Genomic DNA, 53,663 nt, shown 5'->3' with positions numbered 1-53,663 from the left:
GGTGCTGGTGCTTTGCCGCCCTGGGCTGGCCCTGCTGAAAGCGGCCTCACAGGTGGTTGGGGCAGCAGGCATTTTTGAGAACGTGTAGGTGTCCCCTTCCCTGAAAGTGAAGGCCGAGCCTGTCAGCTCGGGTTTGAGCCTGTGTTGATACCTGTTTCCCCTCCTACAGCAGAGATGCTGGGACTTGACGTAGCTCGGCTGTCTAATAAAAACAAACAAAGAAAACCCAAGCAACGTGGATGAACCCCCCCCTTTTTTTTTTACAATCATGACTGTAATATGTTAAGAGGAAAGTGCTAAGGCACTTGGAAGAATATTCTCTGTGATTCCTTCTTCTGCTTTGGCATGCATGTGAACTAGAAGTCCTGACATTAAGTATCAGCTGGCAACTGCGGCTATCTGGTTTTTTGGCATCTAGATTCAGCTGTCCTATGTCTGGCTTTTCAGACATGCCAAGGGCCTGCAGCTCTTGCTAATGGTGATGCATATTAAGGTACAAGTCTCGGGCAGTCACCAAAACCATTGGGACAGCCAAAAACTTCAACTGGAAGCTTCTTTTTCTTGTGATACATCTTCAAGTTAATTATAATTAGAGCATCAAAGACTGCTAATGAAGGTTATTATTTAAATACCTTTTTAAAATAACAGACCAACAGGCAGTTGCAGAAGTGTGCTTTTTCATGCTCTTTGCAATCCCATGTGACACGAACCAATTGCCATAACTCCCTTTCTTTAGAAATGTCGAATGTCTTGTCGGTTTCTATGATTGTATGGTGGCTGTTTTCGCTAGATGAGAAGACTAGTTAGAAACAAACTCCTAATATTTAATTGTAACTTTAAAAAATAGTTTTCAGTTCTTCAGAGATCAATGAAGGCTGAATTGGTAGTTTTTCTTACAGGATTAATTTCAAATATTACAAATGAAATATGCCTCTCCTGTCTTTCCATGAGAAAATTTCGATGTTTGGAGCTCTAAGTGGTGTTCTCACTGGTTTTGTGAACAAAAAGCCTGCATGCAGGATAGGGGGGGATTTTTTTATTGCTCATGGAGGTGTCTCAGCGCTATCAAGGATGTCGGGGAGATCTGATTGCCACTGAAATTTCTCTAGTAATAGTAGCGTTGTCTTAAATGTCATGACAAGGGGTTTTGTTATTGATTTTGCTGGCAGTAATGTTAGGCCAACCAGTACTGCTTTGAAAACATGAAGCTGACAAACCACTTTATGCCTCGCTGTTGCAGTAGCGTCCTCTGTCCCTGGCGTTGCAGGCGTGCAAGGCAAAGCCAGAGCCAGAGGGTACATTTCCAAACTGCAAGGTAGGGCACCAGCAACGCAGCCTGCTGCCTGTGCTAACCTAGGTGGAGCAGTGCAGGATGCTCCGGCTGAGCTGCCTTCAAGCTGAGCTCTGCCAGGCCATGTGGACTGGCATCACTACCAGGTGAGCTTGTTAAATTCCAGCTCTCCTCTCTTACTCCAGCTGCTGCTATAGCTATAGCCGTACCCAGAGATAGAGAGTTCTGGCTCCCAAAAATCTTAGAGTAAAATGGAAAACCAATTGAAAGCTGGAAAGAAAAAAAAAGCACTAACAGCTTCTTATAGGCGGTGAACTGAAATTAGGCCTTAAGTGGTCTTCCCAACTCTTCAGCGTGTTTCTGTGATAGAACCAGAAATTAATGTCAGCTCTGTTCATTTGACGTTCCGTGCTTTAACCACAGGCCTATCTTTTATCTGGAAATCATAGAATTACAGAATGTTTTGGGTTGGAAGGGATCTTTAAACATCACCTCGTCTGGTGTGTAAAGCATTTGTAGATGCAACACAAGGATGTTCCTCAACGTGTATATTTTAGGTGAGTTTAAGAGGCTTACAGACTCTGATAGTGTTCAGTTTACCTACAGAATCTCACTGTAAATCCTACACTGAGAAAGTGTGAATCAACTGTGAGAATTCACTTTTGAATAATGGTTACATTAACCTTAAAGAGCATTCCTAGTGAATCTGGCAGCTCCCTTTTCCACTTCCATTTTTCCTGTGCCTCTTATGTGCTGTTGATGTCATCTGCTACCAGCTTACATAAAAGGACAAAGATGGAAGTAGTATGTTTTCTTTACGAAGTGTCCTATTTTGGTTCTTCATTTTCTTTCTGTCATTTCTGCTGCATTATTTCTGCCCTTTGTCTTTGTAGCAAAGCTTCATTAACCAAACTCCTGTTTTGTGAAGTATAAGCACAGCGTTTTGGAGAGTGTAAGATGCGTAAGCAAACCATATTACCTAAGGTATTCTGTGGTGCTGGTAGTGCTTTTCACTCTCACCAGTTGAATTTGATCATATCTGTGATGCAGCAAGTATTGAATTAAGAAAGGAACATTCAAAATATGGTTCCATCTAGCTGTAAGAGAAAATAAAGAAGCCATGAGTGATTTTTTTTTATGAGGATATATTTTCTGAAAGTTTTTTTCTCCAGGCGATACTAGTAGTTGCTGCTGAATCAGACTGAAAGGAGATTCACTTCTTCCTCCCCCTGCAAAAGCGAGAGGCATTGAGATTCATTGTAAAAGACAGGACTATCATCAGCATCAGATTACACCTGTGTAAGAGCAGTCTTAATTTCATGATGCTCATGAAGTTCTAGTTAGTACTTTAAAGCCCATTCAATCTAGTTTTAGTGGGCAGTCACACAAACTAAGGTTTTCTAACATGAGGTCAGATTTCAGTCTGAAACTTGAGAAAAATGAGTTACCAATCTGATTCTTCACTGCTGTTCAGAAGCAAAAAAGCAAATATGAAATTACTTTAAGAAAGTAATTGCTGTCAAATTTTATTTTCCGAACTTCTAGTTTACTTGAGCTTTGAATCACCAGAACTGATCATCTTTATTTCTAGATGATCAGACTCCTGACAACTCCATGAAACCTATGGCAATTTCTTTTACTATTTCCATTATATTTTAAAAAATAGTGATTTTTATCACTGATGTGCTATAAACTATATGCAGACCTTTCCAAAGTTCCAAGAAAATGTTAGCCGTGTAAGATATTTTGCCTGAAAGAATTATTTTTCAGTCAGGACAGCTTCATATAATGAATTCTTCTTTTTATCCTATCTTCATAGCATCTTTTTCATACCACTTAGAGGAGTTTATTTCAGAAGCTGTAGTATAAATTAATCACTTTTAAAGTAATTCTGTGCGAGTGCTAGAACCCAATATCTATTTCTCCAAAATATTTTTATATAGTTTCAAATATATTACTGGTAGATTCTAGGTGAAAGAAGGAAATACAACTAGAGAGGGAAATAAACGTACAAATCACAAAATTTTGGAACAAGTACTTGCAGCACGTGAAAGAATCACTTCGGCTTAGTTGTTCTGATGAATGTTCTAGCTAAGTTCCTCAGCACAAAACTGAAACATGCTAAAGCTACAAACTTTTGTAGGAGTAGAGTCAGTATTTGTAGAGCACACCAGGGAATTAACTTTGGAGAGGATTGACAGCTCTTCTGGTGGTGCAGTAGGTGAAGTCTTGGACCTGGGTGCTGGACCTCTGTTAGCTGGAAGGAGCTAGAGAAATGGTTTGGTTCTATGGGACAGCTCTAAGCACGTTTCTACTGCAGAATGTGAGCCCGTGCAATAATTGCAAATGTATTCTTTAGTCCCCCGTTCTGCCTGTTTTCTGGCAGAAGGCTGTTAAAAACTTGTTACATTGGGTACCTGGAATTTGGTACTCTTTCACTAAGATTCTCTCCCTTTTTAATCTGTCTGCACTTGTGCTGTACAGTCAGAGTAAACAAGGCTTTTAAAAGTTATTAATATCACAACAGCTTGTTTATATTTGGTATTAATAGGCTCTGAACACTTGTTTCCATCACTCAAATCCTATCCCAAGGGAGAGTCTTCCTATTATATTTATGTTGGAGGCATGCTGTTTTTCCTGTGGTTTAGGGGAACAAAGTTGGGACCTGCATCTTCATCCGTTAGGACCTGCATATTTTATCTTAGTTAACAGCAGAAGCTATTTGGGACTCAAGGCATCTCTCATTGTTTGCCTAGCATCTAGTGCATGAGGGCACTTCATGAGGCTTCAAGCTGTACTTTTATATAGCCTGAAAGTATTTTTACTCTGTGGAAACCTGCCTTCATGTCTAGATTGCACAACCCCTCCACTTTTCACTGGAGCACCCTAAAAGACTTGGTAGTGCAAAAGAAATGTGTCAGTACGAAAAACAACTGCTCTGTTTTGAGGGAGGGAGAGGCGGAATGGGGGGACAAAGTTATACTGCTTTGGTTTCTCTACAGCCCTGAACTGAGCTCTCACAGAGTGTGCTTAGTAGTCTAATATTAGGGTGAAAAAGTCTGCTCTACAAAAGGAGACGTCACACCTTTTTCACCAACCACGGGGAGAAACAGGCTGCACTCTTAGCCAGAGCTTCTACTTGGACATCCAAAATAGTAGAGGGTCAAAAACATACCTGAATTTGTCAACAGACAGATAGAAACCCACTATCATCTGGAAGATTAATATTTCTCTGAGCTGCCTGTGCCAGTTGATTTCTGTTCCTATTACCCTTTTGTGAATGAATTGCAGGGGACAAATCTTCAAGGTGCAAATCTCAGCTGGACAATGGGATGCTTATTCATTCAAATAACTAAAACGGGTGTTGCCTCTAGATATACTAGAGGTCATGAAGCCAGTACCTCACCAGTCACAACTGATGCTGTATGCGCTTATTGCACTTTGTCTGCGTGTGCTTTAGGACAGATGAATTAGCCTTTATTTTGACTTTGTGTTTTTCAGATAGAAAGATAAGTAACTTTATTTTCTTGAAGGGACATGGTACAGTTGGAGTATCTTGGGAGAGGTGTGCATCAAACATCTGGCAGATAAGGACCTTCTCTGTGTTTGGGGCTCCTAGATACCAGTGCAGCACATGACAACAGTAGATGGTAAGATAGCAGGTTCAAAACCAGTGAATGTGATTTTCACCCCCCTTCTTCTTTTAATTCCTTTTTATACAGCCAGCCTTTAGAGCTCACTGGTACAGATTATTAGTGAGGCCACTGCAAGGACTGTTGTCTCAGCTGAGGAGTTACTGTGGCACGCAGTGTCTCTTGTCTTTGCAGCGGACAACAAACAAGTCAACACCACCTCCTGGCGTGGCAGTTCTGGAGTTTGGAGAGGATCCTGACTGAAAATTCATGGGCGATGTTAGACTTAATCCTTCACTTTTATGATTTTATTTGTAATGACTAGGTAGTGTAGTAGATTGCATGACTTCCCCTCCCTCCCCCCCATAAAACAAGTCATATATAGTTTTTTTCACAGAAAATTAGCAGGCTACGTGGGAACAGTTTGTCTGAGCCGCAGTAATTCTTTGGCCTAATTATGATATTTATTGTAGTGTTGAAAACAGAAGATCAATATATTAGGTATTAAAAGTAGACAAATGTTTTTGTCTGCATCAGAAGGATTCAGGATGTCTGACTATACTTTCAAGTGTTATCTACATTGTTTTTCCTTACACTATAGGCTCTGGCATTATCTTTAAAGGGCCCTGGCACTGATACCTCCTGAACATTTTGAAGACAAAAACATTTTCCAAATACTCTCTTACATGGGAGCTACGTAATTTTTCTTTTGTGCTTGATGATCAAATTATGTATTTCAATTTTTTCATATAAAAGGGTAGATATTAGGGGCAGGAAAGGGATCTAGTAAAATGCCCCTCTTCTCTTTTTCATCTGGCATAAATGCAAAACCCTTTATGATTACATGAGTATAAAAGTCTTTCTGGGTTACTGGAAAGCCTTTCCATATGACTTTCTGTGGGAAGAAGGTGTGAAAGGGGTCCAAAGAAGGAAAGGGTTGAGATATGTGGAGCTCTGGCTGCTTCCTGTCCACAGTGGAGACCAAAAGGAGTTGAGCAGACATGAAGTCTGCATTAAATTACTTCCAATTAAGAAGTGAGTGTGGAATTGTGATTCCAAAATCACTGCTTCCTTATGATCCCTATGCATTGCTGAGAAGATACATAATCTAGTCTGAAATGAGAAATACTGACGGAAAAAAAGGGAAGGAAGAAAAAAATCCATTCTTTCAGTAAGCTCTTTAGTCTTACTTTGTTGCTGGATGGATTTGCATAGCTCGTGATAACTGTGTAGTGAGTCTGAGTTTGATTTCCTGTAGATACGTTTCTGGGGTTGTTAGTTTTGGCAGCGAAGAAGAGACCAGGCTTTTATTGCTTTGCGCTTTGAGTACAGAAACCAACAGAAAAATTATTCAAGGTGTAGCTGTTCATTGAATTTGGTGATGTTTTTAATACTAGAGAACAAAAGCTAAACAAAAGGATAAAATGCCAGCCTAATGTCACCACTAGGTGACGAGTGAAGAACCTCTTGCTCTGTGATTGTGAAGGCTTTTGCTGTGCTTGGCCTGGTTTCTCGTGGTTACTTCTAAGAAAGATGATGTGGACAGAGCTGGTCAGGAATCTTCAGTAAAATTACTTGAAACAAAATACTCAAAACTTACACTTCCCAAATAAACATTATCTGTTATGATGGAAATACTAGGAAGGATTTATAGCCCTAATGTGGTATTTCTAGTCAGAGTTGAGGGTCAGCTCAAAGGGAGAAGGAAAAGAGATGGGTACCACAAATCAGCTAGTAACTCAGGTTGAACAGATCTTTAAATTCGCATCCCAAGTGATTATGCCTCTGTTTTTTTAAGACTATGTATCTTTGTCCATGAAGGGATGTTATAGCTGACATAGATTTGGCTCTTATTCTCGCCTGCTTCCACCCGTCTTTTCCCTTCGAGGCATAGAGCTGTTACAGAATAGATTGTCTGCCCAGGCAATCCAAAGGAATCGTTCCCTATATGATATACCGAATTCACCTGTTCCAGTAGCAAGGGAGCTTCAAGGCTGGTATTGTTGGTTGAACACCACTTACTTTCCATAATGGTATGATTGACATCAGGTGACAAAATGTCCCCTTTTCAAAAGCTGTGGCACCAGATTCATTTTGAGGTCACTCATAACACAGTTTCAGCCAGAAATCATTCTAAAATTGTCTGCTCTAGAGGAACTTGATTCCTATACTATAATAACATGCTTCTTAGTTTGGCAGGTACTGAAGCAGAAATCATGCCAAGGCACTGTAGGTGGTCTTGGCCCAAGACCTCATTTAGTGCTGGATCAGTGCCTAGGCTGATGTTGAGTTTCCTGCCCCACCTTCAGTGATGGATTCTGACTCTGAAGTGTTTTATGGAAGGCAAAAGCTTTAACTTATGTTTCTTTTTTCTTTTCCAGGAAATTCATATTTAGTATAAACACCAAACTGTTTCCCAGTGGCACACTGCAAAATATTGACTCTGCAACTTCATTTCTAGTTATTCTAAATTGCACTTAGTAATCCATGGATAAGTTTATCTTTCTGCTCAGTTGCTTCCCCCCAAATCCATTAGTTTTTCCCCACATACTTGAGTCTAATGAGAATTTGATGTCTTTAAAAGTTATTTTCAAGTTCCATCAGCATCCTTAGTTTTGATTTAGAAGTTCACCAATGAAGTTTGGGGGCTGCATTACAGGGATGATAATGAAACTTTCAGGACATTAACATCTGTGAAAGCTGTGTATTTCATTTGTTAATTTCTGAGAAATTTCACTGATAAAGTTATAATGAAATCTCTTACTTGCCAGTTCTGTAGGAGTGCTAGGATGTAATGTAGCAAAACAAATGTAACTGCTTCTCGGAGTCTCAGCAGGGTGAGGAGAAGCATCTGTCTTCTCGAGGTGGAACCTTCTTGTACCCATAACATTATATTGATGTTCTGATGTTTCTACAATGGCTGAAGGAAATGGAGTAATCTTTTGATTAAGGTTATTTCAGACAGCTAGGTTATGCTTCCTATGATCTTCAGGAAGACAGTATCTCAGTGCCTCATTTGCTGAGATGGAGGTCAGGGGACTCCTCTCCCTCACCTGTGTTATTGGGTCCAAAGCACTACAGGGTAGGAACAATCTCCTATAGTCCATTGTAGATAGAACAGTGACAGTCCTAGCTGCTGCCGTAATATGAATTTACCACAATATAAAAATTATAAACATTTAACTTGTTTCTTGGCTTATTAGTAAAATTTAGTCCTCACTTATATTGGGGGTTTGTCTCTAGTTCTGTTATTCCAATACTTGCTTTAAAAGGGCAGTAGGTCTTTATTAACCATACAGTAATAACATTTCTATATACAACAAACAGTAGTGGTTCTCTTACTGTATACATTTTATGGAAGACGTAAGGTATATTAGAGCTATTTGAATGAAAGCTTCTTTTATGCTAGAAGTAAACTGGTGGGGAAAAATTCCTTTTTGTTCAACTTGGAACCAATTTTTCTATGCACAGTGGTGACTCTTCCTTTGCAAGAAATACGTGTACTTCAGTAATCTAAAAATCTTTCCTGTGTTTCTCTGTGTACTTAATATAACACACTATTACATAGCTTTTGGCTGTGGGGTTTGCTGAAATCCCATTTTTGGGAAAGCCACCTAAAATTTTTATGTATACTACAGCGAATTTTTATATACTATTAGTGATTGTTTCATGAAGCAGCTGGTTAACAAGACCTTTGATTTGGTGCTCTGTAATGTCCAGTTCAGAGACTTGAGTTAAAGCCACACTTTGTAAGAGTCATCAGAGTGTGTTAGATTCAGCAGAGGGACAGCTAATGTAAAAACAGGAACCTCAAAAGTCAAAAGTCCTCTACTTTAATTTTAAAAAAAACTATGTTAGAATGAGAAAGTTGTCTCAGAATGAAACTAAAAGCTGCAAAATAAGTATTTAACTGGTGGCGTCCTTAAAGAGTTGTGTCCATACACAACTGAAAAAGCATCACAAACCCTGGCAGATGTAATGTGAAAATAGACAGGCGTGAAAAAAAAAAGATTAAGGATCAGCTAGCTGAAGGAATCAAAGCTTTTACTAAATCCTTCTTAAATATATCAAGAACAAAAACCCTGCAGAGGGTCTGTGCGGCCAGTTGATTAAGTTATCAGTATGAACGAAGCACTCAGAAAGGGCATGGCTACTGCAGAGAAGCTAAACGAAATGGCGTTTACTGCTAATTGGGAAATTCCCAAACTGAAATTCCTTTTTGGGGGGGTAACGAGAAGGGTTGACCTAAAAAAACCTCAGGGGTGAAATTGCTTACTTGCTAAGGGTAATATCTGATCTCATGCTTTAAACTCCCTGAGTACCTGAAGCCTGGAGGGTGGCGAATTTTATGCCAGTGTTTAAACCAAGAATGACCAGAGGACTGTAAGCCTGACACCCATACCATTCAAATTTATAGATATTGTAACAAAGGGTAAAAGTCACAGAAGTAAGTAGGATCAACCTGGGAATGGTCAGTAGGGTTTCTTTAAAGGTAAGTTCTGCTTTACAAACCTCTCGGAGTTTTCTTGTTGGAGGTGGGAAAGGTGGCTAAGATTTAGATTCCCAGAAGGCTTTTGTAAAGTTTGATATCAAAGGCTTTTGAGCAGCCATTGGATAGGAATACAGGGCTTTCTGATTTAAGTAATGTATTAAAAGATAGGAGGAGAGGTAAATGATTGATTTTTTTTGTGTAGGAGGGAAGTTACCAGCAGAGTTTTTGAGGATTTGGTCTTGGAATCTGTGCTGTTCAGTATAGTAATAACAGGGGATGGTAAAGGCAGTGAGTAGTCAAATGGGAAAATTTGCTGGTGTTACTGTTCTTCAAGGCAGTAAAGGGGACAAGAGAGTGAAGGATTGCAGGAGGCCTGTACAGAACTGAGTGAGTTGTCAGCAGGGCAGCAGGAGTGGTTGGAGGCTGCATACGTGAAACAAGACGACACTTCAGCCTGGAAAAGGGATGGATGAGAACATATGGAAGAGTCACTCAGATGGCAGGAGACCTGTGGGTCTTCTCATCAGAGATGACAGAGGATGTCTCTGACGGAGATGTAGGAGCATGTTGTAGGTGAAGATGTTTCCAAAGAGAAACTAGAGGAGTACTTCAGAGAGAAATCCTTTGGCAGTTACAAAATAGACCGACTGTGACAAGCTCAGGAGAACACCTGAAACAAAAAAATAATTGGAAGAGTATTTGAAGGAAAGTATTAAATATGATTGCACTGTTCTTATGATTCCCTGTCATCGCTGTTGGAGGTAGAATACTGGGCTAGATTCACTCGTTGCCCATACTGGTACGGCCATTGGTCTCTTACCCAGTTGCTTGGATTGGTGAATTTGATATCTGAGATCTATTTCCATTCATATATAAATAAGTATATAAAGAGTTAATATAAGGGTTTTTTTATATATATTTAGCTGTAGATAAGAAAAAGATTTTTTTTGTGTGACTAAATCTCCTGGTTTTTTTTCCTTTCTTTCAGCATCATTTTATGGTGATAGCTTTGTGGAGTTGAACATGGCAGAAGCATCCTCTCAGACATCCTTACAGTTGCGGTTTCGAACAAGCAAGCCACATGGACTGCTTTTTCTTGCAGCTGGGAAGAAGGATTATTGTTTAATGGAGCTACGCTCAGGAAATTTACAGGTATGGTTTATAACTATAGCTAAAAAGATATGTGTAGCATGTATTGTTTAGTGTTTTTCTTCAAGCTGTTGTCTATAACAATTCTAAAAGTTTATGTTTAAAAAAAATGGAAAAATCACATAATATAATTGATAGTTTCAAAATATGGTATTTATTTCTTACAATGATAGTTATTAAAATTGGCCTTTAAAAGCCTTTGAGATCTCTAGATCTCAAAGTAAGATCACTGTGTTCAAAGCATGAGGTTCAGTAAAGGCAAAATTTCAGATTTGATGTTGTTACCATCATAGAAAATGTCTGGATCCAAATAACAGTTTTTCTGCAAGGTAAGTTCTTGAAAAATCATTGTCACTTGGGTCCTCAGGAGTTGTTGGTCCTAGCAGAACTGCAGAGGAGTCCATTCCCTCTTCTGCAATTATTCAAGTCATATTTGTGATGGCAAGTAAACCTACACAAAATTTTAGTGGGATTTTATTTTTTCAATTATATTTTCTAAATTACGTACTTAATATGACAATTTATAACAAATAATCTGTTAACAATATATTAATGTATGATTGTGAAAAATACCGCTTTGGATTTTGATAGTGAAAATTCTGTCTCTTGCAGTTGAGAATTAATTTTGGCGTGGGGGAACGAGTACTGCATTCTCAGCAAAGATCTCAGCTGAATGATTTAGCTTGGCACCTGGTTGAACTACATCACGAACATGATAATGTCACATTGGTAATTGATAAACATGATAGAACTAGTGCAAAAATGCCTGGAATTCTCTATGAATTAAATATTGATTATGGATTCTACATAGGTGGTACTAGTAAACTTGACGTTCCCTACCTTGTTGAAGCACTGCCCAATTTCCGAGGATGTATTGATGATGTGTTGTTCAATCAGCTAGACATTCTGATGCCTCTCAGACCTTCTCCTGGCTTTAAAAATGTCCATGAAGTTTCAGTGGGATGCAGTGATGAATTCTTCGCAGGTGAAGATGAACCCATTAGTTTCTTCAGTTCCAGATCATACGTTTCTTTCCCATCGTGGAATGTTGATGATGTGGCCATCTTGGAGTATACATTGCAAACCTCAGCTGCACGTGGCTTGCTGCTTTACCATTCTGGGCAAGCAGGAGATTTCATTGCAATGGAAATGGAAGATGGATTAATTAAAGCCTATGTTGGAAAACATAAAAGTAGAACCCAGCTTTCTTCTCATAGGTCTGTCAATGATAGTCATTGGCATTACATCGAACTGAAATTTACTGCAGAGTATTTGCAGCTGACATTGGATGAAGAAACTGTGAAAAAATCATTGCCTCCCCACAGCAAGCTGCCGCTTCTGAAAGGGTCTCTCTTTGTAGGTGGTGTAGATGACAGCACACGATCAGAAGTGATTAAGTTAGAGCTAACTTCAATGTCTGGGAAGTATGCCAGAGGAGGGTCCTTCAAAGGTTGCTTAAGAGATCTGAAAGCCAATTTGGAAAAGAAATCGCTGAAGAATGTTCTGGTAACAAAGGACATTTCAGCTGGATGTGAAACGGAGAGTGCTTTTAATACAAATCTTTCTTTAGAGATGGCTGTAAAGAACCCTACTGTGAAAGCAGCCCAAACATTTGCCATTTCCCCTGAAAGCTCTGTCTCTCTGAGCAAGGAAGACAAAAGCCACCTTTTAGTTCTAAGTAACTTGATTGTGCTAGAGGGCGGACAAGCTTCACTCGAATCTAAACATATTAAAGTCAGCTTAGACTTTCAGAAATTAGGGATTCATCAATCACAAATTCTTTTTGAAATAAAGGAACCACCGTCTCACGGAGACTTGAAACTAGATGTTGAACAAATGCAGGAGGTAAAAACATTTACTATGCAGGATGTGTGGCAAGGGAAGATTCTTTATGTTCATGATGGCTCTGAGGACACTTACGATTATTTTAATTTCTCCATTTCTACCAGCAGTGAGAAGATTGTACCTCCATATTTGCAAGGAAATGAGCAGCATGTGTTTAGCATTACTGTCACTCCAGTAAATGACGCGCCTGAGATCACACTTCCTGGGGGAAACTTGCTTCTTCTCTTAGAGAACTCAAAGAAACGTTTGACTAGTGATCTGATAAAAGTTCTGGATAAGGATACAGATCCTGCGGATCTCAGTCTTTCAGTGCTTGGAAATCTGAATGCAGATGCAGGATTTTTAGAAAACTCAAAGCATCCTGGGAAAGCTATTACTACTTTTTCTAACAAGGACTTAAGAGAAGGCACTGTTTTCTTTGTCCACACAGGCATCAAGAACTCAAGGATTGTTCTGAGGGCGAGTGATGGTGAGAAAGTGAGCAACACTGTTGTGTTACGTGTCATGGCAGTTCCTTTGGATTACAGAGTTGTCAACAACTCAGGAATAAAAGTACTCCAAGGTGTTACAGCTCTGATCACATCTAGGCATCTGGCAGTTGAAGCAAATGCCAACCTCCAGGAGCTGGAGATACGGTACGAGATCACAGAGCCACCCCAGTTTGGCGAACTCCAAAGGCAACATTCAAGGGGGGAGTGGAAGCAAGTCAACTCTTTTTCTCAACGCTCTGTTCAGCGCAGCCGTGTGAGATACTGTAGCACTTTTAAAGAAACTCAGCTGGAAAATATTACTGACCAATTTAAATTCAAAGTTATCATAGGAAACAGAATCGGTGAAGAGCATGTGTTTCCAATCAAAGTGAAGTGGTTAAGGTACAGTTTATTGAAATATGCTCCTCTAGAAATTGAAAAATCAAAAAAGAAATACTTGAATTCTGATAATCTTTTTGCTGTGATTGTGGATCTAGAAATACCTGATGATGAGCTTCATTTTAAATTGCTGTCCCTACCAAAGAATGGACAAATACTGCTTAATGACCAGCCTTTGAAAAAAGATTCAGTCTTTAGCCAGAAAGATATTACTCATCAAAAAGTGGCATATGAATTAATCAGCAGATATCATGAAGACAACCATGATTCATTTAGATTCCTCATTTCTACAAAATATCTGGAATCAAATTTATACAACTTTGAAGTCTACATCAAATCAGATTTCAGAAACATTATTTTGACTAACAATGGCCTAACTGTTACTGAAGGTGAAGGAGAGTTAATAACAAGCACAAAATTGTTTGTGCAAACACCAGATAATAAAACTTTCCAATATAAAATTACACAGTTTCCTAAGCATGGGAAATTAAAACTCATTAATTTTTCAGGCTCATTCGAGAGTAATGACAATCTCACCACTTTCACTAACAAAGATATAACTGATAAGCGCCTTATGTATGTGCATGATGATTCTGAGACAGCATTTGATGAATTTCTTGTCAGAGCTTCCAGTGAAGAGTCAGGAAAGTGGGTAAACTTTGATCCAGAAGTAGAACCCTTGTCAGTAGAAATTAGATTCAACATTTCTGTCCAGCTGAAGAATGATGAGAAACCAATACGTGTAATTGATAAGATATTTAGCATAGTGAGAAATGGGCAGCGATTATTAACTTTGGCAGATCTTTGCTATCATGATCCTGATTCTGATTTTGATGATGGACAGTTGCTATATACTAGACGTGGCATTTCCAATGGGGACTTGGTGCTGACAAATGATACTTTGCACAGACTCTACCAATTCAGACAAGCAGACCTGGAGCAAAAGCAAGTCCTGTTTATACACCGTGGTGCAGATTTTGGGCGTTTTGTGCTCTTCGTGACAGATGGCAAGCACTATACCTCTTTGCTTCTAGAAGTTAGTGCCACTGATCCTTATGTTAGGTTGGCAAATAATACAGGCTTGTTGGTTCAAAAAGGAAAAGAGGAAACTGTTAAAACAGCTAACCTAAGTGCTATCACAAACCAAGACATCAGAAATGATCATGAGATTACGTATGAGATGTTCTCTTTCCCAAAATATGGAAGAATATATGTAAATAATCTATTGGTGGATTCCTTTACTCAACTTGATCTGATAAAGGGGTATGTGACCTACAGGCATGATGACAGCAACAACCTTATTGACACATTTAACTTTACGGTCTATGCTAGAGATGTCCATCTGGATGCTGGAGTGCATGTTCGCATATATTTGGAAAGTCATCAGTGGCCACCAAGAATTGTGAACAAAAACAATCTCTTAGTTGAAGAAGGAAAACCAGTTAAAATCAGTAAAGGAAAACTGCAAGTAAGTTAACTGTGTTGTCCATTTCTCCGATCTTTTAGCAAATTTTCTTCACTGCTTTCTCAGTCATTGCAATGTCTTTAGTCTCTCTGTCTTCTCTTCTTTAACTCCTTTTGGTTTTCACTAACATGACTGCATTCTGGATGCTTAATTCTGGCGAGACTAACACTAGCAAGCTTCCATTTCTAGAAGGGAAACGGGTTATGCTAAAGAAAAAGACTGCCCATGGTCTTTGACTCCGTTATATATTGGTGCTTGAGAAAGTTAAGATTTTGAGATGCTGCACTTGTATATTTGTTTTAGTTATGACAATTGTTTGTACTTAATGTTCATGTATCATTCTTAGTTAAGCTGGTGGGAAATGCCAAGGAAGAAGGAGTTTTGTTTCATTCAGTTTGGAGCTAGCCCAATTAACACTGTCTGAGGTTTGCATCCAAAATTTTAAAAACATCAAGTCATAAACCTGAGGTCGTTTCTCTTTGGTTAACATTTTCCTCCCCATTTTGTGTGTAGCCTTTCAGTAACCACTGTGAGGGGGCTCCTGCAGCATGTGGCCATGCTGCTGAAATCCGTGTTTCAGGCAGGGGTCTGCAGTGTGTAGGCTATTAGCTAATTCTGTAGTGTGTTCCTTTTCAAAATTTACAAATTTGGGGCTACAAAACACTTCCACACCACATTATTTAACAAGTCCACTTAAGGTATTACTGTATTGTATTAGGAATTTGCAGATATACCATGTAACCCCAACAAGGAATGCCAGTTAATTAGGCAGACAATCCAAGGGTTAAAAGTGAAAAATTCAGAAGAGAACTAAATAATTTCTCCCTTTTCTGTTTAAATAATTTTGGGGTATGTTTTTAAATTTCAGGTCGTTCATGAAAACAGTTCTCCGTCTGAGATTGTGTTCACAGTAAGACAGCTTCCAGTACATGGATACATTCGGAAGTTTTCCTCAGAAGAAAGTTATCTTGGTGCTGACCAAAGGCCAGTTTTGAGCTTCACACAGGAAGATGTTGACGAGGGCAAAGTTCAGTATGTGCAGACAGTTTCTGACCAACTAGATGACCGTTTTTCTCTGGATGTGACCAATGGTATCCGAACAGTGAGTGGAATAGAGATCTCTGTAGACATCATCCCCAGAATGATTCCCCTGGAAGTACAGAACTTCACAGTAATCGAAGGGGGCTCGAAAGCCATTGTGAAAGACTATCTAAAAATTTCTAGCAGACACTTTGCAGGACTCAGCTGTGAATTTATTTTAATTGACCAGCCAAAACATGGGTATGTTGAAAACTCTCGTGTTCCTGGAATAAAGTTAACCACATTTACCAGAAGACAGGTAACATTTAGATCTGCTTTGCTGTAGTCATGATTAATTCTTTGTATTGCTAAAAGCTAATTTTTGCCTGTAGTGGGACGTTTTGGTGGGAGGTGGTAAGATGCGTGAGTTTGAGCTTTATTTTGGCCTTGTACCGAAGATTCTTCTGTGGTTGCTAGCTGGTCATTTGCAGTGGGGAGGGAGGGTGCCGCATTGTTGTGGTGAACCACATCACTTCCTTGAGAGCCACTGGTCACACAGACTAGTGTACTGTAACCACAGTAGACTGATGGGCCACTCATACTAAGACAAAGTTATTGATACTCTGGAAACCTAAGACTGTGTGTACATTTTGAGAAGACCAGAGGAAATGGTGTGTAGATTGAACAAGAAGAAAAGTGTAAAAAAAAATTTTTTTAGATCATGTCTTTGCTCGCAGAGAACCAGTATATGCATAATAAGCTAATTTTCAGTCTTTTAGCTCTAAGAAGCAAAACTGTATCCTAAGTTTATAGATTCCAGGAAATGTTGTGGTAAATATAGTGGGATTGGATTTTCCATTTTCCCTTCAGGGGGAAGAGGGAATGCCAAGACTGGCAAGTTAAGATATTCTGGCTGGAGGAATGGACAGATGAGCTGTAAAATTTGCTGTTGTGGACAGAACAAAGATAGAGGTACAGATCAGATACGAGCATAAAAAAAGTCTTAGAAGTTGAGACAATAAATACAGAGCGGCATGACTAGACTTGAATATTTTTGTTTTTTTAATGTGGCATTCATTTTCTTTTAGCCTCTTTAATTTTTCACATTGTTATATTTTTCAGGTGGAGCAAGAATTAATCTACTATGTTCATGATGACAGCGAGGAACTGTTGGACAATTTTACTGTGATAGCAAATAACACAGAATTGTGGAAACAAAGCTTGCCCCAAACTGTATTTGTAACAGTTACTGCAGTAAATGATGAAGCTCCTGTTATAAAAGTTAACAGAATTCTTCGGGTATGTTTGTCAACATTTTGAAATGTTAAAATTATTTTAACCTTCATTAACAGAGTATTAGGTTTGGTGGGATAGTCAATATAATAAATGGTGGTCCTGGGATTTAAATAAATTAGCGTTAATGAAGGGAGGCATACATGGGTAATGTGTATTTAGGGAGATTCTAGTCATCATGAAGAACATTTTCTGCTGTTGTAATGTAAAGTTTATCTAGAAGGCTGACTGAGCTTTCTTTTAATCTTAAAGATACATGAAGTCTCTTGGGCTGACAGAGGGCTTTTGGGATGGGATGGCTTGCACCCGGGATCACTGTTGTGTTTTAGTGTTGTTTGCTACGGCGTCTTGAGGGCTGTTAATGAACAGCGTAGCTTAGAAAAGTACCAAGAGTAGTGATGATGAGGGTGCAGACATCTCACTGCTGTCTTTGCACAGCCTTCAGACCCTGTGGCTCTTGCCGTTAAGTGTACCAAAGGGTCATTCTGCTGCCTGCTCCTCTCCAGATCCCCAGTGGGACTGGACAAGAGAAGAGAGCAGCATTCTCACTGGCACTTCATTAGAGAATTGACTATGTGTTGGATATTTCTGATACTATACAGGAATCTTCCCTTCTTTAAAAGTTCCTGATAATAATACAATGCAATCTGTGAAAATCTAGGCTGTTAGAGGTCATGAAAATATTAGTGCAGACACTGAAGCTATTACTGTGTGATACTGTGAGCTAAAAAGAGGACATGCTAACTTGTTTCTAACTCCACCCCTCCCCCAAATTCCTGAAGAAAATTTTAAAATTGTTGACTGATGCTACCTTTTGCTCTTAATAAGCATAGCTGGCTTTTTAATCTTTCGATCTTTGAAAAAAGTCACTGCTGTCACTTCAGTGCTTTTTCAGATTTATTTATTTATTTATAGAATTGTTACTTGTTTGTGTTATAATAGTGCTCAGTAACCAGAACCAATTTATTGTGGACACTCTGCCCAGGTAAACCAGAAAGCCCCCATGTGTAAAGTCTTCCAATCTGAGATCTGATGAGTAAAAACAAACTAGGTGACTCTGAAAAGCAGAATGAAATGGATACGGGTCAGCTAATGAACCTGTGATCACAGTAAACCAGCTGAGAGGCATCAAGACAGAGACGATATGTAGGAATAGGTTTGAAAGAAGCTAAGCAAGGTATTTTGAGGCTACATCATCCCCAGTGCTGTATGATGCAGTTTACAAATTAGTGGCACCTAAAACATGCATTTAATTTTACATATTTAGTTGTGTTTTGCAGAGGGAGAATGGATTACTGTAAAAATGATCATAACCTTGTGTTGTGTATTTAGCCTTTTTACATGAAAAAAGGCATAATTTTTGAACAGTGATAGTGGCAGTATTGTGCAGCTTCAATCCATGATAAGCTGCAGATGCCCACAACACAAGACACCCTGGCCTGTGCAGAGACTGCTGGCAGAAGGGCAGACTCACTTCACAAGCATTTGGGTGGCACAGAGTAAAACCTTCCCTGGTTAAAGTAATTACAGTGGTACTCTGCAGACATCAGCACAGCACACAGTAATGTTGTCTGGTTGCAGATGAGAGGGATATATGTCCAGTCAGGAATTTTCTGTGTCTCCCTTCTGGTGCATTGCTCGCATTGAACTCCAGTCTGTTAACAGAACTGAGGCCGTGCAGTGCACTGCAGTGCAGCATATGGATTTTTCTGAAAATATCTGTAAGTCTAGGCTTCCCAAGAACAAGGTTAACACAGCTTAACCTAGCCAAAGTTAGTCCTCTCTGCAGGGGAGGCAGTTTGCATACCCAGAACCAATATGCTGCTGTTGTGCCTGTGGTTTTGCTGATCATGCATAAGCTATTGCTAAGAAAAATTTATTTTTGTCATGAGTGGGTACTAATATGCACACATATGTTGGATTCATGTGCAGACTAAAACAAAACTGGCAGTCGAGTTATATACTGGGAGAAGTACACTGAGATGATCCTTCTTCAAAGCAAACTTGCACATCCAGAGTAGGTGGGAGAAAACGGATTTTTCTTAGTCCTGCTAAATATTGAGATAAGCCGTGCATTCGTGTGTAGGGTGATACTTGCTGGCCCCATATTCTAGCCAAGCAGTCTGTGCTCCTCAAGGACATTGCTAGTGGTGAATGTTGAGCAATAAACTCTGTGTTGCTTTTAAAAAGGCAGTAGCTCTTCTATATCTTTTGAAAGGTTGGAAATGTACAAAATGTACAAAAGTATAAAGTGAGGGACCAGTACTGTGAAAACTGAGGTCCAGTAGGACCGTTTGAGTTGACTGAAGTTTAGCACCTCAGAAATTTTGCAGATCTCAATATAGAGTTAGAAAGAACTGCTGAACAATTAAAAAATTGGTTAGCTTTTGGCATCTGCTGTTGAGAAATAGCTTCTGTGAAGAGCTGCATTACATGGCCAGTGATGTTGGCATGGATATATGAAAGTTAATTTTGGCCTTTGTAACAAGGCTTCTGGCCAAATGCAAGAAACTGTTGAGCATGTGCATACATGCTGAGTGAGTCCTTCAACTCCAGCTCCCTCACTTCTGAGGCATCCATAACATCCCTTCTTCAAACAACCTTGTCTGTTGTTATCAAAGTTATGAACACCATCAAGGTTATGAACACTATGGGAGGAGTTTCAGGAGGACAAACAACCAAACATTTTGGGCGTTTTACTCTAGACAGTGAAAGTAAGTGAAGTTTTCAGGGCTTTGGTTTTTACTCAAAACAAAAAACATTTTTTTGTTTGACTGCGAATTTATGACGTGCTGAAGTATTTACATTAACACAATGTATGAGATGCAGAAAATTCTACTGTCCTGAGAGCTTCTGTAATGTATGCTAATAATCCTTGCATTTAATTTAAAGTCTTTCCATTGGAACAGTAAGTGCATGAGGGATAAGTTTATTTAGAAACTCTACAGCATTTTAGGTATAATTTCCTAAAATTTCCACAGGTTCTGTGGTAATTTTTTTTTTCCTGGGGTGGGAATGGGGAAGGGAAATAGGATATTTCTAAGAAAATCACTATCCTGGCGTTATTTGCTATGTTTATGTATGTGTTTAAATACATTTATCGGTACTGATGCTGTGAAATGACTGTATCCTCCTGTTGCCACAAGAGGGCCGTATTTTCCTAGAATTAGATTATTTTTTTTAAACCAAATTCAAACACTGATTTTTTTTTTTCTTTAAATGACTCACCAGAGTATTAAAATGGCTGTGAATATAGAGTGTCTGGTAGGATATGTAGCATGCAAGGAGATACTGATAAGCTGAATGCTGCAAGTAGAGCAGAATGGATTATTTCCCAGTGGGCAGGGTCATGAATGTTTTTTTGGACCATGCCTGTGGAATGTGTTAAGCACATGCAACGGTAGTGTAGTGCTACATCCTGGAAGTTCAGATACAGTTTTCATGGTGCTCTTCGAGGAGGACTTCGTCCTAGATGTGGAAAATAAGCCAATTGTACAGTATTTGCAGTATTCTGAGTGTCTGCTTCCCTACAGCTCTTCTCAGCTCTTGGATCTCCCTTTTATTCCTCAAGGATTGTGTTGCAGGTCATGGAGCACCTCAGCATGTACAATATTTTAAAAAAGCATTGTGTGTTAGTGTCCTGAAACAATAGAAATAAACACTGGCTTTATAGGAAAAAAGCTAATTTTTTCCTTTAGTAAAAGAAAAAATTTCAAAACTTTTGGACATTTAGTGAGTCATTTGTAATAACATGTTTGCATAGTCCTTTCTTATGTTTTTCCATATTTTGTATGTGACCTTTTATTTTCTGTGTAGAATAATCTGAATCAAGTGCTACTGAGATGAGTTAAGGGGTCTCAGTACAAAACCAGTGACACTGATGTGCTTATTTGGTGCTGCTCAGCAAGTCAGCCTTTGCTATTAGTTATCATCCTGTGTTTTCACAGGTGGCATCTTTTATCGAGCTTCAATAGTAGTAATTACATTATAGAGAAATACATATTTGAAGGGAGAAATAGCTATTTCCTGGAGACAAGATATTTTCTGTTATAAAATGTAACGCGACTTCTTTTTCAAGCTTTTTTCTAATTGGAAAACACATATAATTTCACTTTTGTATGTCTGTTTCTGTGGCACATACTTTGTGACACAATGTAGTCTGAAATCTTTCCTCTATTGAAATGTCATGGCAAAAATCCCAGTGGCTCTGAAAGGTTTTCTTCCATGGTTTTTATCAAAAAGTAAAATTAATACTTAGGAAAAAATCTGTGATTGCTGATTTTTGGTTTTGGCAGAGGTAAAATGCCCTTTGTCAAGGATCATGTTTCCTCTTCAACCATTTGGTGTGATGTTCTTACCAGATATTTGTTAAGTATACTAAGACCCTAGGAGGACAGGAAGGGACAATGCAGTATGTGTTTTGAAGCCCAAGCTGAAATTTTTAAAGGCTCAGGCTCTTAAGATTGTACACTATATAAACTCTGCATGGAAATAATCGGTGTTGATATATTGAATATTTAGGAATTCAATTTCATGTTGAGATAAATACGTATTGTTCTTTGTTAGTACTTTTGTCTGTAATTCCAAATAAATACAGCAAGGATGAAGAGTAAAATGGGCTGTTGCTTACCATTTCCAAACAAGAAATTATCCAGTGAGGTACGGATGAAGCCCAGACAGCAGTCCTTTCTGCTTGAAAGAAGGATCTTGCAGTTTGTGCATATCTTAAGCTAAAAAACCCCAAACATTTAGATTTACTAGAATTAAGGAATGGGTTTTATACCATCTTTCCAAATACTAGTTAGCTAGTTTGTCTGAAAGCGTGACCTTGCAAAGTGCTAAGCAGCTGTTGGAGGTGTTGATTCCTTCATCTCCCACTGGACTGAGCACCTCTGTGGGTTGTTTGGTGCACCGAAAAAGGGCCTTTATTGCGTGCTGTTAGAAGGAAATAATGCAGCTACAAGAAGCGTTCCATTTGTATTAGAGATTATGCTGTCCACAGGCTGTTTTTTCTTTTCTGCTGATGAAAGTAGAGCATATTGAATGCCTTGCCTGCTGTGAAGTACATGACACTAATATTCATGTGTATGTGTTGGAAAGGAGCTCCTTGACTCAGTTATCAAAATACAATTTTGTTATGTTTGTAAGAGTTTGGATAGTGCCTTACAAATAGAGCACTCATGCTGCAGCTATCTAAAACTCAAACTGGTGTAGGGTGTGTTTGCTTGTATTATTTCATGGCCTTGTTTTTTGAAAACCGTTTGCCAACGTTAACTATTCCGGTCCATGATCAGAGATTTGGATGGACAGTAAGGAAACCTGTCATAGCTGCTAGTGTTGCACGGCACAAATCTTTATTCTCTCTTTTTCTTTGAAGGTTTTTTTACCCTGATTTTCTTTTGTATGCATTTTCTTTATTATTACTATTTTTTTTATTTTTGCCTTTCTAGGTCTGGGTGGGTTCAGTCACAGAAATAACTATTGATGACCTCTGTGCAGAAGACAAGGACTCCTCACCATCAGAACTGATATATTCCATTACTCCACCTAGCAATGGGCACTTGGCTCTGAAGTCTTCTCCAAACAAGAGCATCCTTAGTTTTACCCAGGCTCATATAATTGAAGGGCAGCTGGTATTTGAACACAATGGTGTGTGGTTTCAGAAATACCACCTCTGTTACCAAAATACTGCTCCTATTCAGTGTATTTGTGTTTGTAATGCTTTGAAGGTCTCGGTGTAATGTCACAAAAATCTTGGAGCACCTGTTATGTGATACATGATCTCACAAACTAAACAGGAAAGGGTCTGATGACTACTTACATGTGTGCTCACCAAGAAACCTTGGTGTATTAGTGGTTCAGTTGGTAGCAGCCTTCTTTCTGAATGCAGGTTTGCAGTAGGGGAATGTTGCCTTATGCTTTCAGAGATATGAAATCCATTTTTTTGACCATTGTAAGTGAGAATCTCCTGAAGCCTTTCTGTCTTGCTACAGCGCAGAGCTATTCATGGACCAACAGTTTCTCAGATACCTGCCACAGTATAGTTGTGTTCCTGAGCAGCTCTCGGCAATGAAGTTACGGGTCATCTGGGTGATGTTAACCTCTCTTTCAGCCTGTGAAGGAATTCGGCTTTAACCATTGACTCTTTTCTGCCGGTGGCCAGAGCTAGAGACTGGGTTATTTGTGCTGCTGCTACAGAGAGAATGTGTGGGCAATAAACAAAGAAGTCAGGGCAGCTTCATTCATCCTTGAGTGGCAGTGCTGGGAAGCTTCAGGAATGAAGATCCTAGCAGGGTTCCAACCAGTGGAAGAGGTGGGGCTTTTACAAGGCGATAGCTGCTTCTCTCCTGCTCCAGCTCTATTATCATGTTACCTCAGCTGAAAGAAGAAAGGAGGTGCTAAAGAAGGAATAAATGAGTTTTGGGGAAGGATATGGAAGAGGTACAGCACTCTCTTGCCAGCCCAGAGGCAGGCTGGAATTATTTCCAGTGCTCCCTTGGGTGCAGCAGTCACTCCAGACATGCTGTGTCTTCATGAGGCTTTGTGCAGGTTAAAGTGCTCTGACTTGCAGAGTGCATATGTGTTGCTGAAATTGCTTTACAAGCAGCTGCTGGTGAGCTGTAAGTATCCTGCTCAAATAATTTGGTCAGGAAATGAAAGGTCAAGAGCATGGCAAAAGTGAGCCAAGCTGTTTAAATTGTTCCGGGGGAGACTTTGTCGTGTAAAAACCCCTGTGGTGGTAGGATGGTGGTAGTCTCAGTGTGAGGAAATGAATCCACTCTGTGTTCCAGAAAGGGCAAATGCACATCTGGAGCCTTAGGAAGTGAATCTTGATTGATAAAAGTAAAAAGAACAGCAAATTTCATTTTCCAGTGAGTGGGAGTGTGGGTTGTACAGTAAATTTGAAATGTAAAATTGCCCAGGTCATGTGTCAGCTCTTGCAGCTGCTCTGGCTCTGCCATCTGCTCAGCCTCATGGCGTCCAGTGTTTCAGAAGGTATTTTGGACATTTTGCTTCTTTTCCTTTCTCAGTCTGTGATTTTCTTTCCTCCTTCATCTTGGACTGTTGCTGGAAGTGTACTTGTTACTGTCATCTTCTCGCTCCCAGCCTTGTCCTGGGGCCTTTCCATATCTAGTTGCTGTCATTCAGCTTTTTATCTCTTTTCTCTTCAGCTACTCTGTCCCTCGTCTTTGGTATTATAGTGTGTGCTAGCTTCTTTGGCTCCTTCTGGGAAGTACCCCCACTTCATGTTCTCCACACCCTGGTGTCTACTCTTCCCACCCACGCTAATGGTTTCCAAGGGGAAGAGCAGCATCTTCTTGTCTGAGGCAGCTCTTCCATCCCCTGGCTTCTCCTTCTGGCACCACAGGTCTTTTACATCTGTACATGGCAGTGACTCTCCATCCTCATGGTCATTTGTACTACCAAAGAAAGTACTACCGTACCTCACTTTTACACCTCTAACATTAGACTTCATAAAATTTTCCCTTCATCTTTGCTCAGTCTTGCAAGTTACATTATGCTGCTTGTTCTGTGCCGTGAGTTCTTTTTGTTCTCATGTTTTCCCCTTACATTTTGTGTTTGTTTCCTCAGTAATCCCTGATTGTTCTGTCACCAGCATAAACGCAGAACCAGAACACACCTTTCCTTTTCTGTACTCCTCTTTCAGTGTGAGAATTCCTTCCCTTTTCCACCCTCGCTTCACTCCAGGGTGCTTCCATCCCTCTTTCACAGTATGGAGTCTGCCCTTAAACCCTGCCAGTGTTTTCCTTATGGCAGTACTGAATTGAACTCTTGTTTGTTCGGAAGTCTCTGTGTCTTTTCAGTGCAGTTTTTACAATCTTCTTTCTGGTGTCCTTTTAATCACCTCTGATCAGATATGCCTTTAAAACTTCATTGTGATAAAATAATACATGCTCCACCCAAGCAGCTCTTCAACATTTAGTTCTGTTCCTGACTGCCAATGACAAAATGTCTGTGCCAGTCGGGCAGTTGACCTGTGTTAGCCAAAAAAGCAAGTGAGGCTAAGTAAGCCTTTTTTTCCCTACCTGAGGCAAATAGTAGACTCCTCAATGCCTGTTTTAAATGCGCAACTACTTGAGCATTTTTATCAAGAGAAAATATCAGAGAATAAAAGCTTTTAAAATAAAAACAGTATGACCTAGTCTTCCAGAGCTGCTTCAGTGCCTGGCTGGATATAAGAGCATTGCCTAGGGTAGTTGTTAACTATAATCTCAGAACCCACATTTCATTCTTCTGATATGTTAATTTATAGTTAGGCAAGGAGTGCTGATCTTTAAGTGAACATACGTGGCACCGTCTCAGTTTCAGGATATATATTCATGTAGCAAGATCTCATGGCTAAATCGGGCAAAGCTAGAAGAGCAATGGTAACTGTTTGCAACAGTTAATGTTTCAATTTTTCATTCTATCTTTCTACCTAATTAAACAATCTGGGGAGCCTCTACTTAAAGCAAGATTTAGGAAGCTCTGTACACCTCAGTAAGTCAGTTCCGAGAGATGTATTTTTACAAGAATCCACTCAGACTCCTGGAGGTGTTTTGCTATCACTTGTGCCAAAGTACATACAGGTCCTAAGATTAAAGAAAAAAATGTGCGTTTATTATGAGTACACATAACCTCTGAAATAGTTTAAGCTATGACAACATACGCTCTTCAGCAAAGCTGAAGCAGAGCGAAGAGGCAAAAGAAACAACCTGAGAGTTGATTCAGTCCTTTCAATGTAAATCAAAATGAAAAAACATTCTAGTTGTTTTTCTCCCCAAATTCCTTCTTTGCCAAAATGTGACTGCTTAAGTGCTTTGATCCCTCCTAAGATATAAAAGGAGTAGGAAATTTGGGAGTCATTGTCTCCCCAAGTTTAGCTTGGTTTCAGCTCCACTGGGGTCAGTGAAGAAAGAAAGGAAGGGGCACTCTGCTAATTTACGTCTAAGGGATGTCTGGCCTTCAGTGTAAGCAACAGCCAGTAGTTCTTCATTGGGAAGGTGTTCTCTGCAGTATTAATTTATTTAATTCTAATTAAGATACAAAGATACTGGTAAAAAATTGCTTCAGGATGACTTTGGATATATTTCACTGTAGCCAAGAGCAAAAGGTGTCCAGTGTATGTTTGTATGTTTTCGATGACAAATAGAATAATACAAGAGTAAATTTATGTTTTTCTACAGGAGCAATGTCTGGAGGCTTCAACTTTCAGGTAACAGACGGTTTGAACTTTGCACCTCGACAGATTTTTAGCATCACAGCTCAGACACTAGTCATTAGCCTTGAAGTGAACAAAGGACTCGGAGTCTTTCCAGGTCTGTTTTTAAAGATTATCATAATTTCGTCCACTTGAAAAAATTGTATAATATATGGTTATCTGTCAGCTAGCTGGCTAAACTACAGCAAACTGGGAACATCTATCTGTCTGATTTTTAAAAGAACAGTTATGTTTTCTCAAACAACGTATTGCTTTATTGTTTTATAGTCTTTAACTTTTTGATATGCGCATGTGCTTGGAGTCATGGAAATTGGCAGTGAAATATATAAGCACAGTGTGACAATAACTGTCTGCCTAAGTTCTGAACATTACCCATTCAGATTTATTTAAAAGCTCTATATTATATTCATATATTTAGAGGTGTCTTAGCTGGTCGTGATTTTGCCTGGTAAAAGCAGAGTGAAGCTTGTGTCTGTGAGATTCTGAATAGCACACATAAGCTCGCCAGATTGCTAGTTCGCTTTCTTACTGTTTGAGCTGAGTTATGGAGAGCAGCACAGACTCACTGATGATGAATAAGAAGGGCTGAAAACTTTGATTTGTATTTGTGCATTTGGAACTAGTTGGATCAGCAGCTAAGTATTTTTTTAATAAAATCCTACTCCTGCAGGAGTTGATGTGTTAAGAGAGTCTCACCAGAGCCATTTACTGGTTTGCATTGGCAAGAGTAATCCCTCACTGAGTTAGTAATCTAACATTAATTGTAGGATGAAAGGAAAAATGAAGGTTAGTCTTCTCTCATCACACTTAGGTTTGTGCTACCTTCTTTTTGCTCTATACAGCCAGAGAGAGATTGAGAATAGGTATTAATCTGTATCTTGATTTATTAATTTGATGCAGAAGAGGAGCACTTTAGTTTCTTAAACTTCCTGAATATAAGCTGCATAAACAAAGGCTTGCAACAAAAACCACTTAAACACAGGCAACAAAAAATTAGATTGTAGCAGCATGATCTTCTAATTCAGTTGATATAAATGGGATTCACATAAATCCACTTACAAAGCTCATTAATCGGCGATTTTGGTATGTAAGGTTGCCTCAGGCACAGGGATTTACAGGAATTCTATCTTAAGCCAAAGATAATTGTAAGAAAAGTATGCATGATACTTCCATAGAAGGCAAAGTCTCTAGACTGTCTATCAGTTCTCCAGTTTGCAAAATACAGTATTTCTTTCAGCACTGCAAGCTGTATTCATTTAAGCCCACAGTTTTTCCTGAATTCTCGCTTACTTTGGGTTAGCAAAATTCCTTTTTGGTGTTAAAAAGTATTGCTAGCTCTTCACCTATTCTCTTTATGGTACTTTTAAAAGACATTCTGGAGTTGTATGGGTTTCAGCTCATCATGAAATGACTATTACAACAACGATGGTGCCAAGTGCTTAATACGCATAAAAACAATAGCCAGCATCCTGTTATTTTTTATAGCACTGCAGGAAAAGTTAATTTTGAGACAACTTGAAGAATCTTCTCTCTAGGGAAGTAAAAATTGAATATGTTGTGAAAAACTTGCCATGTCTTCATGACTGGATATAAACTATTCTCTCAAGCATATTGTTCTGCGATTTTTATAAGAGCATGTACTGCTGTCTTCTTTTGTGTTGGATATACCAGATTTGTTTATACAATTTATGGATTTTTTTTGTTCAAGAGAAGCTTGTTTTATTCAGTGTGCTCACTAAATTGAGTGCTAGATCTATGAGTTTTTTCTTACGTATGCTAGCTATCTACAATGTGAGGATTTGCTCTTTTCAGGGAAGCAACTGCTTGAAGAAGGAATGACCTGAGTTGCTCTTTGAGAAGGCGAGGCAGCCTGACTTGTAGGTATTCGGAAGCAGAGCTGTCTAAGCAGTCAGTACATGAGATGATTCCTAACTGTTTAGCAGTGATAGGCAGAATGCTCATGCCAAAACACTTTCCAAATCTTAAATGTGGGCAGTAAAAATGGATACCAAAACTATTAGGTACCAATAATGGCCTTATGCTGTTGCATTCTACTTGTGTGGATTAACTTGGCCCTACTCTGCATCACCCATCCTTGTTGTGTGTCTTCCTCCCCTATCTCTGTTACTTTCGCCTGTGTTTGGGTGGGGTTGGTTTTGCGATGTTTCTGTTCCCGTGTTTGGGAACAAGCAGACAGTGTTCTCACTTTCCTTTCCTTCCTTTGTTGGCTGTCAAATAACCTTCCTCTCCCTATTGAGCTGTCAGACCAGAGCAGAACTACTGCAGGTGCTGGAAAAGGTTCTCAAATCTCAGGACCGAAGTGGGTGAAGGAGAAGGTTGTGTTTGGGGGAGGATCCCATTTTACAGGAAAGCATGAGAGACTTTATTGCCTGTGGCCCTATACTGTATTTCAGCCTGTGCTGCGCAGTGAGTGAGATCAGGTCTATTAGGAACAAATAGGGGCTGTGTGGCACACATCCTCTGTCCCCATGTCCCTGCACTGGGATGGTGGGGGTAGGATAACCTGGTATGGTTATGAAAAATCGGAGCAGTAACTTCCATCACTACAGTGTGACTGTGTTTGAGAGTTACTCTGTCTTACTCTGTTAGGGCAATGAGGCCTGATTTGCGTAAATAGGAGGCTATTGAGAAATACCTGTGTTTACAGATACACGTGGTCTGATTAACTGTTGCTCTCAGTTGTACATTCCTGACTACATCTGCTGTAAGCACAACACAAGGTCATGCTTCCCTCTCTGCCTGTCACGCGAAAAAGGGAAAAGGAGAGAGAGGAAGAGGAGGGAGACTTCTTCAATGAGATAAGAGTGTGGGAGGATTTTTCTAGATCCGAGGGACTGCTTTGCTTTTCAAAGCAGTATGGAGGCAGAGAAGCATGGGAAGGTAAAAAGGGGAAAACAGGCAGAGCCAGAGATCTCATTTCATTGTAACAACTCAGTTTCAAAGTAGATGTAGTTTGAACCAGGGCACAACTACATGTAAACAGGCAGAATCCTGATGTTACTAATGGTTTGCAAAACATCCCATTCTTCAGTTTGCTTACCATATTTTTTCTTCTGAATATTATAGCAGGAACATGTTATTTTGTGTTATTCCTGTATAAACATTGTGCTTTATTGAACATGGATTGATAATTCAGACTTCAAGGATATATACTGCTAGTATCTGAAATTATGTATTGATACCTATAAAAGCTTGTTGCTCAAGAAGAAAAGAAAATGTAAAAATGGAGACAGAAGTGGGGGCAGGGGGAATAGGATTATGGGAATCTCTTGCTCCTCTGAAAGTATGATTAAACATGAGATTTAGTTTGCAGAGTGTGTACCATGAAACAGTGCATCAAAAAGAAGCCAAATAAAACTTCTTTTTTCTTTTAGGAAGTTACTAGGTTTGGTTTTGTCACAGCTATGTCAAAAATTGTCTTGGTTTGACTAAATGCCAGAAAGCTTTTTATAATCTTTTTAATATTTAAGCCAGAAGGTACTGGTTAGTGTGGTGCTATGTATTAAAAGGATTTTGTTACCTCGCAGTCTCCATCCATGTTAATAATACATTATTTCAGTTCAGGCCATTATTTCTGCTGTGTGAAGTTCTTCCTAATTTGTTTAATTCAGTATTTATTTTTTAATTTCATTTAATGAAAATCATCTTTCATATTGGTAAAGTGTGGTTCAAGCTTCTGGTAATAATCGGTTTTGGTTTGTGTATTCACTAGAAACTTTGCTGTGTTAAGGCTTTTCCCTGCCAAATCACCCTGCCTTCTGTGGGCAACTGGGATTACAAAAAACATTAACAATAGTGACTTCAGCTGGAGTTTGAATTCAGTTCTAGACTGGAACAGAGCTTCTTACACATGCTCTACTCTTTACTTTGGGTTATTTTGCAGAAGCTAATATTTAGCCATTATAAGTGCTGAAGAGAACTGCACTTTTTCATTTCTGTAAAACAAAGGTACATCCTATTGATGGGCTTTTTGATTGAAAAAGCTGTAGAAGAGTTGTAACTAGAAGGTGACTAGAAAGAGGGTAAACCTGCTGATCTTGTAAATGCTAAGTAGAATATCTAGGTGAGAGGGTGAGTTGTGCATACAAAATTGCTGTTGCAAATGTATGTTACTTATAACTGACATTTTTTAGGTTCCAGGAAACCTATTTCACGACATGATCTGAAAGCTGTAACCAATGATGTGACCAATGCAGGAAACAGAACTATAACTTTTATGATTGTAACTTCCCCAAAACTTGGAAGGCTGATCAGAGTAAATTCTGATAATACCACTCAGGAAATCCTCAGTTTTACTCAGTCTATGGTAAGCATTTACTTTATAATAACTAGTTTGAGGGTAGATTGTCACTTCAAAGGGTATCTCAGTTGCTTGTTCTTTGTCTGATCCATTTATATCTGTTAAGTAACCAGGCATATGTGACCTATCAGTGCCATCAATCCAGATTTGCTGTGTCATTAAATATCTGGCATCTAGTAATGAACGCAGGAGGAGTCTTTGTTCCCCTCCGCTTGGATACCAGCAGCGTCTTGGCAATTTCCACTGTTTTGCTTGTAATAGTATTTTTCAAGAAGAGCTGTTCTGGTGCCATTAACCAGCAGTCCGAGGTTGGAAGCCTTTAGTTTTTGGCAGAAGGAATAACCTTTTGCTCTATGAAAAGTCCAAGTATCAGATTCATTTCAGCTGTACAAAGTCCTCATGAGTGTTCCCGAGAGGACTTTTATTGACTTGATTGGCTGTGATATTAAGTGTTTAAAGAATCTTAACTGTGATACAGGGTCTCATACTTGAATGACTAAAACGTGGCAGCTCATGTAACTTGATGGAAAACATTCTTTTGTAACTGAAAAGAAATTACTTATGTCTGTGCACAGAATCTGAATATAACCGTGTACTCTGTGTGCAGTAAGTTATTCTCAGAAAATCTAAGCGGGGGAGACAAAAGGAGCTCAATCTCCTGACTTTGCTGGAGGAAAAATTAAGATATAATTTCGTCTTAAGCTACATTTACAGATTTCAAAAGTGACTGTTTGATGTAGCATATGAAGGAATGAGAAGATCTATTGGCCAGAAATTGAAACTTGACCAATAAAACCTGGAAAAAAGGTTGACATTTTTGTTAGTTATCATCAAACTTTGAAACAACCTGACCAAGGAATGTGGTGGAATGAATCTCCACTTGAACTTTATAAATCAAGATGAACACAGAATGTTTCTCTTAAAACTATGTTCTAATCCCATTACGTTATTGGTCTTGTTGCAATAGTTGCCGAGTTTTGTCTTATATTATGAGGGAGATGAACTGTATAACAACACTGTTCCCTTCTATTCCTAAAATGTGTGATTTTTATGAGCATTAGAGGAAACAGTTAAGCATGTCAGACAGAAAATCTTTCAGCTAAGGTTTTGAAGTTTTACTCTTTTTGCCTATGGATATGATCTTCACGTCTGTTTATCAGACAGTGCCATGTCAGAACATGCCACTTACTCTCTATAGCTTTAGTTTTTACTAATGTATAGCTAATTTTCCTTTGAACTTTGTAAACTGTGTAAGGATTTGAGCTATAATAATGTGTATGTTTTTCTTCTCTTGGCCATTTTCACTTCAAACAAGTAGAGCTAAGTTACTTATTGCAAGTAGAATTAAGGTATCCTAACTAGCTTGCTGTTTATTCTGGTGGAGAGTGAGGTATAAGGGAGAGAAAAGGGATCCTAAATAAACTTTCACTCTCTAGTGTGTTGTAGCCACATGAGGTTAAATATCAGTGAGAAAATAACATTTGTATTACAAACATTGCATATTCTCCATGTAATGGAGAACAAGGCATTCGATTTCTGTTTGGTAATAAGAAGCTTGTAAATCTGATTTGAATTGAAAATATTTTGCATTAGTTTAGTTCTTTGGGTTTTCATTGACTTCATTCTGTATTGTGGAACTTGAAATTTCACTTCTGAAAAGTACTATGCAGCTAGCTTATAAAAGTAGTTAGCACTTTTGCTATGGTGCTGAACTCTTCCCTATGTCCTGTGGTTTATTGCTTTGTTGCCAAGGGAAAAAAGGAAAAAAAGAATTGAAATCACTATTGCGTTCCAAGAAATTTTTTCATGGACAGTGTTGTTCAGCCAATATAAGAAAACTAATTGCGCATTAAACACATTTGAATAATACAGTAGCTTTCAACATGATGTTTGGTTTTTTTTCTCTGCCAGTACTTTCTGTAGTGTCTTAAAAGTATTTTCAATTTGCAGCAAGCCACTATTTCTTCATTATATTGAAAGTCATTACAGAGGTAAACACAGAAATCCTCACCAATTCTATTCTCTGCTTAGCCCAGATATTAGCATGGGCTTGCAATTAAAAAAATAGATAACCCTAGTAAGATTGATACTAAATACCATTGATTTTAAAGGATGCATATTGTGCCTGTTCTTGTTACAAAAATTTGCTTTCTTCTACTTGAAATCCTAGAGGCATGCTTTCGAAAGTCATCATGAACTAACATATCCTTTTATTATCAATTTTGTTTGGTTTGTCCTATAATAGCCATTAAAAATTAAATCATTATAGGAAAAGCGTAAACCTGGAGATGTGCATATAGAATTTTATCATATCAGTCTGAATTTTTTAGACAATAAGATGGGATGGTTTTGAGGCTGCTGAGGAATTGAGCCTGAAAGCCCTGTTTCCCTAGTGATCTCAGTGGGGGCTGTTGCAGTAGTTTCAGGATTAGCGCGGTCTGTAGTCACAGTTCAGATTCTGTAGTGCTAAAGTGCTTCATCTGTGATAGCAGCAGGAGCTTTTTTCTTTCTTTTTTCATACCTTTCAAGCATATGTGATGGGAACGTGTGCTGATGAGTTTCTTCAGGGTGTTTGCAACCTGTGTAGAGTATGTTACAAATAGTAAGCTTAGAACTGGCACCATCTCAGACAGGGATCTCTTTGGTAATTATAAACTAACGCATGCAAGCCATGTCAGTAGTTGCCTGGGAAGTTGCCAAGGATTTAATAGGTATAGCTGTCTTCTTTCCAGGTCAGTGAATGAACTATCAAGCAGACCAGACGCTGAATCTACTAGATGAGATTTAGTAAGTGTTTTAGTCTTGTGGTTATTAGGCATCCTATTGTAGTTTCAATGTATTATGGTACTGATCTTAAAATTTGCGTGTAGTTCCAACTGATGAGTATCCTAGTCTGGAAATACTGCCTTTAGCTTTGGGGCCTAAAGAGATAAATGGTTGTATCTTCTATAAATATGTTTTTCTCTGAAGATTTAATGCAGTATTCTGCTTTGAAGCTTAAATCTTCATGGTGGGACTGATAGGATTCTCTTGAGTATGATGATCTGCAAGGTCAGTGAAAGCAGGTGTAGCAAGCCAGGTTCCTTCCTGTCTCTTAGGAATCCCCTTCTTGCCGTGATATAAAAATTTTCCACTAAGTAATCCCATCAGCTCTTTGGTTATAAATGAGAGTGTATTTCAATGGTCATTGCACCTCCTTCTGGTTTCCATAGTCTCTTACCAAGTGTCTTTTGCTATTCACTATGAAACACTTCATCAAAGTCCTTTTCAAGCCTTCAGTCTTTCATATGCTTTTTCAGGACAATGAGTCCAGCGCCGCTGGTATCCTTATAAACAAAAACCCCTAAACATATGATACTCCAATTCACTAACGATACAGTCCAGCTGAGCTCCTGTTCACCATTACCACTGCTAGTTTGAGATAAGTTTCTCAATGTTTTATACCTCTGTACCTCACATAAGGCCTTTACTAAGCACTCATGCCCAGTAACATTTCACCTACCTTCAAGTATGCTTGTCTGGCAACACAGAGTCCATCTTCAGAGAAAGAGAAATGCAAGATAATCTCCATGTAAGTTACATATACACTGTGCATGGACTAAGGTACAAAGGCCTTTCTTGAACAATGTTCTTAAGATTTTGTTTTTCTCTTTTTACACTTCTGTGTTTAAAATTATTCTCCTCTTACACCTATGGCTTTTCTTTACCCTAAACAGGTGGATGAAGGTGTGATCATGTATGAGCACTTACATGTCAAGTCAGCTGGCTGGAGTGCAGAAGATTTCTTTACATTTACTGTCTTCTCTCCACCATCAGCTCTGGACCTCCAGGTGTTCCATATTGTCATCTCATATGAAATTACCAGGCATGATCAGAACAGTCGTCTTCTGGCAAATACAGGTAAAGATGCTGTATTGTTTGGGGTCCAAATTGTTTTGGATCTGTCAGGGTTCCAATGAACAAATGTGAAAAAACAAAGGCTACTTTCTCTTCAGTAACAAATGACCAGAATACTTTTGTCACTTTTGTCATAGTGGCTTGGAAAACTGCATCACTGCGTCTTTAAAAATGAGATTTACTACCTATGTTTGATCGTTCCTACTGCTATAGTGGGTATTCTCCATTTTGCTATAATGGTGGGTGAAAACACTGTCAGAAGCTTTGAGATACTGATTTTTTTTTAATCTTAATGTATGGATCAATAGAAAATCTTGTCTCTTATATGTGACTCTATTTTAAAAATAGTGATAATATATTTTTAGCCATGACATATGGAAATCAAGGATACCATGAAGGAGAAGCTTTTCTGAGTATCATGAGTGTTTGATACCTGATTTCTGAAACATTGCAACTATAAAATAGTCAATTTCTAAGATTCTCTTTTCCTTTCTGCTAGGTGCCACAGTCCAGGAAGGAGGTAGAGTATTAATCAACAAAACAAATTTAGATGCTTCGAATCTATTGATTAAGCTACCTGAGGTACAGCGCTCCATGTATGAAGTCTGGTATCAAGTTGTATCTTTACCCCAACGTGGCATGATTGTTGTTGGAGAAAGAAATGTTACCAAAGAAAAACCTAACTTCTCCCAATACATACTGGACAAATTTGGAATTGTGTATGTACATGATAATTCTGAATCGCTTAATGATAATTTCACTTTTGCTGTTTGGTTAAACCTAAAGAGCAAGTCTGCAATGAAGCCCCATAGCGAAGTTTTAGAAGAGATGTTTAATATCACTGTTGTTCCAGTGAATGACCAAGCTCCGGAACTGAAGACTAAAAGGCTGCACTTGAAAGTCCTGCAGGGGGATGTGTCAGTGCTAGGGTCAGAGAATCTGAAAGTTGAAGACCTAGATAACACCCCAGCCGAGCTCAAATACACCATTGTTAGCAACCCCAATAATGGTTATTTGGCAATGAAAAGCAATCTCAGTGTCTCTGTAAAGGATTTCACACAAGCAGATGTCGACAGTGGTGAAGTTTGGTTTGTACAGGATGGGAGTTCATCTTCTGGGGTGTTTTATTTCAGTGTGACTGATGGTAAACATCGCCCTTTATACAAACTATTCAGTCTTGAAGTCATACCAATCGCTCTTGTCCTGGTCAACCTTACCAATGTGGCACTTCCACAGGGCCAGACATCTGTCACTATTACTAACGTGCAGCTTTCAGCTGTCACAAATGGAAAAAGCACTAGTATCACGTATGAAATAACTCAGCCGCTCAAATATGGGCACCTGTTGATTGGAAATGAGCAGGTTACTAAATTTGAGCAGGCAGATTTGTACTCAGGAAGGCTGTCTTACCACCTGACAAATCTCACTGCGTCCAAAGAAGTACTGGAGTTTATGCTCTTCACTGCAGAAGGCAATCTAACAGGACAAGTGCTGAACATCACAGTGAAGCCTTTAGTACAAGTTGTACCTGACATGCAGATTTCAAATCAAGCAGCTTATAAACTCCAAAGCAGTGACCTGGATGCTTCTGAGCTAGCTAATTTGACAAATAGTAATCCTAGATTTGAAGTGATAGTGCCTCCGTCTCATGGAAGGATTGTAAAGAAAAGGTTTGCGAATGATGCAGTGTTTCAAGATATTCAGACATTCACGCAGGCTGACATTGATAGTGGTGTTGTGCTTCTAGACATAGATACGAATATGACGGGCATTGATCTGTTGAATGACTCATTCACGTTTTTACTCAGGGCAGATGCTGTGCAGCCTGCTGTCGGCTGTTTTCAGTATTCCATCGTGCCATACAGTCCTCCACTTATGCAGGGTTTTACAACTGAAGCGCCTTCCATAACCAGCACTAGCACTGTAAAGATTCACACTACCTCAGGGGACGAGGCACCAGCCTCCTCTCAGAATGAAGAGCCTACAGTGGCACCACAGAAGACTGGACCAACCATGTGGCCAGGGCAGAGTCGCTGGGGAAATCTACATGAGGAAGGTCCATTGCTAAATCTGGCGATGGGAACAAGTGGATCTGCGGGGACTAAGACCACAACCCAGGTCAATGCCAGGAGTCCCAGAGAGCAAGCAGGTGAAAGCAGCAACCCTTGGTACATCATTATCCCCCTGGTCCTGGTGTCTGTTTTACTCATTGTTGCTGTTATTTCTGTATGCATTTTGCTAATGTGTCAGAAGAAAGAGAAGACAAAACCACTCGTGAAAAGTCAAAACGATGCAGTCCTCAGTAGTCCTGATCAATGCCTGGAAAGGAGCTTGACTGTACCCAGTGTTACAGTGACTCCTCTTCTGAAGGGGATTGAGAGAAGTACAGCCTCAACATTTATGGCAGTAAGACATGAACAGCTGCTTCCCGCAGTGGTTTCTCCGACTGTAGAACGGTCTCTGCAAAACAGCTGGTTAAACCTTGATCCTGAAATGATCCAGTATTGTCGAAAAACAAACCCGACTTTGAAGCGCAGTCAATACTGGGTGTAGTTATGGACAGTTTTGGTCATGCTAACTGATGTAGTAGAAAAGAGAGTATATGTTGTTGACATATAATTTGTTCTTTAATACACTTATTTATTGTAGATCAAATGATGCACTGTTTGTTAGATGAAATCCAAATACCTGTGAAATAGTAATAATAAAAATCTTACTGATTACTGGCCATAAAATAGGATTTCCAGTTGGTACTTCAGCAAAATTCCCACTTAATTCAGTGCAGAATTTGGCCCCATAGATTTTGAGTGCACCCTGTGTATACAATATTTTTTATTTCCCATGACAGGCGTGTAAAATAGAATGTTCTGTCATGTTTTTAATACAGTTACTTTTTTTGAAGAACCAAGTTTGCTATAAAGGTCTTGTATTCTTTCCTGAACCAACACTTCTATTTGAAGAACTTTCAACTGTTTCTGTAAGTAGTTGCCAAGGTGCTAATCTCAATAATGTCATTTTGACCTGAAGGCTGTTCAGAGGACCCTATTAAAGAAACAAAGCTGTGATTATTTTGACAGGTGTTCATCCGGGTCACTGAACTGGAAATTTAGATTCAACTTGGCAACAAAGTACAGCAGTGATAGTATATAGGGATTCTGGTAAAATACTGTTACTGCGAGATATTTGTTCTTTTGTTTTTCTTGTTCCTCTTTTGAGGAACTGAACTCTAGCCTTTAATGTCTGCAGACTGGTAAAATGCATCCATGACCTCTAATCCACATAGCAAAAGCTGTGTATCTGCCAGTCAGCCTGTCTGCTGAATTATCTTCAGGCTTAGGTTATGTCTGGAAATGCATATCAAAATTTCCTGCTCCTGACAAAGGGCTAAATTCTGCCTTCAGTGAAGCAAGCATAACTCTCTCTGGAGTCTGGGTGTTCAAGCAGACGACAGCAGAATCAAGTCCTCTGCTGCATACTATCATGTGTTGTGGAGCTACTGACAAAAACAGTCCTGTGAGGAAGTACGTATCCCCTTCTGGAGTTTAACAATTTACCCTTAATCTCCCAGAACACTGAACACATGTGCCTTACACACTATATGACAAGTACTACCTACTCTAATTTTGCTCTAGTGGTAAAATGTGCAAAAATTTCTCTGCAAAGGGAATATTTTTGTATTTTTGGAAATCCAAGCTCAATAGTGATGTGCAGTCTCCTGTTAAGGTCCAGTCTTTCTTCTGCTGAGGACAACAGCAAAATTCTTGTTGACTTCAGAGAACGAACTGACTTCAGGGGAATGGTGCTGTGATCATAACCACTCTCTTACTAACCACTGAACTTCTCATCTATTTTTGTATTTTTATACTGTTACAACTTCCAGTTAGCTTCTCTGTAAAAATACTGTGCTCGGTGTCAGGATGCAGTCTCAGCATTGCACTCAGTTAACATTGGAATAACATTTTTGTTTGAGCCTAAGTATTGCAGTTTTCACTTTTACAGAACGGATGTATGGGCCTCAACATCCTTGGTGATAATCATTTCACACTACTTTGTTTTGGAGTATTTTTTGTGGTTGTTGTTGTTGATGATTAGCTGTGTTTCTGTCATTTTTATATTTTAATTATGGGAAGTTTTCACCCACGAGGAGAGCCAGACTAAGTCTCCGCTTACTGCTGTTTTCAGGGAACTAAACACAGGAGCAGCGGGGGCAGTCTTTCTCATCTTTACCACCTCTGCCATGGTCAGCTGTGATTGTGGTGCGTTTTGAAGCAATGCATTTTTCAGAGCCCACTTCAAGGAGAGTAGTCCATGTCAGTGGAAAATATGCAAGCCACCTTTTCAGCTGGTCAAGTTAGTGGAGCACTAGAGACTAAAGATATGAACCCTTTATATGCTCAAACTAAAATGTATTTGAACCCTGATACACAGTTTTTATTTCTCTGTCATAACCATTTTTCCCTGATGCCAACATGAGCAGGTTTGAATTCAAGCTGTGTGGTCAGTGTAAAAGACTGGGGTGTTCAGGTGTCCCCAGTGGACCACTGCAGCTCTGCATTGTAGACCTTTTCTGCCTTTTCTGCTTTTGCAAAGAAAATCTTTGGGACTGTTTTTAGAAACTGTCAGCCAGAGAGGTGGTTCTGCCAGCCATCGCAGGGACACCCCAGCATCCTATGTGGAGGTACAGCTGTACGTCTCTTGCCGTTTCCTGAGACCTCTTCTGCTAACACCAAGCAGACAGCAGCTTCCTCCAGATCCCAGCTGTCAGCAGAGCATTTGCTACAGCCTGCCTCCGATGCCTTCAAGCCGGTAGCAGGAACCTGATCCCTTTACACCTCCTCCAAGGAGGAGTAAAGAATTATAATCCAACACTTTCCTGACACTTAAAGAAGCCTGTCTCTCATTTCTCTACCACTGAGATCTTCCTGTCAACAGCAAAAGAAGCGTCATACTCCAATACCTATCAGGACACCATGCAATATGCCTCCAACTCGGTGCCAAAATACTGCAATGCTGAAAGCTGCTGGAGTCTGGTGACAAAATCCACAACGTGGACCTGCGACAGGCTGAACAGAAACGTGGAAATGAAATGTGTGCTTAATGAGATTTTGCTAAACGTACTGTTGTAAAGACAGGTGTGCCCAAAGTTGCAGTGCTCCGTGTGCGGTGGAGATGGAACATAGGGCTGCTGTAGTGCTTGGCAATGGTAAAAAATAAGACCAAGACATAATAGTCTGAGTCAAAAAAACAGCAATGCAATTAGCACTCCACAGTTGAATGGGCATTCTTGAGTTTCAGCATTTGCATGCTCTGAGCAAGAAATCAGACATGAAAGATACAGAAAAGGTGGTAGAATTTGTGCTGGCTTTTTTGGCTTCAGCCTAATGGGCTGAACTCTTGTTCTCTGTTTCCAAAATGCTTTTGGCTGACAACAGATGTTCACTTCAGGTAGATCAGGCATTATGGAATTGTATTTTGAGCATAGGGCTCAATTTTTAAAGCATTGAGGGTTTTTTGGTTTGGTTTGTTGTTTTTTTTTTTTAAATAAAAACAGCTTAAATGCCTAATTCATCAGTGAATTGTGCCAGCATTCAGTTTTCTCCCTCAGTCAGTGCTACTGTGAGACAACGGTGCCAAAATGCCTGCCATATTATGGAATGTTTTGATGAGAACTTTACATGGATATAATTATGTTGTATCAGTGATTACTGGGTTTCATACAAAATGCAGAGGTAATGCTATAACTGATAACTACATGTGAATTTTGCTTTAATATCCTACCCTGAGTCCCCAGTAAAAAAAAAATAATCTGATTGCATTAATGTAAGCTTTCTCCATGGACAATACAGAATAGTCTCTGGCAGAGGACAGTTGATCTTGTTCTTACATAGATATTTAATACAAGTGAGAGGAGTCAACTCTGGATAAGCTGAGGTCACTGGCTTAGCTAGAAGTCTGGCTTTGAGACAGTAAAAACTCCTGGGTTTCCTAAATAACAGTCGATCTAGAAAATCCCCAAGAAAAATGTTTTGTACTTATGGATTCTTTTTGTAATTCCAGGAACATACATAGTTTATGGTCAGGATCTGGTTTGAATTTTTTGATTGTTTCATTTAACCTTGAAGTTGTGTGTTTTATTTAGTGGAGATGAGGTTTGTGAAGGATTCCGTTTCTTACCAAATGGAGTTCTAAACTGCAGCATGAAAGTGCTTTGAAAACATATATAAAATCAATAAACTGTTTTGTTTATAATCCAGACACTTGTGTTTTTGTGCTTTCTTTAAAGACCTGTAAAGTACTGCAGTCAGTGCAGAAACACAACAGGATCCCATTGCTGATAAAAGCGTTCTTCCAAGTTTCCTGATGTGAATTTTTTAAATTGCACATGTGCTGAGATCGCTGTTGTGCTGTGAGCAGTATTGTGCCTCTAACATAATGCATATAGCTGGAAAAGGAGAGATGTCTCATCATGCAGCTGCCTGGCCGTGTTCAGCACTTGCATGAACGTAACACCAAAATACATGCGCTGATTTGAACTTGCTCTAACAGGACTGCACTGGGTTTATTTCAGTAAGTTTTTCTGTTATTTAATTGCACATGCTTGGAAGATTTTAAAATATCAAATTCTTAAATGCTAATACATCAGTGCTGTTTTGATGTAAAAAAATCTTTGGGTTTTTTCATCTCTAAAGTTTGTCAGATTATCTTTTATTCTCGATGAAAAATACACGCTCACTCCAGCCTCACACCAAATGCATTGTTAGACCTGATTTTGACTTTTTGTTAATCAGAACTTAGCCAGTTTGTAGTTGGTCCTGGAAGTTGAGATAAGGAACTTTTTTCTTGAGACGTCAGAAATGCTGGTGGGCCGGTGGAGCCTCTTCCCCCGCGCCGTGACTCAACGTCTGGAGCGCAGGCATCTGTCGGCAGTAGCGGTGCTCAGCCTTGGGGTCCTGTCCCCCTCCCCCAGCCTTTCTACCACTCAAAAAATGTTGGTTTGGGAAGAAAAGAAATGGTCATAAATCTTCCATGTTTTTCCTTTTATTAAAATATTAGTAAGGGCCAGCTACAACTTCTGCTGCAGTAGCCTGTTACTATCTGCAAGGCCAAATTCAGCAGTGAATCTACTTACATGTCCTGAGCTACAGGCCTCCAGCCTGCTTGCACCATTTTTTTCAAGTCAGTCCTTGTGATGTTACGTTGAAGTACATTCTGTGAATATTTTTAAATGGGCTGAAAATAATTGTCCTGGCATATTCAATGGAAACTCCATTAATTTATCTTCACTCATTTTGAGTTAAATAATTCCTGCCAGAGCTTGCATATCCCAAATGCAGTCCCAGAACAAAATGTTCTTTCATTGCAGCTGGTGAAATCCATAGTTTCACATCTGTTTGTAGGGAGACTCTGTATGGTGAAATGCTTGTTTTACGTGATCGTTTCCTCATTTCCAGTCTTGCTGCTTGGTTATTTTCGTGGCAATGCTTTGTAAGTGCTGGTAACCACTGTTTAGACATGAAGTTGTTCACAGACTGAGGTTTTAGCTGCAGAACTTTTGCACGGCATCACAGTGAGAGGGGCATCAGGTCTCATAAATTTGTTGGGGGAAAATGAAGACTGAGCAGATTGAGCATTGGTATGGGATGGCACCGAGTGTCAGAACTTTGTGCAAGAATACAGCCAATAGGTGAGAATAAATACGTGCAATTTATAGCGTGAGACTGATCACAGTGATTTGCTCCAGCTAATACACTGTACAACTTCATCTTGCACAGCAACTTTTATGTATGCTGCATGAAAGCACATTGATGAGGAAATTCTCGAGAGAATAAAAAATAATTGGAGGAATCAAAAGTTCATATTTCATATACAAGTACATATTTCAGTACACATAATTGAAATTGAATCCATAAGGCAGAGACACATAGGAAGTTGGTTTGAGACAAGTGAAGCCACCAGGGAAGCTGCTTTGCTAGAGGGGGTGCTGAGGAAGAGGTTGGTTAGAGAGACAGGGCAAGGTAGGAGGGTGGAACGGAGACAAGTTCTCTGGGCTTAGGTGAGGTTTCTAAAATGAAGGGAAGGTCATTTGGAAGCAGACCCATGGGCTTGTTTGAAAGGCAGAGGTGACATGCTGGGCTGTGCCTCTGGGAAGTGGGCTATGGTCCACCATACTGCTTGGGGAGCTCACCTCACTGCCAGAGAAAGGGAAGAGCAAGAATCAAGATGACGAATTTTGTTCCCATTAGAGGGGAGAGTTGTGCTTTGGAGGGGTGGCAAGACTTAGAAGCTCATTTTGCTTTTTCTTCTGCTACCTTCTGCAGCTGGCAGGAGGTCTAGTTGAAGTACACCTCCTATGGCATGAACATTTTGAATGTTGACTTACAAAGGTGGCTGCCTGTCAAGAAGTCCAGTTGTGGGGATTCATCAGATCAGATCACTAAAATCCTTCCTTATATAACCATCGCCCAGTCTGGCTGAGCCGAGTTGCCTAGGGTGTAACTCAGATGTTAAAGCCTGTTGACATGAATATTGCCTTAAAAATAGAGCTGTAATGTTCCTAGTGTCTTGGTCAAAGTGCAGAAAGGAACAAGGTGAACTTGCCTGAAGTTTTGACTGATTGTAATCGCAATTAATGATTAATGGTAAATCTAGTATCTGCAGACACTGAAAGGTATTTATAAGGCAACAGAGGTCTTGATTTTGAGCACTGAGCTAAATAAATACAGATAAAGATGGACCTGAGCTTAGCCCTTGAAAGAAATGAAAGTAGCTTGAGGACTGATCTCATTTACACATATGGCTGCACAAAATGCTGTTGAAGAGCAGCTCTAGGACCAAGGTTAGACCAGGTGTAGAAGTAAGCAGAAGTGGGACGAATCATCTAGAAGAAAAACAATTGTCTACTTCTTAGCATCTCTTAGTCAATCTGTATTGCCCATTCCAGGTCCTATACGTTGCTAGAAATGCTGCAGTATAACCAATCAGTGCGACAAGTTGCCCATTTTCCTTCCCTAAATCACCTTGCTCCTGGTTGTAGGACTTAGGTTCATTTAGCCTTCCCTGTTTCTAATTTCTGGGATTGAGATGTCTCTTTGGCAGTTCTTGGTTCTGAGTATGGGATCTGCCCTCAGAAGCCCAAATGCGTGCCGCCCAAGAGCCAATGGGATGGTAATGGTTGGTCACCACTGATCTATGTTGTGGCCTACTCTAATCTGAAGCCACGAGTTACACTTAAAGACACATTATACCCATTTCAATTTCACTGGTTCCCCAGAAAACCTGAAAGTTTCTAAAACGGTGGGTTCGTGATGCCCCTCAGGGATGCCACAGCTCGGGAGGCAGCTGCTTGTTCCCCCAAAACCCAGCTCAGCTGCAGCACGCGCGGTGCCTGGCAGACCTTGGTCATTTGACAATGTATTTTGTGTCATACCAGGCTGTTTCACAGGCAGAGGGCGAGAGCCTTCACTCTGCCCGGCCTCTGCACTGCTTCAGCCGTCAGGGAGAGGTCCTCTCCAGCATCTTGATGAGAGCAGGTGCAGAAGATGGAGTTGCTCTCAGGGGCTGTCAGGTAGCGAAGCTCTGCTCTGGTTTCACTGGTTCCCCACTTCCACCCTGCTGGGAAATTCTCAAGCTGGCAGCTGTGAGCAGAGGACAGTACTTTGCTGAGAAACGTAGACATACCCATGTTCTGCTTTAGAGTTTTAACATCCTTTTTAAAAAAAAAAAAAAAAAAAGTTCTTTCTTTTTTAAGAAACACAAATCCAGAACAAGAATATATAAGCACATACATAAATCAGAGCCTCTGCCAGGAGCAATTGTAATAGTTTAGTTGTAAACAGCGCGTTAGAGCTCCCAGGCGTTAGAGCTACAATCGATATAGGGTGGATGTACGTACCTGAACCCAGCTTTGCCCATTACCTCAGTGACAGTTTATGTTGTCAGTTGTGGATGTTGTCATTTTCTTCAAACAAGTCTGACTGCCTAGGAGATTTACTTGTCTCTGTTACGGAACTGTTACATGGTTTAATGCTCGCTGGTCACAAGTCACCAATATGTATTTCTTTAGTTTATGGGAAAGTTTGGTGAGAAGCCGTTCCAGTACGTAGATTTTGGAACAGAAAGTTTCTAGTACTTCAGATGGTTGAATGTATGTGTAACTCCAGAGCTCTTGGAGCTGATAAGTGTATTTCAAGGAATAGCATGGCTGCTGTTGGCAACTTCTCCAATTTTTATTGCTTTGGGAAAAAACAAACCAACCCTGCTACATATGGGTAACTCTGTAAAAGAGTTTGAAATAAATAGCAAAATATATTTTGCCCTACCTTCTTCACGCTCTTTTCTGATGATGTGAGACACAGACCTGCTTCTTTCTTAGCTATCATAAACAAAAGACAGCAAAAATGATGAGGCTGGTTGGTTGTGCGGCCAGGGCAGAGTCTACTGAGACTATGACTGGCTTTCTCTAGCAAGTGAAGAGCAGCTGTAGCTGGAAATGGTTTTGGATGCTGCACGGAGAAGTCATCCAACTGGTTACACTGACAGCACTTGCTTAAGAAATACCAAAGGTGGATCTAGCAAGTATCTCAGGAAGGTATTTTGTATTCTTGTTTACAGTTTCTGTAGAGGAACGGATGTTGTTGTTTTCCTATTAGGAGATATTTATATTTACAAACTCCTCCCTGAGCTCAACTTTTTGTCCTGTGCTAGAATGGATGACACAAGTGACTAATCGCTTCCACACAAGCATGTGATTCGGAGAGAAAGAGATGCCTGACTCAAAGTCTCTGCAATCTGCCTTTGAGATTCCCCAGGCACAGCAAACGACACAGCCTCTCTTCTTTTGGGGCAGACAGGACTCCTATAACCTTTGAAATAACACAAGTGTTGGAAATGCAGATGGTTACACAGTGCATCTGTAGCCTGGCTGGTTGGAAGTGACTGCTCTGTGCCAATTTGCGCCTTCGAACCTAGCTCAGAGGGATCTCTCACAGGTGGCAAACACTGTTGGCACCATGATGTTGCTCAGCATGTGAAATCTGGTGTGTTGGCCATAGCCACCGATAAAAAGGAAGAACATCTAGTGAGCTCTTTCACTCTGAGATAAATCACAACAAGGACCTGAGTATTACCACACCTGCTTAGTTGATGATGTAGATCAGCATTCGCAAAACCTTCAACATTTCCAGTAGCCAGAGTCGTGGCAGTGCCCGGTTTGGCTGGGAGATGCTGACTGGCCATTCTTTGGGCTTGCCTTGGACTTACACTCTCCTCAGTGATGGAGTAGGGAGCCCAGGGCTGGCAGTTCAGGGTAGCAAATGATCTGGCTCTAGCCTACACCTTGGCTGGGTTAATAAACTACATGTTTCCTTGCCACTGTGTTTGCAAATTTTGGTGGTAGCAGATAGGGATGGTGATTGGGGCATTCATATAATATTGCGGACATCCGGGTTTAAATCTTCTTGCTCTCTGACTGAGAAAGGTGTCCCCCTCCACTTCCAGGAGGGAGCCTGAAGCTGTGAGCTATAGGTGCTCTTTGCAAAAATACCGAAAGAACAAGGGAACAGAGACTAAACCATCATTTAGGGTGCTCTCCAGAGAACTAGAGTCAACACTACGGTAAGTTAGGTGAGTGCTCTGCCCTTTCCACTGCTGTGTGCAAAGAGCAAGGGAAAAGTATATTCCCCTACAGGGAAACCTTCCGAGCTTTCTGGGGAAAACAGGTGAGGTGGTTTAGCCGTTACCTGGGTCACTGACTGAGGAGTGCTGGGGGATCGTGCTGAGTGGAGACTGGCCCTGTCCTGCAGCCTGCGGCTGGGAACCAACCTCCCTTTTGTGATCCAGACCTTGTTCCTTCCTTCTGCTGGGCTCAGGCAGCTCCAGGCACATTTCACTAGCTACTATGAAAACCTTTTTCAGATATCTAATGCTCCTTCATACTGTGTGATGAGTTTGTGTGTTTAACTCACTAGCTTACAATTTTAATTTTCAATTTTTTATATAAAGCCACTGACTCCCAGCGTCGTGGTGTCTAAGCATTCAAATCCTCTAGGACAAAGGCATTGCTTAAATATTCTTCTGCAGAGAACTGCCCTTAGATGTTAATGACAAGGGGTTTTTTCCTATTGTTTTACAACTTTTTGTCTTTTTGTTTTCAGTTCTCAGATAAACAGTCCCACAGAAATTATATCATGTCTTTCTCTGCAATCTCAGGCAAAGCAAGTTTTCTGACATTTTACTGTCACACAGCAGTTACCCGACAGACACATTTTCCCATTGCTTTTGCAACAATGCTTACTTTGTTTTCAAGTTTTGATGAGTTATATTCATCTATGTCTGCTCTGTCTTGACAAGTTGTTTCCCTGTTGCTGCTCCAGCTTCTACTGTTATTTTAACATCCGATAAAAGAGCCCAGCTGGCAGCAGATGTGAATCTACCATGGCAGAGTCTCTTTCTCAGATTTGTACAACACAAAATATAACCCACACTGTTTTGGAACCACTTTACAAGAAGGTATTTTGGCTTGTTTTTAAAAACGCAGGAGACAGACTTCACAGAACACTGCCCGAACTTGCTGCAGAACTAACTTTTATTAAATGCTGCTTTTAAGAGTGTAGGAATAATAATATAAGGGTGCGGGGTTCAACTTCAAAATCCCTTGTGATTTGCCATCAGGTTTCTCAGGTCAGTGCGTTTCAAAACCTGGTTCTGTGTTCATCTGAAAGTGATACAAACAGCTGCGCGTGTCTAAGCTACAAATAGGTTAGGGATGATATTGCTAAACATAAAGAAAGGCCCCTCACCAAGTATAAATGAGAATGATATTTAATAGGAAGCTGGTATGAAATTTAGCCAGCTCAAGTATTTCATGCAGTCTGCACAGTCATCTCTTACATATGGTAAGGGTGTGAGGTGATGACTATGCATTGGGACAAGACGGCACAAAAGGTGTATTACTATAATGCTGTCATCTCTTCATTGAGTTTTGTGGGATCTCATGGAGTTTCCTAGTGTCTCGGCTGTGCTGGTACTCCTTATTGTTGTAAAATACCTAACTAAAACCGCTAACTATCTGGCACTGAGCCCAAAAGTTATCAGTGGTTCTCCTTTCCATTAACAAGATGGTCATTTCTTTAAAAGGAATCGCTGGAAGATGAGGAGCAGCAAGACTAATGAAGTCTAGCTTCCCTTGGATATGTGTTTTATAGGCCCTAGTCCTGCCCTTCCTCAGGTTCACCTTCAGCTCCTTCCCACATATCCTGCACATCCTCCCACATATCCGGAAAAGCTTCAGTGCGTCCTGTGGCTGATTCAGAGCTACATGTGTCCTGACAAGCCAGCCAAAACGTGCCTACACATTGGCCAGATGGCTGCTGCTTCTTCAAATAGAGAAGATGCTGAATTGGGTCTGACTTCCACTCACCATGAGATACTAAATTGGGCTTCTTTCCTCTTTTTGGCTGCCAATTTTCGATGAGCTTGTAAGAACTTAGGATCTTTGAGAGCTTCGCATCGCTTTCAAAGTTGGCTCAAGTTGGCTGTTGCACTGAAATTGGAGTTGGGAGGCAGACAGGCAGATGGCATAGTTGCACAGGGGCTGTTCCCTTAGAAAACCAGGCTAGGAAGGAAGGAAGGACAATTCACAGTTCAAAGAAGTTTTCAGTATTGCATATATTGAAAGACTGAAATGTGTAAAACAGCTACACAGAAGCAATCTGGTAAAATGATGTTTTGTAGATAACTGAAGAATGAGGAATCATGTTTTAAAACACGTTCTGTGATTGTGAAAGATAAATGCTATTACCACCCTGCTACAGTTTCTCCTCCCTCTCCTCTTCCTTGTGGAGAAGGCCTTCCTTAGTTATTGGGCTTTTTTTTTTTTCCCTTTTGACCCCCTTTTTTCTTTTCTGTGCTTCAGTTGTAATGGGAGACTGGGCTTCTGAAAAATTCACACACAACTGTAGCTGAGGGAAAAGACTGTAAGTCAAAGTGGAGTTTGCCTCCTCCTAGAAAGCAGCAACAATGAAGAGAAATGGCTGCAGATGACAGTAGGAAACCGGTTCAGCCTGATCTGCAGTCCAATGCTTTAGATCAAAGAGGATAATCCTTGGCTCCAGTGGTTTAAGGAAGAAGTATTTTCTCGATACTGCACTGATGGGAGCAAAAAGAGGCAGATTTTTCAGTGCTGATGTCCATGTTTGGAAAAGTAGTTGAAATAGAAAAGGAAACTAAAAGAGAATGATTTGGTGAGGGGGAATAGTTGAGGAAATCAAACCTCTCCTTCTTTTGAGAAGACTAATAAGCTGCAATTATTTTGCTTTACAAAAGAATGACCAAGATCTGGCTTGATGATGGCCTACGGAAGGTTAACAGGTAACAGGTAACACAGGTAACAAAAAAAGGCAGAGTGAACTTCAATGCTGACTGTGAAGAAATTTAGAAATAACAGGAAACACTTCTGAGTGCACAGCTTAACTATTGCAAAAACATACTTGGGAACATCATCGTGCTTTTGTTTATTTGGAAGTCTTTCTTAAATATGTATTGTCACGCAAAGACATTAATAGGCTTAAACAGACTTAAAGTCTGCAAATCTATGAACTCAAGGATTGAGTCAGACCTTGACAAGCAGAAGTGCCCTGGTGAAAGAATCAGGTAAAAAAGGAACGCCAGCAGCCAAGCAAAGGGATCCTATCCACCTCATCTCCTTGGGGAAGGGGAAATGAATCTTGATGGCCGAGCACATCCTCCTGGGCACAGCACATGGAGTATCTCCTTCCTGGCCTCTACTTTCTCCCATCCCAACAATCTCCAGTCTCTGGCTCCAGGGGTGGCGAGTACTGCCTGCCTGAATACATGGACTTTCTGAGGTGGTGGGATGATCGTTAGGCTCTTGCCTATCTCACACCTCGCTCTGATAGGCAGGCTGGTGCCTAAAGTTCTCCAAAAATAACAAAAGAGCTATAGTATGCTTTTTACCTCTTTGAATTAAGCTATTATATAACTATTCTGCTAGGCATTTTGGAGTTTAACCAAAGATACCTTAGATTTTAAATGTTGGCCCCAGTGCACTCAGTCTGCGTCATTGCAGACGTTTTTCTCAAAGGCGAGTGAGGCTTTGGTTTGGGATGGGAGTTAAACGGTTGGAAGGAAAGAGCAGAGCAGGAAGGGTTGCCTTATACTTCCTTAGGCTTTTGTTCACTAATACTTTTATTGGAAGAGTCAGGTAACCATCTGGCTGCAGGCAGTTGCCTGTGCACAGCCCAGCAAGGGTGGTCCTCACAGTGACATGCCCCAAGAGCACGGCAGTTCTCCTACTGCCCGATATGGAGGCGCTTTAGGTGCTTCCCAATCTCTGAACAGAAGAAACTAATATTCCTTTTCAGACGGAAATGACAGTGGCATTTGTTCCTGAGTGAACTTCTTATCTTACCTTGAAGAGTAAGGCAAGGAAATGTCTACGACACTGGAGGAAAATGTTTTGTCCTGCATTTTCACAGTACATATGCAGCTCATGCTCTTGGAAAACGGAGAAAAGCACACTTTGTTTCCCACTTCGGGTTCAAATTCCTAAAAGGCTTATAATAAGCAGCCATCTGGCTGCTGTTTAGCGTCCTCAGTGAACTAAGGATGGTAGTCTGAACTCTGTATCCAGAGAACAGGTGTCCATATCATTGGAAATTACCAGAGTAATTGGTAAAGAGGCCAGAATCTCTGGGGGATATCCAGTCTAAGTAACGTTTCCATAATGAATGGACTTAATTTAATTTTTTAGACCATTAAACTGTGGAGGGTTTCTGTTGTTTTTTTGTTTGTTTGTTTTGTTTTGTTTTGTTTTTTTTCTTCCGGACAAAAGTGCAAAAGTGTTGTGAGACTCCCTAACGTCATTTTCAGTATTGCTGTATTTCTAATATTAAGCCCCACATGATAAGTGCTGTGTGCCTGTCCTGAGATTCTCAGTCTGGAAATAAATGCACTTATCAGATTAAATGAGACAAAATACAAATAAAACCAAGCTGATTTCTTTTAAAAAAAGCTCACTTACCCTTCAACATTGCTATTTTGAATTGTGACAGTTAAACTGTTAGGGTGAAAACAATGCAAATTATTGCAATAGAAGAAACAATAGGACACTATTAGGTTGCAGCATAAGAAGTACAAAAGGTGAGCCTTTCCCAGGACAAAAATGTGCAGTATCTTAGTAAGCATGATACGTCAGCAAAATAAATAAAATCAGGTTTGAGAAAATTCTTTTAATTTTTACATCACCAATTAAAACAAAAAATTATTTTGAGCAAGAACAGATTTGTAGTGGGTTTTACCTTTTCTCTGAGTGGAATTTAAATTAGATTCAATAATTCAGTAGTTTTCTGCTGTTTAGAGTCATTAGATGATAATACCATCCCAGCATAAACCTGTTTGCAATTCAATTAGAAAGATAAGCGACTCCAAATGGGGTGTTTTTCAACATCCTGAAATACTTGGATTACATTGATAATGGCAAGAACTGTATATTTTGATGTACGTATTCAAAGCAGAGTATTTATATATTTGAGGGGTTATAGCAGACGTAAGAACCTTCATTTTACTAACAACTTGAAAATATTTTGAATGTGACCTTTAGCTTTCGAATTTGAAAGGCAGACTAGCTTCCCCCTCTCAACGTCACAGTGAATGATGAATGACACATACTTCTTGTTAGTTCTGCCTAAGATGGTGAAACCCACCCCTTTCATTACCCAGAAATTACTGGTGGTCACTTGCTTTGACAGGAAAATATAAGCTTCTGTTTCATTCATGCTTACTTCAGTTGAAGTTGATGTACTAATGACTTTTTAAACAAAAGGGACATTTTATATTCTAGTATCAATTAAGAGAGCAGAGAGTTCAAGGATTCAAGCTTAGCAGTGTGCAGGAACATTAAGGGAAGGAACTCAAATTTTGTCCATACACCTCTCACATATCAGTTCAATATAAACCCAAACATTTTCACAATTTTAAGATCATTTGCAAAATGTGTAGATCTATGGTTCCTCTGTGATCACTTGCTCTGAAAAGGAGGAAATAGTAAGAGGTAGCTAAATACGGAGATCAAGATTTTAGAAATCCTGGCTTCTAATCCTATTTAGTCAATACCTTTATGGGGGGACCATTTACACACATCTTCAGGGCCTAAAAGTGACGGTATCAAAAAACAATGGCTAAATAAACACCTACGCCTTATCTTCTGTTTGCCCCAAATTTCTTGAGTCTGAACAATAGTCTTCATCTTCATTGAACGGACACAAAGATTTATGTATTCATGTCTTTAAAAGGATTTTGGAGTTCTTTATTTTGAAAAAAGCAACGGAATTCAGCCATATTCCGGTCTTGGGAAAGTGGGACATTATGGAAAGTGAATTGCTGCTAATAGGGGATCATAAGAGTGAGAATAAAAACTAGTTTGAAAGCAAAGGTCCTTGCAAGCGACTTAGCAGCAGTCTGGGGTGCGAAGGCAGGTGTACAGGCTCAGCTGCACTGCCTTCGCAACCCGCGTTCTCACTGCCTCTCACGCAACCGCCCCGGCGTGCAGCAGGCAGATGGTCCCACGGCCTGCAGTGGCAACCACCCCCTCCTTTCCCACCACAGGGGGAAGAACCCACCTGTCCCACCACAACTGTATGAGGTCCCACACCTGCTCGTGCCTTTTTCCATCCCTCTCCTTGCCTTGTTCATCCTGCTCAAATTATACAGCTAACTCTGCCTTTCTCCCCCTTGGTTCATGCCACAGAGCCCTCGCCTACAATAGTAACTCCCTTTAATTGAATTTAGCTGGTCCAATCTTCCATATATCCAGCTACTGCGACTTCCAGTAATGACTTTTTCAAAGTGTGGTGCAGTCTTGATGTAGTCTCATAGACAGTTCATCGTCCAGTTTTTATAATGTTAAAAGAGAATTCTTGAATACAGGATTAATGTCTCTTCATGGGCACTAGATGCATAACAATGATAGCAACTGGAGGAGGAAGATACCCACACGTGTCTGAATCTGTCCTTCTGGCAATTCTCTGCAATGCCCCCTTCCTTGCAATAAACCTGTTCTCTATTCACAGGATACAACCATGCTACATGTTTCTTTTCAATGTGTTTGTGGAAAATGCTCTTTCATTTCGTGCACTGACAAAAAAAAGCACTTTACCTGATTGTCATAGACCCTGTCAAGACGAAAAAGCAGTGGTATTAATGTGAATAAAGCTTGTGTGTCCTTGCCTGCAATGTGTCTAACATGGAGAATGATTAACATTCAGGTTTTCTTAGTAACTCCATTATGTCAACATTTCCTGGTTGCAATAGTCATGGGTTTCTCTTTGATTGAAACATGACGAGTTGGGCAATGTGACCTCTTGCTGGGCAGTCTGGAAAGATGAGGCTACAAACTGCACTAAATTACAGCTGAATCCACTGTTGCAGATTCCCTCCATCCTCCACACCCATGGTGTTTTGTCTTCCCTTTTGTTCCATGGGCACCTCTACTCAATTTTATTTTCCCGTGGTCTGATGTAAGGTTAAAGAATGGAAGGAAAACACAGGGGGAAAAAACAAGAGTGGAAAACATCAGAAAAAGATCATTGCCCAAGTGCTTAAATAACAAGGCACTCTCAAAGTGCACAAAGAATAAGGTAGTCCTTTATTATTTTTTTTTAAGTTATTTATTTCTATAGGACCCTTGTTAATTTAGACGAATGATGCAATGACTAAAGATGACTGCCTACATGCTATTAACTTCTTCTGAAACTTGCACCCCTTTGCTGTATTCTGAGCTAAGACAGATTGTTACAAGAGTGTTTGTGACAATTGTATCTGAAGAGCAAAATTTGAAAAAAAAGCAACCATCCAACCGTTTTTAATAAGAGTGGTTCATTTTATAAATGCAGTCTGCTCATAAAAATATCAACAACAAAACTCATATTGGTTTCTTTGGATTTCTTCTGAAACTTGCACCCCTTTGCTGTATTCTGAGCTAAGACAGATTGTTACAAGAGTGTTTGTGACAATTGTATCTGAAGAGCAAAATTTGAAAAAAAAGCAACCATCCAACCGTTTTTAATAAGAGTGGTTCATTTTATAAATGCAGTCTGCTCATAAAAATATCAACAACAAAACTCATATTGGTTTCTTTGGATTGCTGTTCA

The 53,663-nt window shown here is 39.9% G+C and overlaps 1 protein-coding gene across 1 annotated transcript; it reads left to right on the top strand.

Moving 5' to 3' along the window:
• Positions 1 to 10,399: 10,399 nt before the first annotated feature.
• Positions 10,400 to 37,050, top strand: LOC104077030 (chondroitin sulfate proteoglycan 4-like; the record flags this gene model as incomplete). Its single annotated transcript, XM_009578100.1, has 9 exons — positions 10,400 to 10,567; positions 11,177 to 14,746; positions 15,612 to 16,082; positions 16,886 to 17,062; positions 22,507 to 22,705; positions 26,245 to 26,376; positions 30,434 to 30,606; positions 34,317 to 34,500; positions 34,997 to 37,050. Coding segments are annotated over 9 exons (7,128 nt in total), but the record flags the coding sequence as incomplete, so codon positions are not given.
• Between the last annotated feature and the right edge of the window lie 16,613 nt (positions 37,051 to 53,663).

This window comes from Fulmarus glacialis, unplaced genomic scaffold (genome assembly GCF_000690835.1).
Source record: "Fulmarus glacialis isolate BGI_N327 unplaced genomic scaffold, ASM69083v1 scaffold39905, whole genome shotgun sequence".
Classification (NCBI taxonomy): domain Eukaryota; kingdom Metazoa; phylum Chordata; class Aves; order Procellariiformes; family Procellariidae; genus Fulmarus; species Fulmarus glacialis.
The sequence above is the reverse complement of the archived record's forward strand: the minus strand, read 5'-3'. Positions and strand labels throughout refer to the sequence as shown.